The 72,089-nt window shown below is 36.6% G+C and overlaps 2 protein-coding genes across 4 annotated transcripts; both read right to left on the reverse strand.

Moving 5' to 3' along the window:
• Positions 1-1,891: 1,891 nt before the first annotated feature.
• On the reverse strand, positions 1,892-2,617 carry LOC110717129. The gene has a single exon (XM_021895767.1). The coding sequence runs from the start codon at positions 2,615-2,617 to the stop codon at positions 1,892-1,894; it is 726 nt and encodes a 241-aa protein (XP_021751459.1).
• A 14,635-nt stretch (positions 2,618-17,252) lies between these two features.
• Positions 17,253-41,636, reverse strand: LOC110717143 (cullin-associated NEDD8-dissociated protein 1-like). 3 transcript variants are annotated; one of them, XM_021895779.1, is made up of 28 exons: positions 41,509-41,636; positions 41,117-41,209; positions 40,612-40,781; positions 38,434-38,644; positions 36,716-36,881; positions 36,437-36,566; positions 34,258-34,372; positions 33,395-33,552; positions 33,173-33,296; positions 33,018-33,068; positions 32,854-32,936; positions 31,993-32,077; positions 31,776-31,877; positions 31,594-31,692; positions 30,867-30,977; positions 30,533-30,757; positions 27,783-27,875; positions 27,521-27,642; positions 27,269-27,431; positions 26,951-27,190; positions 23,065-23,313; positions 22,825-23,001; positions 22,553-22,699; positions 22,023-22,139; positions 19,916-20,084; positions 19,671-19,748; positions 19,268-19,406; positions 17,253-17,841 (listed from the first exon to the last, which is right to left on the reverse strand). In XM_021895779.1, exons 2-28 carry the CDS (start codon positions 41,150-41,152, stop codon positions 17,745-17,747), a joined length of 3,657 nt encoding a protein of 1,218 aa, XP_021751471.1. In that variant the 5' UTR covers positions 41,153-41,209; positions 41,509-41,636; the 3' UTR covers positions 17,253-17,744. The 3 variants fall into 3 exon arrangements, with proteins under 3 accessions (XP_021751471.1, XP_021751473.1, XP_021751472.1); XM_021895781.1 differs by having other exon boundaries at positions 41,117-41,191; positions 41,509-41,625; XM_021895780.1 differs by lacking the exon at positions 41,509-41,636 and adding an exon at positions 41,342-41,449.
• Positions 41,637-72,089: the final 30,453 nt, after the last annotated feature.

Here is a 72,089-nt window from a genome sequence, read left to right on the forward strand (position 1 = left end):
AATTTCTTCTTCCAATTCCCCGTTCAAGAATGCAGTCTTTACATCCATCTGATGCACTACAAGATTATAAACAGAAGCAAGAGACATTAGCACTCTAATAGATGTTACTCTAGTTACAGGTGAATAGGTATCAAAGAACTCAACATTCTCTCTTTGTTTGTAGCCTTTAGCTACCAAACAAGCTTTATACTTATCAACGGTGCCATCAACTTTCAGCTTTCTTTTTAGGACTCGTTTGCAGCCAATTGTCTTGCAACCTGGTGGCAACTCAGTTAAGTGCCAAGTTCGATTAGACTCAAGTGAGTCCATTTCGTCATTTACGGCTTCTTGCCATAAGTCTGCATCAACTGAGGCTAGGGCTTCTTGGAGGGTAGATGGATCCTCCTCTACATTAAGAACTTCAAAGTCCGGGCCAAAGTCTTTTGCTACTCTAGCTTGTTTGCTCCTTCTTAGTTCGGGTTCAGCATCCAATTCCTGTGAGTTAGACTTGACTTCAGGAATAATAGAGGAGGACGAACCCCCACTATTTCTAGATTTAAAAGGAAACATGTGCTCATAAAAATCAGCATCATTAGATTCATTAATTACACGCACATTTAAATCAAAGAATCTATATGCTTTACTATTAATAGCATTACCAATGAATACACATTCATAAGCTCTACTAGCTAACTTAACTCTTTTAGGATCAGGAATCCTAACATATGCTAGACAACCCTAAGTTTTATTACGAAGTATTTCATAAGGAGAAACCTTACTCTTAGTCTTTGGAATACGGTTCAAGACATAACAAATGGTGAGAAGGATTTCACCCCACCAATGATCAGCAGCACCAGAATTTAAGGAAATAGCAACTACTAACTCAGTAAAAGTTCTATTTTTCCTTTCAGCCTTACCATTCATTTCTGGAGAATAAGGGGCTGACCTTTCATGTATGACACCATGTGAATTATAAAATTCTACAAAAGCATCAGTATCATACTCAGTTCCACGATCACTTCGTAACCTTTTTATTTTCTTGTTGAACTGATTCTCAAACTCTGTCACAAACAACATAAACATTTCAAAAGCATCACATTTATTTTTCATCAAATAAACACAAGTATAATCAGAACAATCATCAATAAAGGTGATAAAATATCATTGTCCAGTCAACGTTCCATTAAATTCACAAATATCCAAATGAATTAAGTCTAATGGCTCTGAATTTCTAATAACTGACTTATGAGGTGTTTTTGTAATCTTAGCCTGACTACAAAAATCACATTTATCAAAGTCATTAAGAGAAATATTAAGAATAAGGCCTAAATTGCTCATATTTTTTATGAGTCTTTTGTTCACATGACAAAGTCTAGCATGCCAAACATTAATAGTAGAACACAACATATAAGCAGAATCAGAAATTTTATTAATCTCAACATTCAGTTTAAACATGCCATCAGTAGCATATCCTTTTCCTTCAAACATTCCCTTCTTAGTTATAGTAAACAAATCAGAACCTATGGTTTGTGTAAAACCAGCCTTATTAAGAAGAAAACCAGAAACTAAATTCTTTCTCATTTCCGGAGTGTGCAGTACATCTTTCAAAATGAGAATCCTGCCAGAAGTAAACTTCAACTCAACATTTCCATTACCAACAACATTAGTGGAATGGAAATCACCCAACAACACTTTCTTATCATCGGTCTTTTCAGTGTATGTTTTAAACATCCGACGATCATAGCAGACATGGCGTGTAGCACCAGTGTCTACCCACCACCCATCTGATCTGCCAGTAAGGTTTATCTCAGTAATCATAGCCACAAGAGGCTCTTCAATCATGCTTGCCTGCGCAGGTACAGGATTAGGGATGTTCCTGCACTTTCGTGCTATATGGCCTGGTTTTCCACACCTATAGCATATATTGACCAGTACCATTCTTAGGGGGTTGAGACTGTTGCTTTTCATTGTTCTTTTGAACATTCTGTTTACTTTTGTTGAAGTTATTCTTCCGGTTCTGAGGTTTGAAATTCTTACCAGCAGGCTTGAGATCTGCAGCAGATCGCTTAGGAGCATTGTTAGTGACCTGTAAGATTTCTTCCTTCTGGTCCTGTTTTCTGGATTCTTCTTCTATACGGAGCCGAGTGATCAAACTTTCTAAGGAGAATTCCTTAGTCTTGTGCCTGAGATTATTTTTGAAATCTTTCCAAGAAGGAGGAATTTTGTCAATAATAACAGCAATTTGAAATTGTTCAACAAGGGCCATACCTTCGGAAATTATCTCATGGGCAATTTTCTGAAGCTCGTGGGATTGCACTTCCACGGACTTTTCATCAGTCATCTGAAACTTCAGATACCTATTGACAGCATACTTTTTGGCACCTGCTTCTTCAGTATCATATTTCTTTTGCAGGGCATCCCACAAATCCTTAGCAGAATTTTCCATATTATAATAGTCATACAAGTTATCAGACAGACCATTAAGAATATAATTCTTGCACGTGAAATCAGTTTCATTCCAAGTTTCTATTTCACTATTCAGATAAACTGTTTCATCTTCTTCAGCATTATCAGGAATAACAGGCCTAGGAACAGTCAATACAGAATGAACTTTTTTAACAGTCAAGAAAAACTGCATTTTCTGTTTTTTCGATCCTCCCAAATCTTCAAATCTTTACGCGAACAAGTAAGTCTTCATATCACCATACCTATAACAATAATACATGTGTTTGTCCACATTTCATTCGAAATCTCTGTTTAAAGTTGACTTAACCATTAAACTTATACCTTCTTCTGGAGGCCGTGAATAATAGAAATCGATGAAAATTATTTGATCAAACATTCTTTAATAATTATATGGCAACACATGATATATTAATGGTGTTTTTCAATCTTGTATGAAATAATAATATAACACATGTAATTATATACATTGATCATGGTTCTTCTGGACCATAAGAAAACAGTCTCATGCATAAGTATCCAGTTGATATTCTTTATATTAGAAGTTTCATAAATGACACGATAATTCTCATGCAAATACAAATAGTAATTCTCGATCTCACTAATTCTCATATGCTCAAACTTCAGGTTGAGATGTCAATAGTATAGTCACATAGACCAAAAGTTTGATATAGTTACAATATGTAAAATATAAAATTTGTAGGGCTGGATATATAATACGTCGTACGTAAGTTCTTCAGGAACTATTCTTACATGATTCATAACATGCTATAAACTCGACGTCATCAATAATTTCATCACAACTATAAGCTCGTTGGAATATATATATTTCTTTGTAATTTTCCATCAAAGTTACAAATACGCCTTACTATATTTTTGAACAAATATTCACATATACCACAATTATTGTATAGAAATTAATGCAGCAATATGAGATATAGAAAATAAAATATACAATGAGTAATGCATCTAACAACTTTCGATATATGCAATGAATAATACATTAACCTAGACTCACACATGCATATGAGCATACATAGGACTCAAAATAATGCAAGACACTGTACAGTGTGGATTTAAAAATCCATATTTCATTGGAGTTCTGGTCCGTAATAAACTTATGATGATTATCATTATGTCGACATCAAAATGGACATATATTCCAGATCCCTTATTCACTAGTCCATTCTATCATGCATATGCATCATTTGTCTGTTCCATCATATACCGGTATCATCATATAATTCCTCAGGGTACAATTTTAATTTGCATGCTATTTTGACAATGATATCTGAATATATTTTTCATTGGTACCATCATAATTTTTCTTACATTATAGGCCATCTATTGTAATAATTCAGATATCTATACCACTTTTGGGGTATTTATACACTATGGTATTTATATACTAGTACACTATTAAAAGTGTTAACTGCACTATCTTGCCACATATCATATCTATATTTTGGAACCGATCATACAAACCACACTTCAGGTGTAGTGATTCATGTATAATTGGCAAGATTTTATCTCAATGTATACACATTATTTAATATACCAAAATGTATCTTCAATGCTATGCAACATGAGTCATAACTGAATACAAATCAAATCATAATGTGCAACATATCTTGATAGTATATAGACAAAAGTTGGCATATAATATTTCAAACTACCATTATAGGGATCATCAATTTTTTTTTATTTTTTTCGATTTTCCAACTTTTGTTGTTTCTTCTCCCCCTAAGTTGGTAAAATACCTCTTTTATAGGGGGCGTCTAATTCTATACCAACTTAGTATATAAATTTGCATTAAGATTCATTTCATTGGGAGGATCACAATCAAAATTTATCTCTCAAAAGATTTGTATTAAACAAGATTTATCTCTTTTGGAGAACAATTTCAATGAAGAATCATTAGTTCATTACCTTTACATATCATGTGTATTTATTATTACATTTTCCATAATATTTTCTCTTCTGGAGATCAATGTTAATGGGAAGACATGTATTGTGCAGTTGTACATTTTTCTTTCTTGTCCTATTTCTTATATGCTGACATATAATAGCCCCAATCAAAAGAATTGATATACAAGCGTAAATCACTTGCTTGTAATTCTACTAGGTGGTGATCTTCTAGATCTTTGAAGACTTAAATAGTGTATTTGGTGAGCTTATGGTCACCTGATACTTGACAATAATATATAAGTTATTCTGGTGAACTTCTGGTCACCTATTGCTCTTTCGTATATATGAAAATCAAAACCTATTAACTCTTGAAATTTTCATCAACACAAATTATTATAGCTCAATCTCAATGTTATATCATGTCATTCAATTCCTTTCATATATCTAACATTGAGATAGTGTCAGCACATTATCAAATGAAACTTCAGGTTTCCATAACGGGTATTTATTAAACCCGGATGGCCTAATTTAATTATCACATCCAATCACATCTCTGAAATTGAACTCTAGTCAGTTTTCCAACACTAGTGATCACTTTATTAAACTTACTTTATGCATGGACATGAGTATGATGTGATATTAGAACACCAACATGTGTTTCTTTATACAATTGACAAGACAATCGACTAATATTTGATCTAATATTAACTCATACTCTGTTGGAGTGCTTTTGATTATAATCTTGATACATGCTTAAGGACTTAAGGTTGTTGAACATTCTATACTCTCATGGAGTATTCTATATATATAATCATGGTACATATCCATTTTACTAAAGATAATCTTTTATAGAGATCTATGAGAATGTATCACTTCCTTAAATTTGCTATTATAAATAATTGCCCATTTGTTGTTTGAAGATTCATGTTTTTGGAACCTATTGGGTTTGACTACCACGCTTTAGGCGTGCATTAGGTTCATCAATAACTAATGTTGTCCTTTTGGAACATTAATTTTAATTGGAGCATTTACAGTTGGTATATAGGCATATAGCTAATGAAATCTATTCGTATCCATCTTTAATCTGAATCTTAAATAATTTTGTGGTCACCCTTATTTAATAAATCATTGATACTAAAGCTAATATATGTACCAAACTGACCATCAATGTATCTTATTATTCATATATATTATTATTCATGTGCAAGGATTACATAAAATAATGAAATAATTACTATCTCCCCCTAATCCTTGCATATGGGGTATGAGATAATTAATCCAACAACCTTTAAAATCCCTTGCATCTTTAAGTCATAAGTTCTTTTGGCAACAACATGTATCAAGCAAAGTAAAATTATTCTTATATAAAACACTTACTTGTTCCTTTAGCCCAATTATATTAATCTTTATATCATAAATTCTTACAGCATACATAATACATATTTCAAGTAAGTTGCTCAAAGTGTCATCTTTAAATTCTTGAACTCGTAACACTATTTCTTGCTTAAATAGATAATATATCATCATGTTTGCAATTCTAATGAACTTTTCCATTATATATGATCAATAAAACATCATGCAAACGTGTTTGCTATCTTTTCAATCATACAAATTCTCATTCACATTAGTATTGTGAACGGTGCGTGGATTATGTTAACAACATAATTTAGAAACTATTAAAATTTTCTAAGTCTTATACATAGGTTCATATTGAGGGCTTTTAACCCTTCATAAATTAAGGAACTTTCGGTCCATATGTATGAGTATTTAATGTTAAATTATTCATCATTCCTATAACCCAACTTAATGTAGGCATATAATATCATGTATAATTTAATACAATCATATATCACTCAATAATTTCAATGTTGAAATAGTGTCAGTATATGTAATAATAGTATCCACTTATAAGGTTACTAGCAACATGATAATGGTTAATGTTAAGAATATTGTATTTATATGAGATGGTTCAAACTTCAAAGTATTAACAAAAACAAATTTTTTTTTTTTAGAACTTCAAGTCTCAAACATGGAGAGGAGTATGCATTTATAAAATATTAGCTTGCAAGTTCTAGTGTCAAATTACTTGTCTTGACCATTTCGATCATGTGTACCTCATCTAATGGCCAGTCGTTACAAACAAGAATTCATTAATTATCATTTCCCATCTAATTAACGAAATAAATGATTGTCCTCAAATTCATTTTAAAACTAATATCTACATTACTGGTGATAAACAAGATGAAATGTGATAAGCATAATTTGAGGACGTAGAAAGCATCTATTATAGTCAGTTAAATATATGATATTCTGCATATATTAGCAATCTCACTCAAGAGTAATAAAATAACAAATGATATATATCATTAAATAAAGAACTAAATTATACCATAAATTTTAGCTCTTGATTATTACGTCAAATATTTTAAACAAATATTTATCTTGTTAATAAAATTATGTCGTCAATAAAAAAAAATAAGTAATCTTATCCATAAAGTACAAGCAACTAGAAAAGAATCCTTTGATTATCATACTTTTCAATGGATTACTCCAATGGGCTTGCATGAGGATCTTTTAATAGTTAAATATTCTTTCTTAAAAATAAGATATCATGTATTTGCAATATTTGCCCACTGATTTATTGAAACGTTTGATAAATGCATCCACAATTATAATTTCATGTAGAACACTTGTCATATACTAGTATATATTAAATATTAAATTGGAAAGAAAAACAAGAGATATATATGATATCTATAATAGAGAATACACAAATAACATCCTTATCAATATGCAATTCAGAAGCAACTTTAATATGTTTCAGATATAGAAATAACATGCAATTTTAATACTAGCTTAGCACATTAATCACAGAACGATATAGGATTACGGAGTATAATTTATCAATTGGAGTAGAATCTACTGACTGAGAAATAAGGCAACAAATGAACATAATCAATTTATACATAAATATCTAATCATATTGGTGAAGTACATCGTGTAGAATAATTTCATGATTAGTTGTACAAAATCGTCTAACAACAATTGAGATTTTTCAATTATAATGTGAATTATATATTGACTAATATATATATATATATATATATATATATATATATATATATATATATATATATATAGAGGAAGGCTCATGTAAGAACCCTCCTCTATATAAGAACTCAATCTTATATAAGAACCAATCTCAACCATTTATTAGTTTTGATCCAACCATCTAAAACCATCCTTTAGTAATGGCATTTCTGTAATTCTTTTTTTATGTTTTAAATTTTTTTGCCTACTCTTATGTTCTAAATCTAGTCTACCTATTTTCTAATTTTTTTTTCTATGTTCCAAATTTAGTCTACTTATATACTAAAGTTTTTTTTTTTTTTTTTTTTTTTTTTTTCTTCCTATGTTCTAAATTTTTCCAACCTATGTTCTAAAGTTTTTTTTCTTCTTCTTATGTTCTAAATATTCTTTTACCTATGTTCTAAATTCTTTTGCCTATGATCTAAATTCAGTCTACTTATGTTCTAAAGTTTTTTTTTCCTAAGTTCTAAATTTTTACTACCTATGTTCTAAAGTTTCTTTTTTTTTTCTTTTTTTTTTGTTTACGTTCTAAATATTCTTTTACCTATATTCTAAATATTCTTTTATCTATGTTCAAATTTTTTTTTTCTATGTTCTAAATTTAGTCTACTTATGTTCTAAAGTTTTTTTTTCCTGTGTTCTAAATTTTTTCAACCTATGTTCTAATTTTTTCCTATATTCTAAATTTTTTCTACCTATGTTCTAACGGTTTTTATTTCCTATGTTTAAAATATTCTTTCCTATGTTCAAAATTCTTTTGCCTATGTTCTAAATTCAGTCTACTTATGTTCTAAAGTTTTTTTTTTTTATTTTTTTTTTTATGTTCTAAACTTTTACTACCTATTTTCTAAAGTTTTTCTTATATAGTTATTTATAAATATTGCCTATGTAGGATTCGAACTTATATCAACTATGCATTTGCATAGTGCTCTACCACTTGAGCTAATAGGTTTTTAATATAAATCAACACCCTCCCATAGAAGCCGAGGAAAACAATCACATGCAATGTAGAAACTCAAATGCGACAATTTTGCATAAAGAAGATCTATGGACACCCCATTGAACTTAAATCTCATCACCGGGACAAAAGCATCAGGCACAGGGTGCAACTTTGTAACCTCAGGCATCTCAGAAAGCATCTAATGGAGTTCTTCGAAGAAATCTTCCTATATCCAGTAAAATATAACAAGTTAAGGGGCACTAAAGTAGCAAAAAATAATGGAAAAAGTATAGAAGCAGACAAAAGTTATATCTTACCTCTCGCGTAGCATGTCTAGGGGCAACACATAGGATATTTATATCAACCCCAGGACTACGCACCTATTTACAACAACCAAAAAAAAACAAGAAGAAGAATTTAAAGCATAAGAAAACAAATATCTAGAACATAGGAAAAAATTTAGAACATAAGCTGAAAAAATAATTTAAAACATAGGAAAAAATTTAGAACATAAGCTGAAAAAATAATATAGAATATAGGAAAAAAAAATTACTACATAGGAAAAATTTAGAACATAAACAAACAAACATATGAAAAATAATTTAGAACATAGGAAAAATTTAGAACATAAATTGAAAAAATAATTTCGAACATAGAAAAAAAATTTAAAACATAAGCTGAAAAAATAATTTAAAATATAGGAAAAAATTTAGAACATAAGAAAAACTTTAGAATTTAGGAAAAAAATTTAGATTATAGGAAAATTTAGAACATAAGCAAACCAACTTTTAAAACATAAGAAAAAATTTAGAACGTAAGCTGAAAAAAAAATTTAGAACATAGAAAAAAATTTAAAACATAAGCTGAAAAAAAAATTTAGAACATAAGGAAAAAAAATGTATAATATAGGAAAAAAAATTTAGAACATATGAAAAATTTAGAACCTAAACAAACAAACATTTAGAATATATGAAAAATAATTTAGAATATAGGAAAAAATTTAGAACATAAGCTAAAAAATAATTTAGAACATAGGAAAAAATTTAGAACATAAGCTGAAAAAAAAATTTAGAACATAAGAAAAAATTTAGAACATATGCTGAAAAAAATTATTTAGAACATAGAAAAAAAAAATTTAGAACATAAACAAACAAACATTTAAAACATATGAAAAAAATTTAGAACATAAACTGAAAAAAATAATTTAGAATATAGGAAAAAAATTTAAAACATAAGTTGAAAAAATAATTTAGAACATAGGAAAAAATTTAAAACATAAGCCGAAAAAATAATATAGAATATAGGAAAAAAAATTTAAAACATAGGCTAAATTTAGAACATATGAAAAATAATTTAGAACATAGGAAAAAATTAAGAACATAATCTGAAAAAATAATTTAGAATAAAGGAAAAAATTTAAAACATAAGTTGAAAAAATAATTTAGAACATATGAAAAAATTTAGAATGTAAGCTGAAAAAATAATTTAGAATATATGAAATAATTAGAACATAAGCAGAAAGAAAATTAGAACATAGGAAAACTTTAGAACATAAGCCGAAAAAAGTTTAGAACATAAAAAGGGGTTCTTATATAAGATTGGGTTCTTATATAAGGAGAGGTTCTTACCGGATCCCTCCCCTATATATATATATATATATATATATATATATATATATATATATATTGGATACATCAATAGTATTAGATATGTGAAAGAAAGATAATATAGAATAAAATAATAATTCCAAAAATTAATAGACTAAAATCATTTATATAAAGCACAAATTAACAAATTTTACCAAATCACTTAGAGTATCTTGTATAATCGAAAAGGAAAGCTATACTAGCACACACTATTAATGGGGAACAAGAACTAAATCTACTCTGTACAATTCTATTCTATCTTACATCATAAATGGTGCCTTATATCAAACAATCATTATGCACATAATACATAATAGTATATTACTCTAAAATTTGTGTCCGGTATGATTGCGATTGAATTAATCTTTTTGACTAATACATATACATATTCTTATATGTAAACTTATTTACCTACAATAATTTGATGGAATAACAGAAATATGTAAATTTATTTATCTACAATAATCTAATGGAATAACAGTGTAGGCGTACCTATTGTTGGAAGATAATTAAGAAACATAAAGAAAAAAAAATGGTTATTAAATAACCATGCATTACCATTGAAAATTAAAGGTGTTTCTAAATATAGGGAAAAATAACTAATGGTAATAAATATTGCAGGCTAAATTTTAAATGGCTTAGGTTGTTTTAGGAAAACTATAAATTGAGCATTTCCTTCATTTGTATGTAATATTTTCAAGAGAAAATCTTAGAGAAGAAAAATAACTCAGAGAAAAGAGGGGTTGTGTTTTTTGCACTTTGGTATAAATAGACATTTTGTTTATGTAATTTATTTCTCCCTCAAATTTGATTAAATAGAAAATTTGCATTATTTTCTTAACAATTGGTATCAAGAGCTTGGTTGACAATTAGTCCACATTACGATAAAAATAAAAACGATCCTAAAAGAAAAAGTCAAATTTGAGTGGGAGAAATGGCTGCAGACAAAGGAGAAGTTAAACTTGAAAAATTCGATGGTAAAGATTTCGGATTTTGAAAAATGCAGATTGAAGATTATTTATACCAGAAAAAACTCTATCAACCCCTGGAAGAGAAAAAGCCAGATGGCATGCAAGAAGCAGAATGAAAGCTTTTAGATAGACAAGCACTCGGAGTTATTCGATTGACGTTATCACGCAATGTGGCGTTTAACATTGCAAAGGAAACCACAACGGCAGGTCTCATGAAAGCTCTCTCTAATATGTATGAGAAGCCATCAGCCTCCAATAAAGTTCATTTGATGAGGCGGTTGTTTAGTTTGAGGATGTCGGAAGGTGGATCGGTAGCTCAACACCTTAATGAACTCAATTCTGTCACAACCCAATTGAGTTCTGTTGAAATCAAATTTGATGATGAATTATTAGCGTTAATACTTTTATCTTCCCTGCCAGATAGTTGGAATGCTACAGTCACAGCTGTGAGTAGCTCATCGGGAAATAACAAGTTGAAGTTTGATGACGTTCGTGATCTGGTTCTTAGTGAGGAGATTCGACGAAGAGAATCAGGTGAATCTTCATCCTCTTCAGTATTGCATACAGAGTCAAGAGGAAGAAATTTAATCAGAAGGAATGAACGCAGAAGATCAAACTATCGAGGACAATCCAGAGATAGGAGGTCAAAATCCAGGAATCCAAATAATTTCCAAAACTCAAAGACTTTGGAGTGTTGGAATTGTGGAAAGATTGGGCACTATAAAAATCAGTGCAAGGGAACACCAAAAGGCAAAGAAGTGAAGGCAGAGGCAAATGTCACTTCTACCGGAGAAGGTGATGATGCGTTGATATGCTCATTGGAGAGCAAAGAAGAGTCTTGGGTATTAGACTCTGGAGCATCGTTCCATGCTACTTCTAATAAAAACTTTTTTGAGAAGTATGTCCATAGAAACCTTGGACAGGTATACCTTGGTGATGACCAACCTTGTGATATTGTTGGTCAAGGTAATGTCAAAATTAAGTTAAATGGGTCAGCTTGGGAGCTGAAGGATGTCAAACATGTTCCCGACCTAAGAAAGAACTTGATCTTAGTTGGGCAGTTGGCTCGTGAAGGTTACACTATAATCTTTCAAGGTGATAATTGGAAGATTTCAAAGGGAGCAATGATAGTTGCTCATGGTAAAAAGAATGGTACTCTCTATTTGACAGCTGGAGCGTGTTATTCGATTGCAGTTGCAACAGAGAATGAAAATTCCAAGTTATGGCACCAAAGACTTGGTCACATGAGTGAGAAAGGAATGAAGATCATGCATTCAATTGGAAAACTCCCTAGTCTAAAATCTGTGAATTTAGACATGTGTGAAGAATGCATACTTGGAAAGCAGAAGAGGGTAAGCTTTCAGACATATGGAAGAACTCCAATGAAAGAAAAATTGGAGCTTGTTCATTCTGATGTGTGGGGACCAACAACCACCCAGTCTATAGGTGGAAAACAGTACTTTGTGACTTTTATTGATGATCACTCTAGGAAAGTATGGGTTTACTTTCTAAAATACAAGTCCGAAGTGTTTGAAGTTTTCAGGATATGGAAAGCTAGGGTTGAAAATGAAACAGGTCTGAAGATCAAAAGATTCAGGTCCGACAATGGCGGAGAATATGAGGACACCAAATTCAAGAAGTTTTGCTACGAGCATGGTATTAAGATGGAAAGAACTGTGCCAGGTACGCCTCAGCATAATGGCATAGCTGAGCGGATGAACCGAACATTGACAGAAAGAGCCAGAAGCATTCGTATACAGTCAGGTCTACCAAAACAATTATGGGCAGAAGCAGTTAATACAGCAGCTTACTTGATCAATCGAGGATCATCAACCCCATTGGAGTACAAATTACCAGAGGAGGTATGGAGCGGCAAAGAGATCAAATTGTCGCACTTAAAGGTATTTGGTTGTGTAGCTTATGTGCACATTAGTGATCAAGGCAAAAATAAGCTTGATCCTAAATCAAAATTTTGCACTTTTATCGGTTATGGCGAAGATGAGTTCGGATACTGCATTTGGGATGATGAAAGCAAAAAGATTATTCGTTCAAGAGATGTAATTTTCAATGAGAGAGTCACGTACAAAGATAGGCATAAAATTGAGAGTTATGAAACAAATCAAAAAGAATCTACATTCATTGATGAAGATTATGTCCCAGACAGTACGATGCAAGAGTACACTATCATAAGTACTCCGAAACAAGAAGAACAGACTGTACAGGGCAGTATATCGCAATCAAATGACATACAACAACCTTCTTGTCCAACTCCTACACTAAGAAGGAGTACTCGACCACATGTGCCTAATAGAAAATATATGAAGTATTTGTTATTAACTGATGATGGGGAACCAGAAATTTATTATGAAGCATCCCAGACCAGAGATGCTAGCAAGTGGGGGCTTGCAATGAAAGATGAAATGCAATCCCTGATTTCAAACCAGACATGGGAACTAACTGAGTTACCCATAGGTAAGAAGGCCCTTCATAACAAATGGATATATCGAGCAAAAAAGGAGCACGATGATTCCAAGAGGTATAAGGCTCGACTAGTTGTCAAAGGTTTTCAACAGAAAGAAGGAGTTGATTATAATGAGATATTCGCTCCTGTTGTGAAACTCAATACCATTAGAACAGTGTTGAGTATTTTTGCAATTGAAGATCTTTATCTCGAGCAGTTAGATGTGAAGACTGCATTTCTTCATGGAGATCTTGATGAAGAAATATACATGCACCAGCCAGAAGGTTTTATAAAAAGTGGGAAAGAGCAGATGGTATGCAAACTTAAGAAAAGTTTATACGGGCTAAAACAAGCCCCAAGACAATGGTACAAAAAGTTTGATAACTTCATGCATAAGGAAGATTTCCAGAAGTGCAACGCTGACCACTGTTGCTACTTCAAGAGATATCAATCCAGTTATATCATCCTATTACTTTATGTTGATGATATGTTAATAGCAGGTTCTGATATGAATGATATTATAAAGTTGAAGCATCAATTGTCAAAGGAATTTGACATGAAGGACTTGGGTCCAGCAAAGAAGATTTTAGGAATGCAAATCACAAGAGATAAGCAGAGAGGCACTTTGCAGTTATCACAATCAGAGTACATCAAACGTGTTCTTCAGAGATTTAATATGGGTGATGCTAAGCCTGATAGTACACCGTTGGCGAGTCATTTTCGTCTATCAAAGGATCAGTCCCCTCAGACAGATGAAGATAAAGAATATATGGCCAAGGTTCCTTATGCCACGGCTATTGGAAGTTTGATGTATGCAATGGTTTGTACAAGACCAGATATTGGACATGCAGTGGGAGTTGTAAGCAGGTTTATGTCCAATCCAGGAAAAGTCCATTGGGAAGCTGTTAAATGGATTTTGAGGTATTTACGAGGTACAATTAATAAGTGTTTGTACTTTGGTAAAGGTGAATTCAAAATACAAGGTTACGTTGATGCAGACTTTGGCGGTGAAGTCGATAATAGAAAGAGCACAACGGGTTATGTATTTACAGTTGGAAATACAGCCGTAAGTTGGATGTCCCAACTACAAAAGATTGTTGCTTTATCCACTACAGAAGCTGAGTATGTGGCAGTGACCGAAGCTAGTAAAGAGATGATATGGCTTCAAGGTTTGTTAGATGAGCTGGGTTCAAACAAGTGAATAATATTTTGTATAGCGATAGTCAGAGTGCTATACATTTAGCAAAGAATTCGGCGTTTCACTCAAGAACAAAGCACATCGGTATTCGTTATCACTTTATTAGGTCTCTTCTAGAAGATGAAGTGTTCACTCTTAAAAAGATTCTTGGCAGTAAGAATCCAGATCCAGCAGACATGTTAACGAAAACAGTGACGATTGACAAGTTGAAATTGTGCTCAACATCAATTGGTCTTAAAATGACAGAAGACTAGTTGAGGTTCTACTCCTTGGTGTGAAGACAGATTGAAATCAGTTTTCAAGTGGGAGATTGTTGGCAGATAATTAAGAAACATAAAGAAAAAAAATAAATGGTTATTAAATAACCATGTATTACCATTGAAAATTAAAGGTGTTTTCAAATATAGATAAAAATAACTAATGGTAATAAATATTGCAGGCTAAATTTTAAATGGCTTAGGTTGTTTTAGGAAAACTATAAATTGAGCATTTCCTTCATTTGTATGTAATATTTTCAAGAGAAAATCTGAGAGAAGAAAAATAACTCAGAGAAAAGAGGGGTTGTATTTTTTGCACTTTGGTATAAATAGACATTTTGTTTATGTAATTTATTTCTCCCTCAAATTTGATTAAATAGAAAATTTGCATTATTTTCTTAACACTTGCATCATAAATGGTGCCTTATATCAAACAATCATTATGCACATAATACATAATAGTATATTACTCTAAAATTTGTGTCCGGTATGATTGCGATTGAATTACTCTTTGTGACTAATACATATACATATTCTTATATGTAAACTTATTTACCTACAATAATTTGATGGAATAACAGAAATATGTAAATTTATTTATCTACAATAATCTGATGGAATAACAGTGTAGGCGTACCTTTCAAGATCTTTAACAATGATCGAATGATCGTCGTGTAGGGTTAAACCTTGGTCTTGGTTTTGGCTAGAGATGGTGCTGATAACGTGTTGTGAAATAAGGAGAAAATATGAGAGATGGAGAGAGAATTAATCTGTATATCTTTATTCCATAGGATGGGGTATATATATATACATACAATATAATTAGGGTTTGGTTGGATAAGAATATAAACCCTAGATCTAGAATATTCCAGAATGATACAAGGAGGATAATGGATATGCACAAATATTTCATAACATATTACGCTTTTTGCTTTGTTTTTATTTTGTTTAGTTCATTCATAAGTTTTAGTTATTCTTCATTATTATTCTCTTTATTTAATTATTGTTTTTATCATGCTTTGTTTAATTGTTTTGAGTAGTTAAGATTTAATTATGTGTGAAAAATTTATTTCTAGGGTTCTTGGTGATCTGTAAATAATATGAAGGGGTGATTTATTATTGTTGATTGTTGTGTTTTAGATTAATTTCCTATTGATTGATTTACTGCTATGCAATTAGATTAGCGCTGGTTTAATTGTATGAGTTATGCAATATTGATTCGAGATTCGACATATGAGAATTGGTATTAAAGCTTAGTTTCAATAGGTAGGTTAATTTATAAATGGTTAAGTCAAGATTCGAGAGATGTGATTTAATACCGCTAGGATAATACTGTGATTATAATACGTAGCGAAAGCTCTTTATAATCTGGTTAATTTATGTACTGGTAATTGATTATTGTCTTTCATCCTGCAGTATTATTTATTGGTGAAGTTATGCCCTAGGTTTTTATTTATTTGATATTCTCTTAGTCTTTTTTGCTTAGTTTAATTAATTCCCTTAGATAAATTCACATAAAATCATATTTGTTACTTGATAATTTAGATTATAATAATTTATTAGAAATAAAAGAACATTGTTTCCCTGTGGATTGGACCCTATTTCCCTATCTATTTTAGTTAGTGGTATTATAAATAAAGTATATATAATACCACTTGATATATAAAATGGTATTATTTGATCACTCAATGATACCACGTGAAATTTTGCGCATAAAGTGAATGATGGCACTGTCCCTCGTTATATATTTGTAAATGCCTCACTAACCTCCCTTTGAAATCCCTTGTATATTTATTTGAACCATTTATTAGAGTAATACAATTGGCCAAATCCACATTTCTTTCAATTATAATTGTCAACTCTTTATCACTTTTTAACTCTACTACCAAGTGACGCACCATCTTTGGGTCATAGTATCAAAAAATCTTTGGGTCATAGAGAACCAATCAAATGTAGTTAAATGTTTCCAAAAAAGGTCACTTGCAAAAATTTCAGATTCAGGAAAAGTCACTTAAAAAAAAGGACAAGAGTAATCCAGTATTCCATATATTTAATATCAAACATATACATTGACAGTTGTGTTCGTTAAAATTAACAATTGTTTAATAAAAGTTATATTATATGAATCTTATCGTATCATTATTTGAATAGGTTCCATTTTGGAGTTGGCAAATTAAATACTCATATTATCAAACCCTACTAAAAAATAATTTCTTAAGAAAGCACTACATATAATTGTACAGCTATATGATTTAAGCTTAATGATAAACAGGTATAGACTGCTGTAAAATTTTAAGCTTAATGAATATCTCAAGAACATTAAGGTGAGACAATAACGCTAAGCAGGAAAGGGGAAAGGAGCCATTTAAATAGTTAATAGATAAAAATTATATGCATGTTCAGCATGAACCTGCAGAAACTGCAACTCAAGGCAAAATCTCCAGAACAGGCCAGGATTGAATAACGCTCTTTCTGCAAATGAACAGCAGATTGCTTCAGGCAGAAATGTACAGACGTCCGGTGCTATTAAAAAATTATTAAAAAAAAACAAAAAAAAAAAAAAAAAAAAAGGAAACAATAATCCTACAGAACCAAACTATCAATAATGTCAAGGTATATGCCTGTCTGTACAAAACATTTCCTACTCGAAGGCCGTTAGTTTTGTATCTTCCTACAACTCTTCGAAACTCATGTTGCATCGAATCCAAAACATCATGGGCTTTTAGTTGCATCCCATCTCTTGCGCCTAGCAGCAAGTTCAATGAAGCACTATCCTGTTGAGTGCTTAACATGCAGCTCAGTTGTATGCGAACAGAATGCTACACATGCCATCACTCATTGCGGATGGAGTGATATTTTTCCCATAGTGTAGGAGATTTTGAAATTTCATTCATGAGGTTCTTGAACCTGATGCTGCAATCACCACCACTGCAACAACGGAGCAATTACAATCATATACTCTTGCCATGCAGAAGCTTTCAAGCATTCGGCATTTACTCTGAGGTGTCACATTAAACAGAAATGCACCTCAAGCCCAATATAACAAAAAAACCATTATTAACAAAAAAAAACCACAAACATACTAGCTTTCTAATTCTGATGTAATAGATTCAAAAAGGCTAACTTAAATTTTAAAACTCGGTTAAATTTTACTAATTCTATAAGTATTTGATTCAGAATGACTCATACAATTTCAAATTTAAATTTGTGCCTCACTCTCTCTATTCCTCTCATCTTTTATGCCTTTTCTTGGACCCCAATCATCTTAGAGCACCCTAAGCTGTATAAATACTTGTGTGCAATGAACCAGACATGAGAGGGTATAATTTGAATTGCACACTAAGTCAGAAAGCTTGAGGAATAAGGCAGAAAATAAGTTAAAGAGAGCAGAACCAAAAGTCTATACATCTAGAAGAGGGTAGGAAAGTAATTAGCTCAGCCACACTTGTGGCATCAAGTCTCCTGAATGCTTGACATTTATCTCTAAATTTCTGTAATTTCAGCATTATCAATCAAATCACTATATCCTGCTTGTCATTACCTTTAATATCCTAGTTCACAACAAAGTATAGCTGATAAGACAACACATGTATATAAGCAAATAAAAAATAAGCATAGGGCCCTGAATATTAGAAGTACAGCATATATTAAAATTAAGGTTCTGTGGCCCTATTACAAAAAGAAATGCCAATGCCATTCGATACCACCACAGTATGTTCTGAAAGGTCTCAAGAAATTGATAATTCTGTTCATACAGAAAGACTGATAAACATATGCCATATAGATATACTTCTGTTCTTAAAACATTACATGCAGAAGAATTTAGAAGACCCATGTGATAGAAGAGAAAACGAGAGATGAAATAAGTGCCCAAGTGATGAGGAGAGAGAAAGGAGAAAAACTTAAAGATGAAAAACAAAAGGTATTGCAAGGGAATTCAGGGTAAAAAGCTTCCAAAATTAACACTTTTTCTTGCTGGACTCTACAGATCAATGTAAAACCACAAAAGACCTTCAAACATATTTCAAGAATCAGGTAAGCAAAGCATGAAAAACTTGGTACCACCAGAAACATGATTAACCAGTCAAGTATCAGAAATATTGTGCACTAGTAATTCCAGAAATGCGATATCATGAGTCAAATTTGGTATTTACATACTGCAAAGAAAAACTTTTAAAAAAAGATCTCCAGCACCCAGATATGTGATGTGATCCAGAAACTGTGTACCTACTCTATATACCACTAAACAATGGCTCGTTAAGATGATGAATATTTGCAAAACAGAACTACAAACAAAAATACTTCCAATCATAAACATCTAACCTGAAAAATAAAGTATTGAGCAGTTACATACCTAATGTAATTCAAAGATGCAATTGCTCTAAGAGCACTCCTTATCATGTCCTCATTACGATCTATCTCTTGCTTCACAGCATCTTGTTTTGGCTTAAAATTAATAGTCTTCTGAAGAGGGTCCACCAAGGAATCCAAGACTGGCAATTTGAAATTTGGAACAAAGCAAACCATCATAAGCATTGTAGCACAAATAATCAGAGATTAACTAAATTTTGTGTCCCATGTCGACTGCAATAGGATGAAAATGCTTGCATGAAAATAATATGAATCTAGCATCATTCAGATTAAAAATAGCTTGTGACAAGTGAAAAGGCTGAAACATTTTTCAAAATTGAATCCCATGCAAATCACTAAGTGATGGAGGGTGATGAATTTTCCATCCAAAATCTGCGAACACTAACCTGCCAATACAGCAGATGGACACTTGTCTGCGAGTTTAGAAAGGATAAGGTGGCATGGCATTTTAACATCATAATGATCTGGCAAAAGCAGGATAATTTTTTCAGTGAAGGTCATATAAATCAAAATATGGTTCCTTAACTTTACAAGATAGATATAGGAGGGATTAACACCACATTAGTGTTATAGCAGATTGTCTATTAAAGCCTTGAGCAGAAAATTGCAACCATGAATTGTAGCTACTTACCATCCAGACCAGATTTTAGATAGGGGATAATAAAGGAAGCTGGATTGACTTGATCAAGGCAATGGTCCAACAAAGTGTCAACACATTCAAAAGCTGCTTTTCTTAGTTCAAGACCATCATCTACAACATGCTTAAATGGACCCAAATCAACTGTTCTTATCAACTCTTGCTGCAACATAGAACAAAAGAATCAATGCCATAACAAGAAAAACTGAACATTAAATTGTGCCATAGGTCTATAACTAAATTTACAAACTAATCCCTAGGCAAATATTCAAGAAAAAAGCAATTCTTTCAGAAATAAAGCAGGAGGTTAATAATATGTCAATATATGAGAAGAATCAGACGACAGTCAAAATGAGAAGGAATTTAGGTCCATATTATTCATACATGTGCATACTTTTAATTAAATGTGCAGCTTATTTTTAAACTACATATATGATACGCATATTTTTTTAACAGAATGCTTATTTTTAATGGTTTTAAAGAAAATCAGGGGAAAAACATCAGCTCAAAAAAGATACACATTTAGTTGGGGAAAAAAAAAAGATTTAATCAAAAAATTATGCACATGCATTCTTTTCATATTGGATCTCTTTCATACATATATATACACATATATAGGGCATTAGGGCAAAAGGGATAATCATATGATTCCTAATGAGTCGGTGATGAGGTAAAATAGTACCTCTCCATTCTAGTTGGGATATATATACACATATTATAGATGGATCTTGGGATTGTGACATTTTCGGAGGTCCAGAATTCCTACTTCAACATTTGCTAATTGGTCCTCCATCTACTTTTTCTTTATACCCTCCAATGATCAGGTATAGGCTAGGGGGGAGTTTGGCTTGGGGTGTTTAACAAAGGGTGAGGGCATCAAAATGGATTAATTCCTTACTTGTTTGTTGGGACATTTTAATAGTTCTTTTTACCCTCTTTATTCCCCCAGTCTTCTACTTTGATTCCCCACACCCCCCCCCCAAGGTTTTCCTATTCCCTTCCTCAAGCCTCCTACACTCCTATCAACACCACCACAACACCAACCACCACCACCCTAGACCGAAACCACCACCACCACCACATGCTAGAACTAACCCCCCCCCCCCACCATCCAAAACTCCCTCACCCATCAAAAAGCCACCACTAACCACTAGTCCACCATGCACACCCAAAACACACCATACTATGAGTCTTATCGGCATTCTGGGTTTTATGTAATTTATTTTCTTATCAATCTGATCTTCGGAAAGAAATACGATCAGATCTACAAGTTGGAGTGTGCATTTACACCTTTTCCAATAATTAATGTGCCACCCTTATCCTTCAATTGCTAAAACTAGGGTTGCGGATTCGGGACGATGGTACCAGCAATTCGGTTCACAAACTACACCTAATCAGGACGCCGACGAACAACGAATAGGTTCGTGCGAACCCAATCAAGATTCGTGGGGGGTAGACACAATTCTGGTAACGATGCTCCGACTTACTACACCAAGACCTATTCACTGTAATCGGAAGATTATCAGCAAAAGATGACTTGAGGCATAAGAAGCCCATCACATTCCTTTAGATTAGTTAGGAGAAAGGGATTAATAGATTGATTAGCTACAAGATTAAATTCATATTCACAATCTGCAATAGACATGTCAACATTAGTTAAAAAGATACCACTGCTAAAGCAGCACATATTTTAAGATAATACTATGAATAGATTACTTCATGTTGAGGAATTTCTTCTCGTCATCATATAAAAATATTATACAAAAGAGATATAAAAATTTCTCCGTTTTTATAGGCGCAACACTTTTAAAGTCACACTAATGACATATACAATCCATATTTTTGGTATTTTTTTGTATGGAAAAAAAAAGTCACCCGAGTCTTGTTAGATTAGTCTTTTTATACTTTTCAAATATCATTGTCTATAATTTTACTTACTAATCATTAAAGCTATTATTGGTTGAATATATGCATAAACAAGTGTGGAAATGAAGTGTTTCATCTAAATTTAAATGGGGGAAGCATATACCAAATTATATAAATGGGGCTAGGCGGGAAGCTGTACATACATTCCATGTAATATATCAAGAATTTGTATTACCTTAACCACAGTCTGATCATATAGAAGAGGCAGCAATTCCGGCAAAAGCCCTTTGATGAGATTTGGCTTATTATGGGCAGCTGTACTTAAAGCCAAAACAGCTGCACGTCTAACATGCTGCATTAAAAAAAGGAAAAAAAATAAAATAAAATATTTAACAACAGAACAACCAGGTCTCATAAACACAATCTAAATGCAAAAGCAAAAGGATGTTTTATGACTCTAAAAAACAGTAGATCTGACAGTGAGCTGAGAGGCAAGTTAGTCATTGCAGACCAGCAATCAGCTAAATCCTAACACTTGTTCTGTCAATCATATAGCCTTAAGTCCTTAAATCAATGAATATTTAGAGAACAAGCCTAAAGTTGGTAAGAAAGGTTGATACGATAAAATTACATTTAATTTTCATGAATTCTAATGCTGCAATTTAAAATCAATAATCAAGCAGAGAACAATATGCTAATGCACTCTACGAAACTCTTTGTATCCATAGAAACATCAATGAGGAACAAAAAGTGCAAAGGAATTACCCGATCTTGATCCTTAATTAGCATCAGAAATGAAGAGATTTCAGGATGCAGTATCTCATCTATTTTTTCAGGCCTTTCCACCAGAGAATACTTAATGGCAATGATGGCAGTGGCCCTAGTGAATCCAGCAGGACTTGTAATTCGCATCTATGCAATCACAAACACAGGAACAACTTAGTAAAACTACAAAAACCCAAGCAAATTAAGTTATTAACAATCATTGCCAAAAAAAAAAAAAAAAAAAAAAAAAGGTAAGATTATATCATGGACACCTTTAGTGCAGGGACAAGTTTAGTGGGCTCAATGAGAGCAATTTTACCAAGGCATTCAGCAACCACATTGCGTACTCCCTCCTCCTCACTTTCACAATGATTAAACAACAGGTTTAGAATCTTATCAACACTCGAGGCCTGGAACTCAGCTTTATCTGTTGATTGTCTAACAATAACCTGCACAAACATAAAGTTTTAGAAGAACTGAAGAAACTTTAAATGGCGAGTTTAAGAATATACCTCTTTCAATGAATGCAACAACAGATACTGCTTCTTTTGCTGATGATCAATCTGGTCCAGAATAAAAGGCAAATACTTCGACAGATTTCCAACAGCAATGTTCCCAAGGGCATAGGAGGCTGCAGATTTAATCTCTTCAAAAGGGGATTGAAAAGAATCGATAACAATATTCTCAATATGAGCATGTGAGCTCAGGTCTTTCCTTCTTCCTATCTCTCCCAAACAGAGCAAGGCTAGGTGTTGCTTTGCCTGGAATTTGTAAATAGAGATTGTTGAAAAAGAATCAATAAACCCATTAGACAAATCAACAGAGAAAAGTTTCAGCATTTTAGTCAATAAAAAACAAATATATAAGACCTAAATAAGCAACCTATTCTCAGTCCCCAGTAGACAATATGACACAGAATAAACATAAAAAATAGAAACAAAAGCTATCAGTAGTTCACGGAAACAACTAGGGTCATCAAGCAATGATGTTCGAACTATGAAATGGATGTAAGTCAAGAGTCCAAGAGTCAGGCATGAGATTCTAAAACAAGTAAATACGGCAACTTTAAGTGTCCATATTTTAAAACTGGACTCTATGAGAACTATTGACTGTATAATTAGTAAGAAAATAGGAGTTTTATTGAGTATAGCTGGTAAATAAGTTGATATTCCAATTCAAAAATTTTATTTTAAGCATCTTTACCAAGGAATAGGTGAGCAGTTATCCTGTAGTAATGACGTATTATAGGTATGAAATAAACTAAGAAGAGAGAGGGATCTAGTTTCCTAATACCCCAATCCCCAAGCAAACCACAAACATGAGGAGAATGTGGTACATTTTAGCCCAATTACACTATATTAGGTAGCATATGACACACCAGTACCCAATCTTGTCTTAGCAATACACTTTGTAGGCAGCACTAAGATGGAATATGCCTGGTCAGCTGCACCACCCAATCTTTTAGTAATTTATTTCCCCATTATCTACAACTTGAAAAGGAACATTCACCTCAAAAAAAAATTATATACAACGCTATTTTCCCAATTGCCACACTATTTTTCACACGATAAATGACCTTTTTCTCTTACCACCCAAACCAGTGGCCATCAACTATCATGACAAAATAGCATATTAGAAAGGATTACCTCTCACTGACTACCTAAAGCCTTAACTTTTTATTCTCCTTCCTATTAAATTTTAGATGTTTTGAAACTCTAGATATGATGTGATGATTTTATGACATCAGTACATGAAACTGGCCACATCCATTTTCTCTCTGGCAAGAGACCCATATCCGGGGTCAGAACAGCGTTGAGCAAAGTCAACAGAAATATAGGTGGGGTAAAATCTGAGTCCAAATATCAGTCATCAAGCAAATTATGTGGCAGCCGGGAAACCTCTTTTTCTTGGGCCGTAACAATCTAATTCGGCTAATTTGATAGCAATGTTGCAATAAACTAATAAAGCTAGGTAACTTTTATAACATTCTTAATCATACAAACCAACTTTGTCTTTTTACAATATTCATATTGCATAGTGCAATTGTACTCAGGGGAAATGAAGATTCTAAAATATGATTGATAGCAAAAAATGGAAAACAAAAATCCAAAGTGGAGTAAAGTGGAAGATCTGCTGAAAGTCAAAATAAAAAGGATCTTACTTGTACATGTTCAAAACAATGAAACAAGGCATAATGAAATCAGAGATTGGCTCTAATGAAACACAAGACATATTTTTCATTTGAAGAAAAAAGTAAAACTGTCCGGCACCTGGACAAGGATCCTTGAAGCCTAAGCTCAAGGCACAATGCAAAGGTATGCGCGCCTTTCATTACAAGATGCAACTTAGATTTTATTTTTTTTTATTTTTTTTGAGTTTTTTTGGCTGAGTTAAAATTCATTACCCATAAAGAGATCTTAGTAATGATAAAGTTAAAAACAAAAAGCAAATTAAAAAAATATATATAATAAATAACTTCATCTTACACTGTGATTAAAAAAGACTGCAAATCTATACTAATAGAAAATTATAAATAAATTTTTTTTTAAAAAAAGGTTGCCGTGTAAAATATTGAATACCAAAGAATACAATAAGACAAAATAAAAGTTCCATAAAAACTACAGCTGACACTCCAAAGGGGAATGGCGGGCTACTAAAAGTAGGTCACTACTTAAAATAAGAAAGATAAAAATCAGAAAACCAAAGAAGACTAAACATCAATAAAAAAAAAATTAAAAAAAAAAAAAAAAAAACCTGAAAGCAAAGAGCAGAAAAACCAAATGGCAATCCTAAACTGAAAGCAAAGGGCAGAAAAACCAAATGGCAAACCAAAACTGAAAGCAAAGAGCGGAAAAAACCAAATGGCAATCCTACAAGAAAAACTCACTGACAACAGCCTAGGTATTTGAAATGTAACCTATTTTCCAAATTAGGGTTTACTCTAGATTAGGGAATTGTAATTTAGGATCAAATTGAAGCCATTTCATGCAATTGATTGAGGGTTTTATCTCAAAATGGGGTCTTAAAGCCTGAGTAATTAAATAAAATTATTCTCTCCCTCACGGCATTAACAAAGAGCACTCAGGGAATCTTGCGCCACAAAACAAAAAGGATAGAGACACAACGCCTAGTGCCTAGGCAAAGGCACGTCAAGGCATGCGCCTTTAATTATGGGCGGCACCTGACAATGGAAATCACCTAGGCACACTTTTTAAAAACTAATCCAATAGAATAGGAATCCGATGGAGATGTTACTCATAGAGTCAAGGTAGGCTTGTTGATGTGAAAGAGCACTACTAGGTATCTAAGGTTTCTATGTGATCTTTGCTTTTAGGTGCTTTCAATGTGATCCAAACATATTGAAGGGACATTAAGACTGCACAATTATATAGTATGGACTGCTACCCGTTATCTTGAAAATATTGTCACATTCTTAATATGGACAAGTTATGAAAGTGTTACACCTAATCAAGACAAAATTAAGGGGATTTTCCTAATATGATTTGGCCATGTAAGATGGATCAAGTGATGCGCCAGGTAAGGGGTATAACAAGTGACAAAATGTTGGAATTGTGAAGGAAAGAGAGTAACAAAGTGTAAATATTAAGAATAATATGGCATTGGCATTGAGGACGAAAATGAATGCAAATCACATGACTTTATGTATGTACATTCTTTCTATTATTTATTTCGTTTTTTCATTCCTTTTAAACTCATTGTATTTTGCAAATTTTTCTCCCTTAAGCATAGTTCATTCACTATCTTTCCCAAAGTTTTTTTAAGAAAACTTAAATAAACTTTATTACTAGGTATATCCTTTTTTTTAGGACTTCCATTTTCAACCACCCTCGTTTTTTTGCTTCCATTATTGTCTCTTTTTTCTTCCACACTTTCTCACTTGTTTTAACCTCTCTTCTGTTGTTTCAGTTTTCATGGACATTCCTTATGACTTACTCATTTTAGCCAACCCCAAAATATTTTGAAACTCAGGCTTTGTTGTTGGCACATCATCGCCTGAAAAATGGTCCATAGTTCAATACTCCCATTCGACATATTTAGGAGCCCTAGGATTATCTTCATTTTAGCAATGCAAAGTTCCCATATGCTAAGCAAATATTAATAAACAAAAAGGAATGACCAATCCCAACAATCATAAGCAAACTACAAATTTGATAGATGAGATGTAACATAGTCAAGAACCCATAATGATCAATGCAACGTGCCAACATGTAAAACATTTCAACCACTCATAAGCCATAAGCATGCACTTACACCTGTCCTAGTTTCGATTAACATCACCATTTAAATTTCACAAGAATTTGATACCAAAAGAAAGAAGTGGCATGCATTATTTCAGGATCAATGCAAAAAAAAATTTGTAACAGCATCAGAGCTTACTGAATTGATTGTGCTGTCACCCTTGAGAATATTTGTCAGCATGTCTACTGTAGATGAGCATCTGTCATCACCCGCAGCAAGGCAAAGAACAGCAACACACTGAGCAATTGAAAACATCGCTTGTTTAGCGACACCACCAGACTGAGGAGATGGTTTAGCACATGAAAGCAGAGAATCTAGCAACTTCTCAAAACTTGTATATGCAGAATAGACCAAGCCAGCAAAAAAATTCTGTAGTGCCTGCAGCATTCAAGAAACTTTCTTCAGCTAGCAGGAAGATAATTAAGAATAAGTAGCATCCATTGACCAAAATAATACCGTGAGTGCTTGCCCCTGGAGCAAGGAGCTCTTGACTAATATTAACGCAGGAGGAAGAACTCTGTCCCTCACAGTCAAGCCAACACTTGGGTTTGACCGTCTGTCAGTCATTAAAGTGCAGCACAGCTCAAGAGCAAGAGCAGTCATATGCAAGTCTGAGTCACTGGAAAAAAAGAATTTTTTGTTAAAAAAAAAAGTGAACTCCACAAGAAACGTATGTATAAGATCTCCACATATTAGTAAAAGAAACACCTAATGAGAGTTGATAATTCAACAATAATGACTCCATAAGCTGATGAAGTTATTTTGTCGCCATATGCAACTATTAGAGAATTCAGTGTCCCCAGAGTTGCCTGTCTAAGCGCTCGATTGGCCTATTTCAAAATCAAAACAGCAAGGTATCAGCAAACAATTTAATTCCATATATAAATTTTAGACAATGCCCAGTAAGAATATTGAGAGAACCCAAAAAGATTGATTTTCAAGATAAGCACAATTAGCAGGATCAATATACCTTCCGTAGAAACGCCGTTAACTCAACGATAACATTCTCCAAGACACATGACAGATCGATACGAAGTGGAGAAGCAGCAATGACAGCAAAAGCCTGTGTGGAATATATCAGCACATAATTAACAAGTACTTTTTGACACGAGTATAACAAACTAAGCGTAAAGCAAAAGAGCTCTATTTCTATGGAGCTCATGCTAAACATTAAACATAGCATCTAAAGAACTTGAAAGAAGGTGTCTTAGTTGGCAATCCCATAAAAGTAAATCAAAACTGTTGACACGCAAAAAACAATTCAATCATGTCAAGTATAAGTGAAAAACTGAATAAAACATCCTCTCTTATGTAACACCTAAGACATTCTACTGAGAATAGAATTCTATAGTGACAGCAACTTTGACACAAGTCATAAAAATATACCATAATCACATAATGTCAGTGAAGCTTCCAGTAATGTTCCTCAGCACAAAGATACATGACCAAGATTGCACGTCAAAGACTTCTTATCGTTGCCCCATAAGAAAACAGTTATGAAAAAAAAATAAAGGTTAAAATACTTGTAAACTTTGAGGTGGCAAACCGGGTTGTCCAAGTAGGGTAATGTTTGTGTGAAGAATCGCCGGATTGATTTCAAATACAATTCGATTCCGATTGAATCAAATTCAGTTCTATAATCTATTGCCAATGGATTTAAAGTAAAATAATCATTATTAGACAAATTGATTACAGCCCGGGTGGGTTGGACCAACATCAATCGCGTCAATTTGGGTCGTAATTCCTGGTAGAGTTTAAATTTTGGGTCAGTGATTGGGTATAGGGTAACTTTTCCAGTTCTAAGCTCCATGAACCATCAAAGAACTAGACAAATCCAAACCCCCTCTTATATTAGTCTTGTTCAGAAGTAGCTAGCTTAAAACGTTGAATGAATACTTGCACATTGCGTAGTTGTCATGTCAAGTTGTCAACACTTACAGATAAGCGTTGGAATAGCGGAATTGTTTTTTTTTTTTCTTAAAATTTGACAACCAATCACATCATGGGTCTCCATCCCCATCAACAAATAAGGTGTGGGCATAAAAGAAACCTAATCCATAGAAATATGATAGAATAATAGAAAAACCTTAATTCCACAGTATACGAAGCCCAATCAAAACATATAGCATTACATAACCTAATTGAAATAGGCTACGGACTTGAATTGAATTGTGGAACAGAAGCCTATGTTCCTCTAGGCAACCTCTGCTGGTCCTCGTTTTAAGTATCTTTCACCATTCCTTTTGATATCATCAAAGACCAATACACCATCCTCCACTCGCTCTTTAAGAGGGACGAATAAATTCATTATAACTAAAGACATCAGTCAACCATTGCAAAGCTATTAAATAACTAGGACTCCCACAATTCATTAGTCATAAACTTACAACTAAACCAAAATGCTCTAAGTTGAAACAATTTGGCAAAACAGTCCTCAGTACAAATCAGATTCTTGAACATGGTTAACTGTCCAGCACATTCAACCATTAGATACCAAATAGCAGCTGGCTTAAGAACCTAATCAGCATCAGTCAACCATCAAGTTTGAAGACCTAATTCGACACAAATCTCAAATCTAAGAAAGAGCATGGAATATCAAAACACATATTTCTTAACACCTCTTATTCTATTACTACACCATCGACAATGAATAAAAAGAATGTATGATTAGAGTACCAAGGGAATGTCAGTCAAAGCTTCACATTGTAAGGATGGTTTCTGCCTGAAAATCATTAAATGCAGTATCCTAAAGCTTCTCAACATGATATAATTCATTTTTTATTTCTGAAAAAGTAGGTCCCCAGTTCTGGCAATAAAAAATACTTTCTCACAATTTAATTAATGAAAGTTTCCGGAACGGCAGCTGCCACTACCAAAAGATACCATCCCACCTCGTAGAGATTTTGAGACTACAGAATAGAGTTATAAAATAAATTCATCCACCCCAACCCCAAAACGCAACTAAGCAAAGGAAAAAAGAGATACATTGCAAAAGAATTTACAGTAGAAAAAAGTAAGACTAATACAAGTAAGCAAGAGTTGCACTATAAAAAAGCATAAAAAGAGAGCAAAGCGTAGCCTTCCTTATTTTTTTAACATCTGTTAGAAGAGCGTAAAACACCGACATTCACTTCCCTAGTTTTAAAAAGCAGAGTTAGGCTCAACAGTATCTAGGTGCAGCGCATTACAGAAGGCGCTGAGAGGCACATGCCTCTGTCAAGGCACCAGGTGCTGCACTTTAACTTCAACAGCTTTGAAACTTCCAAAGTTATTAGGATTTCTTCAAATTAATCTCATCCAGTCTTAAATAAGAAAAATCCCTCAATTAATTACATGATTTTACTTGCTTTTAACCCCATATTGAAAGCTTTAATTACTGGAAACCCTAATTCGCATTAGAAATGTAATTGGCAAATTGGTGGTATAACAGACTTTGCCGGCGAGATTTCTCTGGGGTTTCTGGAAGGAGAACTGGGTGGATGTTGCTTGTCAAGGAATTCTAAGTTTATTCTCTCAATGCACTTCGCACCTTTTAAAACTAAGGCCACTACTCATATTTCCAGCCACTACTTTCCTTAAACACTATACCCCTAACTATGCTCATAGGTATCCTATAGTTAGTCTTTTGTACAGCATTAGTAAAACAGCAAAAAAAAAAAAAAAAAGAAAAAAAAAATGGATGGAAACAAACATATCTGAAGTTACAAGAAGAAAACTAACCTTTACTGCAGTAAGCCTGGTTATCTCATTTCCCATTCGATCAACAAGAACAGGAAGACATGCTGGTAATTCTGCAGTGAGATTATCACCAAATGTTGAAATAACAAGTCCCATGCAAGTGATAGCACACTCCTTAACTTCCTGGTCTTGATCTTGATTCGTCAAGCGTGTCATGATAGCATTGTAGATAGGATGAACAAATGGCTTAAAGTCAAAGCCAGAAACCTACACAAACAGGGCCATTTGAATGAAGTTGTCTTGATACATCAGTAAGTTGTCAACTTGTCACGATATCAATTAACTGTGATTTACATAACCAAACGAACAATCATACCTCAATACTTGGACGCAAAACTCGGACAAGTTCTCCACAAACTCTCAATGCCTCAGCAGTGACTTTGTAGTATCGCTCACCAACAGAAGATAGTACAGGACCAGAAAGAGCCTGTGCAAGTATAATCATCAACTAAACAAGTTTAGCCAACCCTTTTCTCAGGAGTGGTGCCCAAGGCCAGGTCATAAATTCATCATACGCCTTTTCAAGGATTAAAGCTTCCTTATCGTCCTACAACTAATTTTTCGCAATGCCATTAATAAAGAATTATTCATTCAGCTACAAAGAGTTCTAACCTGCTCCAAAGTAAATTTACTCTTAAGAAACATTTTAATGTAGCATATTCTTATCCATTACGTCGCATGAGATTCACAAAACATACCGTCATACGACTATTTCATGTCATAAATTCTTATCAGCCCTAATAAATGTAAGAGTGAAATATTATGATTTTAATCTTTATATATACAGTTACCACAGATATTCCCTCTTTAATGTTTTTCTAAGAAAGCATTACAACTGTCAACAAGAATTACCCACATAGTCACATATAATTAAAGAAAATTGCTAATGTCCATTACTGTCAGTGACTGCCATTTCAAGTTAACTAGACAGTCCATTAAAGGAAGGAGGAAAAGTGAAAATTCTAACCAGTCTCCTAAATGTAAAAATAGCAATCATTACATACACATCGGATAAGATGAACATTGAAAATAATAAACATTACCTTTATATGCGGATGAAAAACAAGAGGTGAATGTGAAGCCAAAACTAATCTCGTAAATACAAGTGCCTCAATTTTCAAATTTGATGTAGATGAGTTTTCCTGACAGCATTAGTGCAGAAGAGATGAGAATCCTGGAACGAACAAACAAGACCAGCTTAGAATAAAATGAATACGATACTTACTAGTAAGGCCTTCTCTATTCCTGAAATTAGAGATCCAATCTGGTCGGCCAAGCAGTCTGGCAAGACAACAACTAGTTCTTTAAGCACAGAAAAGGCACCAACCTGCCAAAAACAGGAACAGCATCAAGAAACCATAATACAAAAATAATAATATAAGATAAAAATATATGTAACTTAGAAGTGCATAAATTTCAAAGAGTAGAAAAAGAATTCCGACCTTAGTTTTGATAGACTTCTCACGCAGCAGCCTATTTATAGATTTTACAATTTTCGGAACTTCTTGCTTTAGTAACCACCTAGGACTGTACAAATGATGAGAGTCTACCATCAGTTTGAAAAATGCGAATAATCTGTGCCACTGCTGTAGTGATCAAAGATTCACATGATAGCCCATCCAATTGCATACATATGAAAAAGGGTCATTAAATATGTTCAAGTAGCCAAGGGACCTACTAAGGATAAGCTTAAGGTACACTATAATTGAGGTGCCATGGCTACGAGCCATTGTGTAATTGCCAACTATATCCATCCTAACATTCAGCAACTTAATTATATAGACAAGCATCAAAGAATCAGATATCATCCCTTCATTCTTTTCTACAATTCATAGTCAACACTCGAGGGACTTTTATAAGTCATCTTTTAGAAAACCAAAAAGCCCAAAATAGAAAATTTTAAGCTTAATCATCACACCCAAACTGGAACTCACCAGTGCTCAAATAAAAAAATAAAAAAAAATTGGGGACACTAGTTTCAGAATTTCAGATGGTACAAAAAATATTGTACACAAGAAACAAACAGTTAAAACAAATTAACAGCTAACACTAACTAAATAGCCCATATTGTCAACCAATTGGTTGTACATGACAGTCATAACTCACAATATTACTTAAAATGAAATAATCTCATGTAAAAGATCACAAACTCATAAATCCAGAATTCTCAGCAAATCATCTGCAGATCTCCAATCAAAAGCAACGCCAAAATGCCCACAAACATCTAAATTTCCAGCGCAAGTTAAAATGTTGCAACTTTCAAATAAAATAAGGAGCCAAAATAACAGCACGATGTTTCCTACCTCATCTCGTCTGTATCCATCTGCCCTCCGGTAACATTTCCAGTCTGCCTCAAGAGCTCAATGAATGTATTAAATACATCCATCTGCAGCCGCAGAAAATAAAATATCAAGTAAGAGAAAGGCTGAAAATGGCAGGCAGGTAGGAGAGAGCCAGTCTACTTTACCTTAACATTTTCTTCTCTTTCTTTAAACCTGTCAATAAGCTTCGGACAAGCCTAGAAAATGAACAATCAACAGACTCATCAATTATAAGCCCCTTTCAAGATAAATTAAGCAAACAAGCTTATTCTGGTAACTTGAATTACTTATAAGTAATTACCTCTTCATATAGGTTTGAGAGCATCTCAGGACGAGAAACAATGAGTCCAGCTAAACATTTTGCTGCAGCTCTTCTCACTTTCCAGCTAGCATCCTCGTCATCTGTATATTCATTGGCACTTTCACTGCAAAGGGATAACATCAACAAAAAAAAGATTGTTAAAGGATGACAACCCAATCAGAAATAAAATTTTGAGTGCTACATCAGCCATTAGTTACATACTCATCTTCATCTTCCTCGTTATTTTCGTCATCAGTATCTTCCTCCATGTTATCAGTGAAATTTGGATCATAACTAAGAAATTCCAGAGTAAGATGAAGAATTTCGTCACAATAAGCAGAGATATCCCTTGGACATCTAAGTAGAAAACTCTCAAGAGCCTGCAAAATGAAAAATGTAGTGTTATATATTGAAAAAAACAACAGCAAAGCCAAAACAATCACTTACTCCCTTTCTTTTACTTCCAACAGTCTCATCCTCTTAGGAAGTGATAAGAGAAGGTAAACAAATGACTTAATTAAAATAATTTTAACACCGGGAATAGGGGAATTGTTTAAGTATTTCTTCCTCCGTTCTACTTACTTGACATGTTTTATTTATCACGCTTGCCGATGCAAAATTTTACTTTCAATAATTTTAATTATTCATAAATAATAATTATAAAAGTTATATATTATGATAGTATTTATTGAGACAATCCTAATAAGATCCCAAATGAATATGTTTTTCCTTGCATATAATTCACAACAGACAATCAAAGAAGGGGTGGTGAATAGTTTAAAAGTCAAAGAAGGTCAAGTAAAAAAGAACAGAGAAAGTATGTGTATAAGTAATTTATTTCAATCTGTCCATTGACATTATCTAATCTCCTCTTCATAGAGCATGCCACGAGGCTGTGTTGCAAGTAAAGCAAATGAAGTATATTATAACTAACAGCAAAAATAGCCACAAAACAGAAACTTGGTAATAGCTAAAATCCACATTTTTTAGAAAATTTGCTTTCTACTGCCTTTAAGGGGCAAAAAAAATGAACATAAAATAATAAATCCCATGTGATTCCTGGCAAAAAAGAAATAACATCATACCTGCAAACTGTACTCTCGAAGTTCTTCATCATTCTCAGATGCACTTTTGCAATAATTGATCAACAGAGGAACAGTATCCTGAAGATGAGGCCCAAAACGATATCCAACAGCGCGACTACAATACAATAAGTTAAAATCTATTAAATGGAGAAGCTCTACGATAAAGCACCAAAAACAAAGACGGGAAAAATAATAAAATAATTTCACCAACACAAAAAGAACACATAGAAATCACAATAAGTATTAGGTCCATATCAAGAAAAACTACATGAAAATGATTTTCTCATGAATTCTATAAAGAACTTAATAAGTCCATAGGCTATCTCTGAACGCTAGGGCTTTTCCCCAAGGAGAGAATAGACTTCCATTCTGGTATTGCAGAGTCCATGGTCATATATGATATTTAAATCCTTTGCTGTGACATCATGCAATTTAATTTACCGAAGGTAAAATTATGATGTCACTTGCCAGCCTAACAATGCTTTTTGTTCCTAGCCTCACTTTACACCACTGGTTACATCCGATCAAAAAAAAAAAAAAAAAAAGAGATTCAATAAGAGTGATTGTGCTTTAAGTTAGTTTGAGGATGAATCGTACCTATATAGATTTTCAACCTATAGCTTGCACAAGTATCCATTATCCAGACTCAAAACATGTCATTCTGCTTTCTTAAATATATCATGAGGGATGGAAACTTCAACAAGTAGAGGTACCTTTACCAGACACAGATACGATACAATGATATGAATACTCCCTAGGTACATCACTCTATTTGTTTAGTTAGTGTTTTTTCAGTCTTTGCTCTAATTTTATTATTTTATACCACTTTCTTTGACGAGGTGTTTGGTATAAACACCGGAAATGGTATGGAAAGAATTTAAACAAATAGGAGAAAGAGATTGATAATGTTACCTTTACTATATATTTGGTATCCTAAATCCTAATGGAATGGAAACAATTTGAGTAGATCGTGATTGAGTAAGGAAACGTATTTTGTTTCCACTAGTTTGACAAGGGTAACAAATTGGGGGATTTTGTTACCCTTCGGAAACGGTATTTGTTACTTTTAACTCATACCAAACAACTAGAATTGGAAACACTTATTTGAATCCGTTTTCTACATCTAAAATCACTATACCAAATGCCCCTTCAGTTTTTACAAAGGTTAGCTTAATATGTTATGTCATGATTGCTTTGCTAATCTCATACCATCTTATTTTTTACTATCGTATTTCCAAGTGAGCCACCCATTTGCCATTGCACAACCTTCCACACTCTATTCAGCAATTTTTTCCTTACCCTTCTCTTCCAAACTACAAGATCATCTTTCAAAAAACTACAACGGCTAATTTAATGAAACCAAAAATATGGGTCTTAAGACAAGCTACAACGGTTTGTAGGGGAAAAATTCCATCTCTTCGTATAAACAAGGGACCAAAATAAAAGTGCGCTTTAGGGGCTGCACCATCCCAAAAGTCCCCTCAAAATCAGCATGGTCAGCAGAAAAACATCCAAAAGCATTAACACTAGATCTTCTTCCTTATCAACAGGAAATCTTGAAAAAGAAACATTCCAAAATCTTCAATGCAATGATCAACACTAGATCTTCTTCCTTATCACAAGGATATCTCGAAAAAGCAACTTTTCAAAATTTGCAATGCATGTCCATATAAACCTTATTTAGTGGTAGCTACCTTTAGGATGCTATTCTATAAACATTTAGCAAAGCTTTTAGGATTTAATTCTTAACAATGACATGCCAAAACAAAAGCCTTGAACCATTCATTACTTTTAATCGATCAGGGATTTATAAACATGCAGCATATTTTCCATAACTCTTGTCCTCTCTTTTGTCTATATTATTTTTGTCTACAACTATATGGTTCAAAACAAGAAAATGCTGACCAAGGTAACATAACAGTTAACATCCATATACTTAGCCAAAAAGCTGATGAAATATTCCCTTGTCTTCAAATATATATTGCTTTGCAAAACATATAATCTATGATCACTAATTGAATGGACAATGATACACTGAACTAGCAATTTGTTGGATTTGTTCAGGGGAATGGGAACATTAGAGAAAATACAAAGGGATACCACCAGCACGGAATACGAAACCACATCAGACATAGCTTTAGAGAAAATAACAGCCAGCTACAATATGACATATACAGACCTTAGAGCCCCAATCATTTGAATGTGTGTCCGCGTCATTTCAGGCTTTGTAGCCTTGCGTTTCAAAAGTCCAACAACTTCAACTGTAGCCTTAGTCAATAAATCATCAGACAAGCTTGATGCAAGTGATGCTGAGCAAAGCAAACATATGAAGAAAATTGTTTAGAGACCTTAAAGAAGTTTCTTGGAGCCTTATCCTATGGCAAGACTTGAAAACCATGAGATCTGGAATTGTAAGGCAAAACTATACTACATCAGAACATTGTTTATAATATATTACCTATGCATGAAACTGTCTTCTTTCTAATAGTGGCTTGAGCAAAATTCAACTGAGAGAGCAGTGCACGAAGTAGCTCCTCATGATAGGCAACCACAAGGTTCCCATATCTATGAAGAACATCACACAAGATATCAAGACACTCACATTTGATCTCTGTACTTGATCCCTGTATCACACACAGAGGTAATCAAGATACAGTATCCAGGTTCATAAATTAAAAGTAACAAATAATATTATAAATGTAAAAATTTATCAATTCTAATCAGCAAAAAAAAGTTGAAAATATCAGCAGAGGTAAAATTTAGCAGATTAAAGTCATGAATTTGAGGACTAGGGTCTCTAAGATATCACTCTTACCCTCTCCATTGAGAAGCTTCTGGTCCACAGTCACATACCTTCATGTATCATCCAAAAGATTCGTCTATGAGTGGACAGTGGTGAGCCTAACCAAGGTCGAACTTCAACTATCCATTAACTTATAAAGTGTCATATTTCCCATCTCATCAAGATTTAAGATTTTCTGGGTTAAAAGATTATGGAGGGTTGCATTGTTACTTTGGGGGCCTTAATTTGGTTGGAAAGTCCGAGATAGTGGTGTTGGTCGTGAGCATGGATTCTAACTTTTGCTTTATTCATAAAGTATGATTTGAAGACAGAAATTCATAAGTTAATCTTTAGAATCCCCATAATTGTTATTAGGCATAGCGGCATACTAAGGATTTGATGAGTGATGGAAACTCATCCATTAGAAAGAGTCAAGTTGATCACCATTACTGAATGTGCTTGGACCATTAAATTCTTCAATTTAATATACCAATGACCAAGGAAAAGGAATACTCCCTCCATCTCCAAATAAAAGCTTCATTTGCCTTTTACACAAGTTTTAGGATGGTGAATAAAACAAGATAGTGAGGTTTGGTCGAGTGTAGGTATATATTGTTATAAAAAATAAATTTTGTAAAAAAAATAAAGGAAAGTGGGGTTTGGCTAATTAAAGGTGAATATAGAAACAAGATGGTGAAAATGGTTGATTAAAATTGAATTGATAGGAAAAAAAGATAGTGATGATTAATAGGTAGTTATTTTGATAGATTGTTACAGAAACTAAACAGTTGTCAATTTATTTTGATTGCTAGTATATTCACAACAATGTGGCTGATTAATGGTAGTTGTAAAGTTCGTTCTTTAAGATCCACCATCCATTTATAAATGAATACTTTATGGGGAAATTAACATTCTACCGAAATTCTTTACTATAAAGGACAACATTCAAGTGAGCAACAAAAACCTCGTTTTAATTAATTTAGGGATCAGTGCTGATACTAAAACTTGTTATCAAGGAAACAATTTACAAGATGATTGTATTGCGATACATAGCTTTATGATGATATGGTCATCAATGATGCTATCCATGTCAAGTCAGTTGGCTCTATGGTTATTAATAAAGCTGAAGTTGATCAATTCAAGATACCCCTTCCTCTTTTCTGGGAAAGTGACCTATGTTTTCAAAAAAAAAATCTTTTATTATTTTTTGAGGGGGTGTGGGGCATTTTTTTTGAAGCAGCCTATAAATTAGTGAGACCCCAGTGTACTTAGCAGGTTTACAAATGCAAGGATCATAAAAACAATTCGATTAATTATGGCTTAGTGATATTTAATCTTTTCCACTAGAAAACAAAACTCTTTAGCTAACTAAAAGTAAATAGTTTAAAACTCACGCTGCCAATTATTCCTGTTGTTAACTGAGGTACAAGAGAATCAAGTAGAGCTTGAACAGCTGATGAACTGTTGACTTCAGAAACAATCGTCTTTAAAGCTATGCTTGCAACATCTCTGTGTTGTTCTTTGACATTCAGGAGCTTTTCACAAAGTTTGTTCGTCATATCCAGTACCCTTGCCTCATTGACCTTCTTCACTAGTGGAGCAAGACTGAAAAAGTATGGAAACAGTCAAACAGTAAACAGCAATAGAGACAAAAAATACTAAGAAAGAGATAATGGAACCATTGCACTTCAGCGTCATTCTTGCTCCACAAAACTAATTTCCTTATTTTATCATACAGAAGAGAATTGCAGAATAGATTTTCTGTGACAGGCTATACAAACCCAGTTTCATTGCCTGAAAATCTATCCTTAACAAAAAGAATATTTGTATTCCATATATAATTCGAGGAGTAAAAGTCACTAAGTTGGCTGTTTAATCTAATCAACTATAGATGATAATAAAATTCAATGAGAGGCGCCAGTAGGCTATACAAATAAAGTCCATAGGTGAAAGACGAGATTAAGCAGCTAAATAGCAAAACAGCAACACGTGACTCATTGATGAAACAATGCAGAGGCATCAATTAATACGAATGTAAAAAGTCTAAAAAAAATAAAAAAATAAAAAATAAAAGATGGATTAGAAAATACAGAGAAAATGATTTTAAAATTTAGAACAAACGGCTTTTTAATCTAATTGACTATAGATGGTATAAAATTTAACGAGAGGCACCAGTAGGCTATACAAATAAAGTCAATAGGTGAAAGACGAGATTAAGCAGCTAAGTAGCAACACTGCAACACGTGGCTCATTGATGAAACAATGCAGAGGCATCAATTAATACGAGTGTAAAAAGTCTCTAAAACTTAACAAAAAGATGGATTGGAACATACAGGGAAAATGATTTTAAAATTTAGAACAAACGGGTTTTAAATCTATAATCAACTATAGATGGTACAAAATTTAACGAGAGGCACCGGTAGGCTATACAAATAAAGTCCATAGGTGAAAGACAAGATTAGGCAGCTAAGTAGCAACACGTGGCTCATTGATGAAACAATGCAGGAGGCATCAATTAATACAAGTGTAAAAAGTCTCTAAAACTAAACAAAAAGATGGATTGCAAAATACAGGGAAAATGGTTTTAAAATTTAGAACAAACGGCTTTTTAATCTAATCGACTATAGATGGTATAAAATTTAACGAGAGGCACCAGTAGGCTATACAAATACAGTCCATAGGTGAAAGACGAGATTAAGCAGCTAAGTAGCAACACAACAGCACGTGGCTCATTGATGAAACAATGCACGAGGCATCAATTAATACTACGAGTGTAAAAAGTCTCAAAAACTAAACAAAAAGATGGATTGGAAAATTCAGGGAAAATGGATTTAAAATTTAAAACAAACGTCTTTTTTAATCTAATCGACTATAGATGGTATAAAATTTAACAAGAGGCACCAGTAGGCTATACAAATAAAGTCCATAGGTGAAAGACAAGATTAAGCAGCTAAGTAGCAACACAGCAACACGTGGCTCATTGATGAAACAATGCAGGAGGCATCAATTAATACAAGTGTAAAAAGTCTCAAAAACTAAACAAAAAGATGGATTGGAAAATACAGGGGAAATGGTTTTAAAATTTAGAACAAACGGCTTTTTGATCTAATCGACTACAGATGGTATAAAATTTAACGAGAGGCACCAGTGGGCTATACAAATACAGTCCATAGGTGAAAGACGAGATTAAGCAGCTAAGTAGCAACACAGCAACACGTGGCTCATTGATGAAACAATGCAGGAAGCATCAATTAATACGAGCGTTAAAAGTCTCTAAAACTAAACAAAAAGATGGATTGAAAAATTCAGGGAAATTGGTATTAAAATTTAAAACAAACGGCTTTTTAAGCTAATCGACTATAGATGGTATAAAATTTAACGAGATGCGCCAATAGGCTATACAAATACAGTCCATAGGTAAAAGACGAAATTAAGCAGCTAAGTAGCAACACGTGGCTCATTGATGAAACAACGCAGGAGGCATCAATTAATACAAGTGCAAAAAGTCTCTAAAACTAAACAAACAGATGGAATAAAAATACAAGGAAATGATTTTAAAATTTAGAACAAACCATTTCACAGCTAATCCAGAAACATCCCCAGCCGAATCATCAAGTTGTTGAAGAATGGTAAGCGCCAACTTAATCTCCAAATCAGAATCAACCTTAAATCCCTCCTTGCTCAATTCATTTAACAAATCAGAAGTAGCCATATAGCGGTAATCTTTATCTTTACCAGTCATCTGGACCAAAGAAGAACACAGACATAAGTTGAAAAAAAGTTAAATAAAAAATTTATTAACTATTGTCAAACAATATAAATGATAATTCATGACATTAGCGCAACAATATCAAAAATATATAATGTGTTACGGTGACTCGAACACAAAAGCAGGTTCATTCACTTTAAAAATCACCCAATGAATCCTACTACTACTTGAAGAGATCTTAATGTCATAATTCATACTTTTCAATCAACAAAAACAACTACAACAAAATTAGAAAAAAATAAATATATATTAAAAAAAATAATAAAAATAAAAAATAAAAAAAGCAAAACTTTAGAAAGAGATGATACCTTTTCAAGTATCCCTGTCAACGCAACGTTCGCCATGATTACACAACCGAGCAACCGAAGCAAATATGCAGCAAACTACAACGATGATAGATTCTGCATTAAGATTAAACCCTAAGATGCACAATCATATATAAAACCCGAAATCAAGTAAAAATAACAATGTGGAAAATCAAAAACTGAAACCCTAAAATGCTTAATTAAAAATTAAGCAAAAACCCTAATTACATTGAGATTATAAGGGTTTTTCGAGCAGTAAAGCACAAATTCAGTGGCGTAATAAGGGGGTTCAATTGGTTCAACTGAACCCCAAAATCTAGAAATTGAAATCACTGATAAAGTACGAAAGAATTAATATGGAATTTTAAAGAAAACAAGACGACCATTGATTTTACCTTGCGAGCCAGAGACTACGGAATTCGATTTTTTTTTTTCTGGAAAAGGTGAAAGGTGAGGAGGGGAGAATAGTCTCTTGGTTTTTTTTTTTTTTCTTTATAGTATTTTTTTATATAGTGCTTTGTATGTATAGTAATAAATCCTTCTAGAGCAATAAATCTTTATTTTTTTTAAAAGGTAAAAAAAATAATTGTCATTGATACACATTATTAATTTTTTTTGGGAAGAAATCCAAATTGATATAAATGATCCTTTTTATTATATAATAGTAATACCATTGACTTTTTTTTTTGTGACAAATCTAATCTAATCTAATATATTATGTATATAAATAAAGTAGGCATTTTTAGAGAGCATTCGAAGCGCAACGTAAGAAATATACTTATTTCGACCAATAAGAAGAAAGATTTGTATTTTATTTTTGAATTATAAAATTATGTCGCCACCTAGATAAAAGTAACGAATTAGATTTGATATATCTAAAATTTTAATGCCACGTAGATTATAATCCACGAACTAAATTATTTTAATGAAAAAAAATAAAGTAAAAATATAGGAAAAGATAAATTTATTAATTTAATACTACGAGTATAAGAAATCCAAAAAAAATACTAAACACAAATAAAATTTCGTATAAATTTTAATGCCGCGTAGATAATAATCCACGAATTAAGTTATTTTAATGAAAAAAATAAAGTAAAAATATAGGAAAAGATAAATTTATTAATTCAATACTACGAGTATATGAATCCAAATAAAATATACTAAAAACAAATAAAATTTCGTATCAATACAAAACCCCCATCAAGTGAATTTTGTGTTAGTAATTTTGTGATAGTTTTAGGTCATCAATGTCCGGGTAATTTTTAAAATCTTATGTTTAAATTTATATTTGTAACTATTAGTTACATTGTATTTATTTAGGATACTTAACGATTATTTGTTTATGTAATGGCATACGATTAGATGTTGTATACTTAATATATGGATGACTTTGGTTATTTTTGGAGATGATGAAAAAATTCCAATGCATAGATTTGATTTTATATCGCAACAATTTTTCATTTATTGGTAAATATATTGATTTATTTTATATAAATGTAAAGATTTAATTTATATCAATTTCAGTTTGGCTAACATTTCACGGTTCAATTTATCCATTGATGTAGTAGGTTGGTTGTGGACGAGGTTGGTGATTCAATCGAAATAAAATATATGGTAAAACAATGAATAATGATTTAGGATTTAAATTATTAAAAATTTATCATTTCACGGAAAAAATATCACATTTACAATTTATTTATATTTAATAAATTCATTATAAATTATAGTAAAAAAAATATTAAAATTTTGTAATTTTGTCTAAAATTATTAAATACAATAAATCAAATAATTAAAAATCTTAGATGAAAAAACCGACCAATAAGAAAAAAGATTTGTATTTTATTTTTGAATTAAAAAATTATATCGCCATCTAAATAAAAGTAACGAAATAGATTTGATATATCTAAAATTTTAATGTCACGTAGATTGTAATCCACGAATTAAATTATTTTAATGGAAAAAAATAAAGTAAAAATATAGGAAAAGATAAATTCATTGAATCAATACTACGAGTATAAGAAATCCAAAAAAATACAGGAAAAGATAAATCTACAAAAAGATATTTAATTGGGATCAAATTATGAAAATATCCTACTATTCAAAAATTATCTCCACATAACTGTACTTGGTGGAGAAATATGGTGAGTTCTAATATTAATTTATTTTTTAAAAAATTTATGATATGGTGAAAATTATCTCCATGTAACTAAACTTGGTGGAGAAATATGGAAATGTTAATTTTTTAAATTTATGATATGGTGGAGAACTATGGTGGAGAAATATGGTGGATTCAAATAGAAAAATACGTAACTATAATATGATAATTTATGAGTACATGTAGATATACATGGAATGAAAATAAGACTTCATGATAACCTAATAAAATAAATAGAATATATTCAAATGATAAACGATTATAATAAAAAATGATACCTACCATTATAAGATACTTTTAATAGTATTTATGATAAGAAATAAAAAAAAAATCGTTAATTATAATTAAATCATAATATGTGATACCTACCATTATAAATTGACACATCAAACGACACAAACAAAATTTCGTATCAATACAAAACCCCATCAAGTGAATTTTGTGTTAGTAATTTTGTGTTAGTTTTTGGTCATCAATGGTCGAGTAATTTTTATCTTAATTTCTAAAATCCTATGTTAAATTTGTGTTTGTAAGTATTACTTACATTGTGTTAATTTGGGATACTTAGCGATTATATGTTTATATTTTATTTACTAAATTTTGTTTTTATATGCACAACTAACGCATCATACGACCCCAACAAAATTTGTATCAATACAATACCCTATCAAGCGAATTTTTTGTTAGTAATTTTGTGCTAGTTTTAGGTCATTAATGTACGGGTAATTTTTAAAAACCTATGTTTAAATTTATATTTGTAATTAGTACTTACATTGTATATATTTGGGATACTTAACGATTATCTGATTATGTTTTGTTTACTGAATTTTGTTTTTACATGCAGATCTAATTTAATTAGAGAATTAAATTCGAGCAAAAATGATTGGAAATCAAAGTACAAGTTTCTCGCCTATTTGACATACTAAATTTCTGTAAACAACATAGCTTAAAAGTTTGGATATGGTCCTAATGGAAGAGGAGGTTTTTTTTTAGTATTTTTTATAAATTGTTTAATTTACATTTATTATATTTTTTATAAACCTCTTTAGCTTTTTATTAATTAATTTTGTTAAAAAATATAAAATTTGAAATTTAAGTGGCTTAATCAAGTTATTAAAATAACTTAATTTCTTATTTTTAATTATAGGGTGATTACGTTCATGTCCTCAATTAACACCAGCTTTGTTTAACACTTTTTCATCCAAAATTAATTGAAGAAAAATTTTACTTCTTTAGATACTTTTCAATCGTTCCAATCCAATGCCTTGATTTTTGTCATTATATTGATTTAATAAAAGTTCCATGCATGAATAAACACAGGGATGGACTGCATTTTAATTGCAATTAGTGGTCTTGATCTCATTGATGCAATTCATATCATACTACTTTTGATTAAAATGTAATGGATGTGTATTCTCCACGATATTGTAGACAAAATATAACAATGTGGAAGCTACCTAATTGTTGACTAGCTTAGTTTAGTTACTAAGAAATTTTAAGTTGAGCATTGTCAAGCATATGTGGTTGAAATTAATTTGTAAAGTACTCGATTTGATGCAATTATTCAAGTTAATTTTTTGGCTTTTATACATATATTTAATGCAACTATTTCAAATTAATTTTTAAAATTGTAAGAAGAAGCTAAGGCAAATGGCACACGATTTGATGTTGTATACTTATTAAATGGATGGCTTTCGTTATTATTGGAGATGATGAAAAAATTTCAATGCATAGATTTGATTTTATACAATTACAATTTTTTGATCAATTTAGCAACAATTTTTCATTTATTAGTAAATATATTGATTTACTTTATATAAATGTAAATATTTAATTTATATAAATTATATTTTTGCTAACATAAACAATGAATAATGATTTTGGATTTAAATTATTTAAAAAGTTAAAAATTTATTTTTTTTCACATTAAAGATTTTAGGTAACGGATGAAATATCAGTATTATTACCGGTAGGTCTAAGTCCTTCTCTAACTAGAAGAGCTACAAATCGTCTGCTCATTGAAGAAATTACAGTTAAAAAAAAATTAAAATTAAACTTTTGTAATTTTGTCTGAAATTATTAAATGCAATAAATCAAATAATTAAAAACCTTAGATGAAAAAACCGTGCATCGCACGGAGAGCATTCGGAGCACCAAGTAAGAAATATATACTTATTTCGACCAATAAGAAGAAAGATTTGTATTTTATTTTTGAATTAAAAATTTATGTTGCCACCTAGATAAAAGTAACGATTAGATTTGATATATCTAAAATTTTAGTGCCACGTAGATTAAAAACCAAGAATAAAATTATTATATAAATTAATGGTAAAAAAATGTAGGAAAAGAGAAATTTATTAAATCATTACTACGAGTATAACAAATCAAAAAAAATATATAAAAAGATAAAGCTCAAAAAAGATATCAATAGTACTTCGTATTAATTAAAACATAATACTAATTCATTCTCCGTAAACGATAATTTAGGACAATTAGCAATCATTATCGGTTGGTTAATGAAGAAGATAGGATTAATTATATAAAATTAAAATTAAAAAATTATGATTAAGTAGCTTAATGGTGCTAAGTGGTGGGCGACGACAACAACAGCACCAACATTAAAAAATTTGCACCAAAAAAAAAAAACCTTAAAAAATTTATCCTTTTAAAAAATATTAATCTTTATCATTATTATTAGCGATGCACGGCAATTGTGAATGTATATTGGCTATCTAACGCATATGATTATTATTTCTAAGGAAAAAAAACTTAAAAAATTAATATTGGCTATCTAACGCATATGATTATTATTTCTAAGAAAAAAAAACTTAAAAAATTAATCTTTTAAAAAAATTTATCCTTATCATTATTATTTGGACTGTTAGGAATTTTAATGATTACAATTTGAATAATGATAAAATTTAAGTTAGGAAAAAGATATGAATTGATTTAATTAGCTAATGATTTGTTATTATCATAAATAGGCATTAATTTAATTCACGCACCACCAAAGAATCACACGATACTTCATACAAAACAATTTAGAATTTTATATTGTGGTTTAAGAAAATATCGGTCTAATTCCTTAAACTAATTTTTTTTTTCAAATTGTAGTTACTTGTAATATTATTTTTAACTATTTTTTTCATTGCATTGTTTTCTTAGGTCTACTTCATCGATTCGAGAACTTAATCTTCCAAAAATGATTGGAAAATTAAAGTATGTGTATCAAGGCTTTTTGATGTTTTGAACTTTCAGAAACATAATAGTTTGATTAGTGATTAGGGGATTTTGCTCCCACCAATCGGAATGCGCCACGTGGGCCAATCAGGTCCTGCCAAGTGTCCCCCAGTTGGACATCTCAGGGCTTGCCACGTGGCACACGCTTATTCGTCCACCCTGGACTTATTATGTCATGACACGTGGCATACTCCATGCCTAATGGAGAAGCCGGTCACCTAGGCCCAACTTCCGAGGGAAGCCCAATCAGCCCAAGGTTAACCTAAACCTAGTTTGGCACGTTTCCCGAGGTTATAAATACCTCCCTTGATCCTCATTAAGGGAGAGGACGCGAACAACGCAGAATACACACATTAAACACTCTCACCTAGAGAGACACAATCACTTTAATTTCCACATTAATTACTCCTTAATCAAGTACTAACTTGACCGTCGGAGGCGGATCTCCAACCATCCGGAGCATCCGTTTGTTTTGCAGGTACAGGCGTCCGGTTCCAGTCTCGGAATTGTAACTCTCCCGCAGGACATCAGAAAACCCCGAAACATTTTGGCGCCGTCTGTGGGGAGAGTACTTCTGAGATGGCACCCACGTTTGTACCGGCTCCTAAAGAGAGACGTCCCCTGGACGATCCTCTAGTTCAGTCGGACCACGATACTGAGAATGAATTTGAAGTTGAAGCTCACACAGCTTCAGACGGGACCCTAAGGGCCCGACGTACCCGTCATACCGAAAGGAGGGAACGGGAACATTTCAAACTGGAAGCGAGCCAGCAGGCGCACCGCCTGTTCGGCAGCAGCCGACTGATGGGTCTGCTCCCATCACAAGGAACGAACTCATGACCTTCATGAGGGACTTCAAGGGAGAAATTCAAGAGTTGATCAACAAGAAGCCGCCTGCTCTGGACAAGGAGCAGTCGGCTAAGAAACCCTCCACTTCACGGAAGAGGAAGCCAGTTCAAGGGCGAGAGGCGACCCCTCATCCTAAATCTAGGAAGTGGGAGCCACCTGCCCTTGATTTCACAAAATACCGTTTTCCTACTCCAGGAAATAGGAAACCTGTTCGTCATATTCAGGCGGACGGGTCGAGGAAAACATACATAGACGCTCGGCTACTGCTAGAGCAGAAGAAGAGTGACCGATTGTTAGAGTCGGCCTCTACTTCATACTTCCAAGACAGTCTGCGAAATACCTCGATGAGGCATACTCAGTCGTATCATGAGAGTCAGTCAGGCGACACCTCCCGTCAGTCCGGCTTTCATAGCGACCAGGCGGTACCAAACTTACCGTTTGTACCGCAACAACAGTATTTTTTACAGCCACCTCCGTTTGGTGGATATGCAGCAAAAAATGTCCAACCTATGGACTGGCAGCTACAGTTGCTTAGACTTGGTGAACAGCCGTCGGCCTTCTCCAAGGAAATTACTGAAGCCGCTCAGCCGGCCAAAGTGAAAAATGTATTAGTAGGCGCCTATGACGGCACTACTAACCCAGAAGACCATCTGATGGCATTCACCAACCTGATGTACCTTCAAGGGTTGGATGATCCCACTTGGTGCAAGTGTTTCCCAGCGACTCTCAAAGGAATCGCACAACAATGGTTCGGCAACCTGCCGACTGGTTGTGTAAATAACTTCAAGACGTTTGCTTACTTATTCACCTCCAACTTCGCCATGAACATCCCTGCGAAGAAGACGACCCTTGATTTAGGAACAATTCAGCAGGGCGAGAAGGAGGGGCTTCGTTCTTACATCAAGCGATTTAACCTGATGAGAATACAGATTCAAGGGTTACCGGATGAAGTAGCCTATACTGACTTTTTCAGAGGTCTCAAAGACGGGTCGACCTTCAAATTTGATTTGGTCCGAAAGAGGGTGGCGACTCTTCAAGAGGTCTTGATTGAAGCGGAAGCCTATATACAGGCGACTGATCTTTGTAGTACGGTAAAACAGTCAGACGGGAGAAGGTCCGACAAAAGAGAAGGACGACAGAAACAGTCGTCAAACAAAGACGAGAAGAGAAAAGAGGTCTGGGCAGCTGATTCCTCTAAACAGCCGGCCCAGAAGAAGAAAAAAGAATCCAAACCATACTCCCCAAAGTATGCGTTTAACAAGGATAGCCAATTTATCCTAAAGGAAATCAAGGGACGGATCTCAATTGAGAAGCCGGTCCCCATGAAGGGTTCTGCAAACAACCGGAACCAAGAAAAATTCTGTGATTATCATGAAGATGTTGGTCATCACACCAATGAATGCATCAGTCTCATGCGGTATCTGGACCGCCTGGCTGAGCAAGGTGATCTTGACACTTATGTCAAGAAATCTACGGGGAACACTTCCTCGAAAAAGCAGTCGGCCAAAAAGAATCAACAGGCCGACAGCTCCGATACAGATGATGCAGTCGTCTACACCATTGCAGGCGGCCCCACTATTAGGGGCAACAAAGACAATATCAGACGGTTAGATGTAAATTCCGTTCACCAAGAACGGCCCTCCAAATATTCATTTCCTGAGATTGTCATCACTAAAGAAGATCTAGGAGGGGTAAGAGGGCCGCATGACGACCCTATCGTTATTGAATGTAAAGTGGCCAACCAGAGAGTTGGCCGAATCCTCATAGATACCGGAAGCTCCTCAGATCTCATCAGTAGCAAATGTCTGTCGAAACTAAAATATCAGACTGATTGCATACATCCGGCATCCCACCCTTTAGTAGGGTTTGGAGGAGGAGTCGTCCACCCAGTGGGACGAGTGGATTTACCCATCCGCCTGGGCGAAAAAGGGGAAGGACGACACATGGTAGTCCGGTTCCTGGTAGTAGAAGAACTCTCGGCCTACAACATGATTCTGGGACGACCAACCCTGAATAATTCCAAGGCTGTTATAATCCCATCACTTATGTTGCTCAAGTTTGAGAGGGATAATGGAACAATCGGGTCCCTAAGGGGAGATCAGAGGATGGCCCGAGAGTGCTATCTCTCGGATGTCAAGCCCACTGTTATGGCCACTGGGTCGAGCGGTGGAAAAATAGACCTTGACAATGTGAAGGAGAGTGCCCCTGTTCAAGAAGCAGGCGGCAAGAAGAGAAAGGCATCCCAGACAGGGGCCGCAATAAAAGACAGAAAATAACAATCATTGGCAGAGGAGCGGTCGGATGAATTCCGCCCTCAGCCGGCTGGTGAGCATACGGACCTGATCTTAGATAACTCGCGTCCTGACAGAGCAATCAAGGTTGGGACGACTGCTCTAAGGGACCTGGGTGACGACTTTCACAAACTATAGAAAGAATACAAGGACATCTTTGCAATCGAAGTCCATGAAATGCCAGGCATTAGTCCTGATCTGGCGGTACATAAACTGGCCGTGGATCCGAAAAAGAAGCCGGTACGGCAGAAGAAGCGGAACCATGGCGAAGAAAGAAGTCAGGCGGCAACCGCTGAAGTTAAAAAATTACTTGATGCAGGGTTCATTCGGCAATGTTACTTCCCAGACTAGGTTGCAAATGTGGTGCTTGTTAAAAAGCCGAATGGAACCTGGCGAATGTGTGTAGACTACACAGACTTAAACAAGGCGTGCCCCAAAGACAGTTACCCTCTGCCTAAAATTGATAACCTGGTCGACTCAACAGCCGGCCATGCTTTGATGAGCTTTATGGACGCCTACTCTGGTTTCCATGAAATTCCTTTATGGAAGAAAGATTAGGAGAAGACGACCTTCGTCACTGATCAGGGGTTATACTGTTACACGGTCATGCCGTTTGGTCTTAAGAATGCCCCGACCACTTTCCAGCGAATGATAAACACTGTGTTCTTTGATCAGATTGGGAGAAATGTCGAGGCATATATTGATGATATGATTGTCAAGTCTAAACTTCAGAAAGATCATCTGTCGGACCTCCGAGAAACTTTCGCCACACTCAGGCGGCACCATGTCATGCTCAATCCCAGGAAATGTTTCTTTGGAGTTGAGTCTGGGAAATTTCTCGGATTCCTTATCAATCGGAGAGGAATAAAGGCGAACCCTGAGAAGGTGCAGGCGGTCATCGACATGCAGTCGCCTCGTACCATCCGAGAGGTTCAGAAGTTAACAGGTTGTCTGGCGGCCTTGGGAAGATTTCTAAGCTGATCAGGCGACAAATGCCTATACTTTTTCCAGGCAATTACGAAAAAGGCAAGGTTTGAATGGGGGCCGGATGCTGAGGCGGCCTTTCAGAAATTGAAAGTTCACTTGCATTCCTTGCCGAGGCTGGTCAGCCCTTTGCCCAAAGAAGTACTCTACATGTACCTGGCCGTCTCTGATCATGCGTTAAGTGCTGTTCTCCTTGCTGAAAGAGACGGCTGTCAGCTCCCGGTCTACTTTGTCAGTCACGTACTGAAAAATGCCGAGTTGAGGTATCCCTTAGTGGAGAAATTTGGTCTTGCACTCTTCATGGCTGTTAAAAAATTGAAGCCCTACTTTTTGGCACATGCAGTCGTCGTGTATACAGACCAACCTATCAAGCGGCCACTGACCATCATGGAGTCGTCAGGCCGAATGATCAAATGGGCCATAGAAATACAGAGCCTCGAAGTTACCTTCGAGCCTAGAAAAGCAGTGAAGGGGCAAGCCTTTGCTGACTTTATTGTTGAGATGACTCGTCCTCCTGACTCTCAAGTTCCAGACCAAGTCTGGAAGGTATATGTGGATGGAAGCCCTACTTCAAATGGTTGTGGAGCAGGCGTCATATGTCAGTCGCCAGAGGGCGACAGGTACGAGTATGCTCTACGATTCAGTTTTCAGGCCTCAAACAATGAGGCAGAATATGAAGCTTTACTAGCCGGAATCCGCATGTGCAAGGCGGCAGGGGCAAGAAAAATAGACGCCTGTTCCGATTCACAATTTATAGTGAGTCAGTACAATGGCGAATACGAAGCAACCCATCCGGCCATGATCAAGTATTTACAGGCGGTCCGACAAGCAGTCGACTCCCTTGAGGATTTTCATCTGACCCAAGTGCCGAGATCAGAAAACAACCAGGCGGATGCACTTTCAAAATTAGCATCATCCGCCTCCTGTGATACCCCTCAAACTATTTTTTGGGAAGTAATGGAGAAGAGAAGCATCGAGGAAGACCCTATTGGAATCCTAGACAGAAGCTGAACCTAGATGGATCCAATCAGGGCATATCTGACAAACGGTACCCTGCCGGATGATCATCAACAGGCGGCAGCAGTGAAAAAACGAGCAACCAGTTTTGAAATAATAAAGGGAGAACTTCACAAAAGGGGGTACCTTCAACCCTTCTTAAAGTGTGTTACTCCAGAAAAGGGACGAGAGATACTAGACGATCTTCACTCTGGTTACTGTGCTTCCCATATAGGCGGTAGGACGCTTGCTCAACGGGCAAGGCGGCAGGGCTACTTTTGGCCTACTTTAGAAGCAGATGCAATGGAGATGGTGAAAAAATGTGACAAGTGCCAAAGGTTTGGCAAGCTAATTCACCGTCCGGCTACTGACCTCACTACCATTCATAGCCCACTACCGTTTTCTAAGTGGGGCATGGATATTCTGGGTCCATATACGCCTGCTACAGGCGGAAGGAGGTACATACTGTTGCCGTCGACTACTTCACTAAATGGGTAGAGGCGGAGGCTGTAAAGGGAATCAAGACGAAGGATGTAATTTCATTCATTTGGTAAAATGTCATCACTCGGTTCGGGGTTCCCATGTCTATGGTTTTTGATAATGGTCCCCAATTTGAGACGCCTGTTCTCAAAAGCTGGTTGGGTGACCAAGGAATTGCACACTACTTTGCATCTGTCGGCCGTTCACAAGCAAACGGCCAAGTAGAAGCCTTTAATAAAATCATCTCAGACGGTCTCAAGAAAAAGATTGAACGAGCAGGCGGCCTATGGGCGGATGAATTACCACATGTTCTTTGGGCCATTAGGACGACTGAAAAAGGGGCGACTGGAGAAACTCCATTCCTCCTAACTTATGGTGCGGAAGCTGTTCTTCCAATAGAACACTACGAGCCGACTCTTCGAGTAATGCTATATGACGAAGAGGCAAACTGGGAAGCCATGCACCTGGCATTAGACTCACTTCCTGAAAGGAGGGGCAATGCTGTCTTGCGCCATGAAATTTACCGCCTGAGAATGACTAGATCATACAACAAAAAAGTACACAGGCGTCCACTCAAAGTGGGGGACTTTGTACTTAGAAAAATGGAAGCAGTTGGAAGGGCTAATGAGTCTGGCAAACTAACTCCCAACTGGGAAGGACCCTACCGAATCTATGAAGAGGTCAGGGACGGTACCTACCGTCTGGAAACACCAGACGGCCAACCGTTGCCTCGAACTTGGAATGCAGATAATCTTAAGAAATATTTCTTTTGAATGATATAAATAGTCAAGGGCTACTTAATAAAAGTTTGCATACTTAATATTCAATTTTGTACTAAGAGGGGCACGCCTACTAACAAACAGTCGGCTACTCTCCATACTCAGTTTTCATTTTTACTTAAGAGGGGCATGCCTACTGACAAACAGTCGGCTACTCTCCATGTTTAATTTTTATTCTTACTTAAGAGGGGCAGGCCACCTATACATTTACAGTCGCCTACTCTCCATTGAGTATTTTACTCTATCTTCAAAGCATGCCGTCTGTACCTTTACAGTCGGCTACTCTCCATTGAGTATTTTACTCTATCTTCAGAGGGGCATGCCGCCTGTACCTTTACAGTCGGCTACTCTCCATTGAATATTTTACTCTATCACCATAGGGGCATGCCGTCTGGATATATAGTCGGCTACTCTCCATAGAAGAGGGCCGACTGGTTCCAAAGCACACAGCCACCCCCCTTATACTTAGCTAAAAATGATCAGGGCCTGGCCGACCCTGTGCCTAAACAGGCGGCTACCCTCCTCTTACTTAGCACCTACGTTCACCAAGAACTAACCAAGGCCACAAGCCGAATGATCAGTCCAGGCGCCAAGCCAACTGATCCAATCTTTAAACTAATACGACCTGTCCCAACATCATAGCAGGCGTCCGGCGGCATCCCTCCGGATGAAATTCGTCGCAGAGAGCAGCTCCCTTTTCGGTGGAACATTGCTCTATAAACTAATTACACGGCACCTATACGACTGTCCCCAAGGGCAACCACGTAGCCGTTTTTGAGACAAGGATAACTCTATCACTAACCAAACCAGTGGTAGCAGTTGACATCTGAGTCAGATGACCGCCTGTATTACTTGGGATAAATGCAGGGGGTACCTCTTGAGTTAATAGCCAACAAACATTGGCGAATCAAAAGATTCAGCCGGCCTCCGTCGCCTGGTACTACTCAAGAAGGAGTGACGGCGACTGAGTAACACCAAAGTTAACTCATAGTCACTCTCTCAAACTTAGTATGGAGCCTAAAAGGTATGAGTCGTCCGCCTGTTTTTAGCAAACAGGGGCTCTCAACCACTACTCCTGCTAGGTTAACACCTATGAGTTAAAAGCCAACAAACATTGGCGAATAAAGGGGAACAACCGGTACCCACCGCTTGATACCTCTACTACTCAGTTACTTGGTCACTCCTTAAAAATTTAGTATGAAACTAAAAAGGTGTTCATACAGCACCTGTTCACACTAGATTAAATATGGCGGGGAACAGTCGGCCTAGACGGCCTAAAGTCTCTAGCCTAAAAGCATGACAAGTAGGAAACCACTTTCCTACTTGGTTAATTTTACAAATGACAGGACCGCCTGCCTAAAGGGGATCCAGTCTTTAAAATGTTTCGAATACCGATTGGATAAATGGCCGACTGATCGTCTAGCCTGGAAACAGACAACCAGTCGTCCAGGGGCATAGGCGGCGTGACTAACTATCCGTACCTGTCTGCAACTATCGGCCATGTAAAACAGTCGGTATAGTGTACAATTGGATATCAGAATATTTAATACTTAAACAAATTTGAAGCAAAACAAAAATATTCATTAAAAAGAAGCCGGTCATTAAAGACCGGCAAAATATTCAGAGCCCCGGCCCCCTGGCCGGGTAAATACAAACAAACGGCACGCAGGCCGGGGAAAGAAGACATAAAGCTTATGAAGGGGGCAGATCTTCAATATTAGCAGCTGCCGCCTGGTCAGCACTCTTTTTGCTGAACTCGGCTTCAGCTGCATCCTTCTTTGATGTATTACCCCCAAGCGGCACAAGCGCCACCACCGGCTGCTCTTCCTCCTCCAGTGCCTCTTCCTCAGCAGCCGCCAGGATCTCTTGATTATATCTATCAGAACACTGCCGGTACGTTTTTTCCCAGGAGGCAAAGTCGACATTGGGGAAGAGGCGGCCCCAAGTCATGCGCTGGATTTGAGCAGAGTCTTCCATCATCTCCCGGACCAGCTCTTTCTTTTCTTGCTCGGCCTTTTCCGAGAGCTCCTGAGTAAGACTCTTCTCCTGGGTCACCAGGCGTACCTTTACGCTCGCCAAGGATTTCTCCAAGGTTTCGTATGAGGACATCTTTTGGCGAAGAGGTCTCAGCTCGGCCTTGAGGTTGTTGATGGTCGCCTCCAGCTCGCTATTCCTCTTCTGGGCCGCCTCTAACTGAGCCCGGATAGCGGCGGTAGCCTGCGCCTGATAATAAAGAATATCAATGGTCAGAACTTCATTTTGGGCAATTTGAAACATTGCCTTATCACAGTCAGAGGCGGCCATAGCTTTTGCAGCCTTTACCTCTTTGTTCTTCCGGTCAAGCGGCTTGCGAAGGCCGTTCACTCGGAGCAGGGCCTAAGTAAAAAGGGGAACAGGCGTCAGTTTCCAAACAAAAAAGAAAACAGGCGTCCTGGAATTCAAATACTCAAAAATATGCTAAGTATACCTCAGCAAGGACCCCTGCAATCCCGTCTAGGTCAAGGGTGCCGACACCCCTGACCGCCTCCCTTTCAGCTGGAGGAACGACTTTGATCATAGACTTGGCCACTTCGACCAAGTCAGGCTCCTGAGGGCCGGCTGCATCAAGCATAAACAAACGGATTAGACCTAGTAAAGGAGGGAGCAAGTCTAAAATTTACAAGGACAATTTCATACTTCTAGGTGGCCCAGCTGGAGTTTTAGAAGAAGTGGCCGGCTGTTTCTCAGCCGCCACATGATTCCTGGCAGAACCTTGGGGCCTCCGGGCCTTGGGGTCCGGCTGTTGGGAAGAAGAAGCTCTTGGAGCACCCGTCTAAAAAAGAAGAAAAGAGTCAGTATATACATAAACACAACTCCAAAAAGAGGGTGAAAGGTTCGAAGCCCACCAAGGGTGCCCCCTTGTTGGGGGAGTCGGTCGAAGACTGTTGCATGATGGAGGCCCTCAACATGGCCGCCGCAGTCTTGGAGGCGGTAATTTTGCTCATGGCGTCCGCTGCAAAAACAAATAGCAAAGTTAATAAAAGTCATAACAAGAAATGCATGGTACAACAGAGTATTCGACAGGCCGGCTACCTCTTGAGCACCGACTGCTGAGACCACATGCGGCCAAAAAGTACTCGTCGTAGAGCCATTTGAAGCTCGGGACGCAGTGCAGGGGTACTTGCTCTCGTACCCCTGAAGTAGAGTTCACCTTCGACTCTACTTTGAAGAGTCCTTTATCTAGGATCTCTTTCTTAGCCTTGGGGGGAACAGGCAGCATGCTGCGGCCGCCTGCAAGAAGGGGCGGATTCCTGTTCCACCTGTTGAAGCGCTTGTTCAGCTCTGTGTCTGAACTCTCAATGATAAGGAAGGTGCTCCGCCAGTCCTTCCATTTGTTTGCTTTACCTCTCGTCATGAGGTAGTCCCTGTGGCTCGTCAATTGATACCAGCCGGTACCGCCTGCCTTAGGGGTCCGGCTGAGGTAGTTAATGTGGGCGAAAGCCTCGAAGTTCGGCTCCACCCCGTGCAGTTCGCACCCGGCCACATAGCCGAGTACGTTGACCCAGGAGTTCGGGGCTAACTGCCATAACCCCAACTCATACCCATCCAAGATCCGCTGAACAGCCGGATGTAGTGGGAAGCGCAGCCCAGCCTTGATGGCCGCCTCGTAGCAGCCAAAGCAGGCGCCATCATAACTGGTACCAGCCGGCCAGACGACTGTGTCTTCTGGATCCGGCACGAACACTAAAAAGCCCGGGCCCATTGTGTGGTTTGCGATAAAGCTCTCCACTTTCTCTTGCATGGCCGTGATCCGGCCCCGAGGTACCGTGCAGTAGTAGGGGGTATTATGCTCTCGGTGAGAGGCGGATGGCTCCGCCCAATCGTCCCCCTTCTCAACTGCGTGAGAAAGTCTCGCCTCTTGTAGGCGACTGTTTTTCTCTTCTGTGTCCAGAGAAGCATGGCCAGAAGAGCTAGACTCAGAATCGTTCTCTGACGAGTCCGAAGAGGACGACTTCTCCCCTCTCCCGAAGGGGCCCGCCTCCTCTCCTTTAAAAGGAGCAAGAGAGAATGTAGAATTGTCAACTGTAAAATGGGAAGGGGTCACTTTGACTCCTCCCTCAGAAGTGCCGGCTTTCAAGCCGCTTTGTTTCACTTCCACATCTGGCGCCTGGTCAGATGTTTCACTAATCGGCACCCTGTGGGAGGAGCCGTTTGAGTTTGAGATCCTGGCAGTCTTTTTTGTTCTGGCCATCATGCTCTGCATAGACACAGATACAGTCGGACTTTGTATAAAGGGCAAAGATGGGTCCAGAAAAGGGCAGGCGACACTCCTAGTCCTAGATTCAGCCGTCCCCGGTGACCGGCTGATCACTAACCTAGGTCGTGTCGTGTGCTTCCGTGGTGCCATTTCAAAAAAGAATAAAGTAAAGAGAAAATTAAGAGTAAGAGAACCGACGGTTACCTGAACGAGTGACGATTGATGAAGTTCTGAAAATCCTTTGCAGTCGGCTTGTCAGAGCAGGCGGTAGGCAGAAAGGGTCCAAAATGTCAGAGCAAGTTCAGGGGTCCGAATGTTCTCTCACAAAGTTTTCAAGTGTGAAAATGACCGAAGTCAACACTCCTTTATATAGGCGAAGTGAGAAGGCAAAGGGTCACTTCCAGAATTCAAAATTTTGGCGGGAGAATCTCTCGGCCTCTCGCCGAGTGACACCTGTAGCAGGTCATCGCCTGTTACAGGGCGATACCTGTCACAGGTAACACGTGACCAGTCACGTGCCACCTGTGAGGGGAAAATGATTAGGGGATTTTGCTCCCACCAATCGGAATGCGCCACGTGGGCCAATCAGGTCCTGCCAAGTGTCCCCCAGTTGGACATCTCAAGGCTTGCCACGTGGCACACGCTTATTCGTCCACCCTGGACTTATTATGTCATGACACGTGGCATACTCCATGCCTAATGGAGAAGCCGGTCACCTAGGCCCAACTTCCGAGGGAAGCCCAATCAGCCCAAGGTTAACCTAAACCTAGTTTGGCACGTTTCCCGAGGTTATAAATACCTCCCTTGATCCTCATTAAGGGAGAGGACGCGAACAACGCAGAATACACACATTAAACACTCTCACCTAGAGAGACTCAATCACTTTAATTTCCGCATTAATTACTCCTTAATCAAGTACTAACTTGACCGTCGGAGGCGGATCTCCAACCATCCGGAGCATCCGTTTGTTTTGCAGGTACAGGCGTCCGGTTCCAGTCTCGGAATTGTAACTCTCCCGTAGGACATCAGAAAACCCCGAAACAATTAGTTTGGACATAGTTTTAATTGACGAAGAGGTATGCCTTTAATTTTATTTTTTTTATTTGATAATACTTATCGTTCTAAATTCATTGAATAATATATAATATTTTTTTTAAATTCATTGTGTAACTTACAATATTATTCTAACATACAATATTATTTTGCATATGTTGGGTGATTATGTCCATGCTTCAATCAAAGGAAAATTTGTCCAACAATTTCGTTCAAAACTAATTGAAGGCAAAGTTTACACAATTCGATATTTTTCTGTTGTACCTAACAAGAATGAATATCGTGTTGTGAGCGATAACAAGGTAATGATACAATTTTTTCAAAATATAACTGTCAAGGGCGTTGCAGATAATAATAAAATTCCGTTGCATAGATTTGATTTTGTTCAATTGCAACATTTAGATCAATTCCGTAGTAATGTAACACTCCTTGGTATATATTTTACATATTTTCAATTTTTATTTTTTTAAAAAAATTCTATAGTGTTATCATTCGTTTTACTAATTTTTTTTATTTTATTTTTATTTTTATTTTTTATTTTTTATTTTTTATTTTTTTTATTTTTATTTGTTTTTTTGTATATCACTTTGTCTTACAAGATGTGGTTGGTATGGTTGTAAACAAAATTGGAGATTCAAGTGAAATAGAAGACAAATGGTAATTATTATTTTAATATATTTGTATATATTATTATTATCAATTATGATAATCTAAGATTTATTATTGTAAGATAATTTATATTTGATTTATTTTATATTTATTAGTAAATTATTTGTATTTTGATATCATGGTTGGGGGACAACGAATCCAATTAAAGATTTGGGATAATGTATTTCCTGATTATTCAAGATAAAAAGACCTACTTGCTGATTCTACTAAGCCTTTTGGTATAGTTGTTACTTCAACAATGGTCAAATATTTTAATGGTAAGTATCATATATTAGTCATTATAATAACTTTTTTTTTTTTAATATTTACAACATATAACCTAATTTGCCATTATCATTTTGCTTACAGGGAAAATTAATCTAAATACTTCTGCATCAACCAAAATTTATATTGATCTTCAAATTTCTGAGGTTGATGAATTGAAATCTTTATGGACGTATGCTATTTCAATAATTTTAATATTTATGCTATTCTTTTTACATAAATATATCTCTTATATATGATCATTATAATGCAGTGAGAAGTTAGATAATGCTACCATTGGAAAACATGAAATTCAGCATATCAACATTGGACTGGAAGAAATCAACTCTAAAAAAGTTGATATTTTAACGCTTATGAATCATGTACAAAAAACTTTAGAAAAGGTATTTTAATACATCACTTTATTACACTTAATACGAAGTATATGATAAATCTTAAATTCAAACCTAATTTTATTTTTAAAATCATATAGGATTTGATCTTCTATTGCATGGGTAAAGTGGATACAATAATGAGTGAAAATAGTTGGTATTATATCTCATGCCCAACATGTAAAAGACGTATCACTCCAAGAAAAACAGGTTTTTGGTGCATTCCTTGTGAGAAACAAATTGAAAGGCCCATCCCAAGGTTTGTTTCAAATTTCTTCTTTATCCATATTACAATAATAGATTAAACGAATAATAAATTATATAATTCCTAATTTCTTCATGCTTATTTTTTTTTTCTCAATCAGATATTGATTGGAGCTTAGTGTTATCGATCATAGTAGGTCAACAATATTTGTAGTTTCTGATAAAGAAGCTAAGAAACTAATAGGATAGGATGCAAGTACTCTTTTTGAGACTCATACTTATGAAAAGGTTTTAAAAATTGTTTTTTAACAATAGTTAAAAGATTAAATTGTTCTACAAATGCTTTTATCAATTATTGGACTAAGATTTGTATTTTTGGTGCCATTATTATACTTGTAGTATTGAATTAAAACAATTTAATTAAAAGCTAATGACTTCCCGAATTTTACAAGGATTCTATCAATCTCCAAAATAATTAGAACACCAATAATTATCAATTTTGAATAAATAAATTGATAAGAAAAAATTCCAATGCATAGATTTGATTTTATATCGCAACAATTTTTCATTTATTGGTAAATATATTGATTTATTTTATATAAATGTAAAGATTTAATTTATATCAATTTCAGTTTGGCTAACATTTCACGGTTCAATTTATCCATTGGTGTAGTAGGTTGGTTGTGGACGAGGTTGGTGATTCTATCGAAATAAAAGATATGGTAAAACAATGAATAATGATTTAGGATTTAAATTATTAAAAATTTATCATTTCACATCAAAGATTTTACATAACGGAAAAAATTCAACATTAGAACACCCAAAACCTGCAATATATAAATTTACAATATTTTATCAATTGCTAACACTTAGGCCCACTAAATTGTGTTCATGAATCAGGACTAACTATAGCTTACATTTCACTATCATATTAAAACGTATGATTTTGTGCCAGAAAAAAAAATACAAATCACTATCTCACTAAATAAGATTAACTTATAAACATATTAACCAAGAGAATTACTCCAAAAAAAATCATAAATACAAGATTAAAAAAATAATAATAATAACTCCAACAAGATTATATTTTTTAGATCATAATCTTATTGAATATAAGATAAACTTGAGAAATTTACAATAGTTAGTCTTCATCTTTTAAAATTTGTTATGATAAATTCTACAACATGATACTTTTTATATTTTTTTATATCATAATCTTATTAATAAAAGATAAACTTGAGAAATTCACAAAGTTAGTCTTCATCCTTTTAATTTTGTTATGATAAATTCTATAACATGAGATAAGACTTTCACATTTCCACTTGCGTATATGAATTCATATAGCTAATAAGCTAATTTGAATTTTTTTTTTTTAAGATGGAAAATTATCATATTTCTTGTGTTGGTGTTCTAATAATTTGTATTTCTTATGATAAAACAATTTATATTTCTTATCAATTCAAATTATAATATTTTAGGTGCGAAATTTACAGCAACATACGAGATGCTGTGGTACAAGGAGACATGAATGGGGCAGTAGTGGGAAAAAGAATTGTCCTACCCGCATCATTCACGGGAGGACCAAGATACATGTACCAAAACTACCAAGACGCCATGGCAATCTGTAGACGGTATGGAATCCCACATCTATTCATCACATTTACCACAAACACAAAGTGGCCAGAAGTACAAGCAATGTTGAGTCATATTGAAGGACAAAAGCCAGAAGATCGACCGTGATTAGGGGGTTTTCCCCGTCCAATCAGTGTCCTCCATTTGGACCTCTCAGGGCCTGCCATGTGGCATACGACCATTTGTCCACCATGGACCAATCATGCCACGCCAAGTGGCCTGCTGTTTGCCACCTAGGAAAATGGCCACCTAGGCCCAGTTTCCGAGAAAAGCCCAATCAGCTCTAGGTTGACCTAAACCTAGGATTGGGCACGTTTCCCAAGACTATAAATACCTTCATTAATCCTCATTAAAGGGGGTTCAACAATAATTACTCTCACCTGGAGAAACCTAAACACATTGATCACTCCTCCCCTAGAGGAACCATATCTCCCACCTTTACTTTCCGCACCTTTTTTACTCCACATACAAGCACTAACTTGATCGTCGGAGGCGGAGCTCCCACCACTCGGAGTCTCCGTTGTTTTGCAGGTACAGGAGCAAGGATACCAGTCCCGGAATTGTAACTCTCCCGTAGGACATCTGAAAACCTCGAAACATTTTGGCGCCATATGTGGGGAGAGTACTTTCGAGATGGCATCACAGTCTGTACCAAATCAAAGCGAGAAGCGCCCTATGGACGACCCTCAGGTCTGCACTGACCAGGATATTGACAATGAGGTCGAGGTCGAGACTCACACGGCCTCAGACGGGACCTTAAGAGCTCGACGAACTTGTTCCTCCGAAAGGAAGGAACGGACAAGATTGCCCGGCTGGTTTGGCCGGATCTAGTAAACCAGCCGGCCAGCCGCTTGATCATCAACAGGCAGCCGAGGGATCTGACCCCATCACTAGAAGTGAACTCATGACTTTCATGAATAGCTTCAAAGGGGAGATCTAGGATCTTATTAATAAGAAGACACCTGCTCCATCCAAGGAGCAGTCCGCCAGAAGACCCTCCCAGTCTGGGAGGAAGAAGCCTGTAAAAGATCGTGAGGCGACCCCTTACCCAAAGCCTGGGGCAAGGCAGCTGCCAGTGAACGACCTAACGAAGTATCGCTTTCCCTCACCAGGAAAGAGAAATCCCATCCGTTACATTCAACCGGATGGGTCAAAGAGAACATACTCTGATGCTCGAATGTTGTTAGAGCAGAAGAAGAGTGATCGACTGTCAGAGTCGGCCTCAACGTCTGATTTTCAAGACAGTTTACACAATACCTCCTTGAGGTATTCAAACTCAAATTATAAGAGCCAGACAGGCGGTACCTCCCACCGGTCTGGCTCCTAGAAAAACCAGGCGGCACCGCATGTGCCACCCCAGCCATATGTGCCGCAACCTCAATATTTCATGCAACCTACTCTGTTTGGAGGACAGGTGGCAAGAAACGTCCAACCTTTGGACTGGCAACTTAGGTTGCTTAGACTTGGAGAACAACCGTCTGCCTTCTCCAAGGAAATAATTTAGGTCGCCCAGCCGGCCAAAGTGAAGAATGTGTTGGTAGGAGCCTATAATGGCACTACAAACCCAGAAGATCATCTGATGGCGTTCACCAACCTTATGTACCTTCAAGGGTTGGATGACCCCACATGGTGTAAGTGCTTCCTAGCCACATTAAAGGGCATTGCTCAACAATGGTTTGGCAACTTGCCGACTGGTTGCGTAAACAATTTCAAGACCCTCGCCTATCTGTTTACCTCCAATTTTGCAATGAACATTCCTGCTAAGAAGACGACCCTTGACTTGGGGACAATACAATAGGGAGAGAAGGAGGGACTCCGTTCCTACATCAGGCGGTTTAACCTGATGAGGATTCAGATACAAGGGCTGCCGGATGAGGTAGCCTTTACTGATTTTTTCAGAGGACTTAAGGACGGGTCGAACTTCAAATTTGACCTTGTCAGAAAGAGGGTGACCACCCTCCAAGAGGCCATGATGGAGGCGGATGCCTATATTCAAGCAACTGACCTCTGTAATACTGGGAAGCAGTCGGACAGTAAGAGGCCCGACAAAAGAGAAAGCCGACAAAAGCAGTCGGCAAATAAAGAAGAGAAAAAGAGAAAAGAAATATGGGCGGCCGACTCCTTTGAACAACCGTCCCAGAAAAAGAAGAAAGAATATAAACCATTGATGAGTGACATTTATGTCACTCTTAGGGGTAGTATTTAGGTCTTTTTCCTCCTATTTTTCTTAGGTTTTTCCACCTCATTTATCCTCTTATGGCTTCTTTATGTGTTGATGAAAAGTAATGCTTATTTGCGCTTATTTTGATAATCTTTATGCATTATTTTATCATCCCCATGCTCTCGTGTACTTTGTTATCTTTTGCAGGTTCCATGACGGTCTTATGCACGGTGGGAGGCCCCTTGGCCAAGTATGGAAGCCATGGACAAAGGCAAGAGGAGCAAACGGGAAGGAGAGGAAGCAAGAAAAGGAAGTGCAAGAGGAGGTGTGGCCGAACCTCTGAAAGGTTCGGTCGAACCTAGGTGTGGTCAAACTTTTGAAAAGTTTGACCGAACCTCCAAGGTGCAATGAAGGCAGTGTCAAACTAGTTTTCAACAATTTTGCAGGAGAGGTCGAACCTCAAAAGTTTGACCAAACAAGGATCAGGGAGGTTCGACCGAACCTACCCAGAGTTCGACCGAACCTACCCTGAGTCCGACCGAACCTACCCAGAGTTCGGTCGGACCTTTTCCCGATCTCAGCCAATTTTGTACGGACTATTTAAGGTCCTTTTGAGATCGTTTTTTAAGAAAAAAAGAAAAAACAGTAGAATAGTTTTGAGCAAAAACTGTCTTAGTTAGCACCTTAGTTCATTAAATTAGTTTATTTAGTTTTAGAAACTCTCAAAATCTAATCATTTGTAGAAGCAAACTTCAAGGATTATTCTCATATTTTCAGCAATTATTCAACATTTTTGAAGCTTCATTTTAGTAACTTTTCTCCTTCCACTTTACTTGGTTTCTTATTTATTTTGTTGTACCTTGTTATTTGAATCCCTTTTAGTTCTTTGATGATTATTGTTGAATGTTAGTTCTATTTGTAGCAAGTTACTATTCCAAGTTTGTTGAGCAAGATAGAACCCTAAACTTTGATTTTATGCTTTTCAATATGATGTGTGAGTAGTTCCTTAGCTAGGGGTTGGGTGAAACCCAACCTAATGGTGATTATGTGAGTTTGGGAGTGATTGATGATGGATTGTGATTAAAATGGATTATATGGGATTGCTTGTTAGTTCTTCATGATAGGAGTAATTAACCTAGATTATTGAACTTGATGGCATGAAATGTTTGGTTCGACATGGAAGTGTGGGTTGAATGTTTCATCACCTATTACAATATGATTATGTATCTTTTGTTGCTAAGTTAATGAGGGATCTAAGCTTAGTGATTTGAGTTGTTTTCATATCGTTTGAAGTTGGTCTTTCATGTGGTCTCTGCTATCCCATTATCCTTGCTCCTCCCTATTCGCCTAATTGCTATTGGTTGAGTGAATCCCATTCCCCTAGTGATTTAATCCCTTGAATTCAACCTTTAGTTGTAGTTTGTTAGTTAATCACCACTCATACCTTGATTTCGATTTAGCTTGAGCGTTAAGATTATTTAGCAATTGATTCCCGTTCTCCGTGGACCGAACCCTTACTTGACATTTTACTTGTTTGAGTGAGGTGTTTGTTATAAATGTGTTTGAATGAGCCTAAATTGTGCGACCGATTTAGCGCTTGTCAACCATACTCTCCCAAGTATGAGTTCAACAAGGATAGCCACGCTATCCTCAATGAAATCAAGGGCCGGATCTCAATTGAGAAGCCGGCCGCCATGAAAGGTTTGGTTAGCAACTGGAACAAAAGCAAATTATGTCACTTCCATGAAGACATTGGTCAAGAAACCAATGAGTGTACAAGCCTCAAGTGCTTTCTGGACCGCCTGGAAGAAAAAGGCGATCTTGACTCCTATGTCAAGAAGTCCAAGGGGAATGCTCCTCCCAAACAAAAACAGGCGGCCAAGAAGAAGCATTGGTCAACTGACAGTTCTGACACTGACGACGCCGTCGTCTATACTATAGCAGGCGGCTTCGCAGGAGGCGGCCCCACTATCAGGGGCAACAAAGACAACATCAGGCGGTTAGATGTTAATTCCGTCAACCAAGGATGGACCTCCAGGGAGTTCATTCCCAGAAATTGTCATCACAGAGGAAGACTTGGGAGGCATTAGGGGGCCGCATGACGACCCCATTGTTATTGAATGTAAAGTGGCCAATCAGAGAGTTGGCCGGATCCTCATAGACACCGGCAGTTCCTCTGATCTAATCAGCAACAAGTGCTTGGCAAAGCTCAAGTACAAACCTGACTGCATACATTCGGTATCTCACCCTTTAGTAGGGTTTGGAGGAATCGTCGTACACCCAGTGGGATGGGTGGATGTACCCATCCGTCTGGGTGAGAAAGGGGAGGGCCGTCACATGGTGGTTCAGTTCTTAGTTGTTGAAGAGCTCTCGGCCTATAACATGATTTTAGGGTGACCCACCCTGAACAATTCCAAAGCTGTCATTATTCCATCTCTTATGCTGCTCAAGTTCGAGAAGGATGATGGAACAGTCGACTCCCTAAGGGGAGACCAGAAAATGGCACGAGAGTGTTATCTCTCATATATTAAACCCACTGTGGCGACTGCTGGCCCAAGTGGAGAGAAAACTGACCTTGAACAAATGAAGGAGGATGCGCCTGCCCAGACAGTAGGCGGCAAGAAAAGAAAGGCCACACAACTGGGGGCCGAAAGAAGAGATAAGCGATAGCAATCATTGGTCGAGGAGCGGTCAGACTAGTTTCGCCCTCAGCCGGCTGGTGAACATGTGGACGTCGTCCTGGACGACTCACGTCCTGACCGAACAGTTAAGGTTGGGACGACTGCTCTTGCGGCACTTGGTGATGATTTTCACCAACTCTTGAAGGAATTCAAGGATATTTTTGCATTTGAAGTACATGAGATGCCAGGTATAAGTCCAGACTTGGTAGTTCATAAGTTAGCTGTGGATCCAAAAAAGAAGCCGGTCAGGCAAAAGAAGCGGAACCATGGTGAAGAAAGAAGCTAGGCGGCCGCCGTCGAGGTTAAAAAACTACTTGATGCAGGGTTCATTCGGCATTGTTATTTCCCTGACTGGGTTGCAAACGTTGTACTTGTGAAAAAGCCAAATGGTACTTGGCGTATGTGTGTGGACTACACAGACTTGAATAAGGCGTGCCCCAAAGATAGTTATCCATTGCCCAAGATCGACAGTCTAGTCGACTCTACAACCCGGGCCACGCCTTAATGAGTTTCATGGACGCCTACTCTGGTTTCCATCAGATTCCCCTGTGGAAGAAGGACCAAGAGAAAACGGCCTTTGTCACCGATCAGGGCCTGTACTGTTACACGGTCATGCCGTTTGGTTTGAAGAACGCCCCGGCTACCTTCTAGAGAATGATAAACACGGTGTTCTATGACCGAATTGGGAGGAACGTCGAGGCGTACAAAGATGATATGATTGTAAAGACAAAACTCAAGGCAGACCATTTGGCTGACCTCCGAGAAATATTCACCACACTCAGGCGGCACCAAGTCATGGTCAATCCCAAGAAGTGTGTTTTTGGAGTTGAGTCTGAGAAGTTCCTCGAATTTCTTATCAATCAAAGGGGCATAGAGGCTAACCCCGAAAAAGTGCAGGCGGTCATAGACATGCAGTCGCCCCGTACTGTCCGAGAGGTCCAGAAGTTAACAGGTTGTCTGGCGGCCCTAGGAAGATTTCTCAGCCGAGCAGGCGACCAATGCCTCTACTTCTTTCAGGCAATAAAAAAGAAAGCTATGTTTGAGTGGGGGTCGGATGCTAAGGCGCCTTCCAAAAACTGAAAGAACACTTACACTCCTTACCAAGGCTGGTTAGCCCTTTGCCTAAAGAAGTGCTCTATATGTATCTTGCAGTGTCCGACCATGCTCTTAGTGCCGTCCTCCTTGCTGAGAGGGACGGCCGCCAGCTCCCGGTCTACTTTGTCAGTCACGTGTTGAAGAATGCCGAGTTAAGGTACACCCTAGTGGAAAAATTTGGCCTTGCCCTCTTCATGGAAATTAGAAAATTGAAGCCTTACTTTTTGGCACATTCGATCGTGGTATACACAGACCAGCCAATCAAGCGGCCACTGACAACCATGGAGTCATCAGGCCAATTGATCAAATGGGCAATAGAAATTCAGAGCCTTGAAATTACGTTTGAGCCAAGAAAAGCAATGAAGGGGCAAGCATTTGCTGACTTTATAGTAGAGATGACTCGGCCCTCTGATTCTCAAATTCCAGAACAACTTTGGAAGGTTTATGTGGACGGGAGCTCCACTTTGAATGGTTGTGGTGCAGACGTCATATGTTAGTCGCCAGAAGGCGACAGGTACGAGTATGCTCTACGTTTTAACTTCCAAGCCTCGAACAACGAGGCGGAATATGAAGCTTTATTAGCCGGTATACGCATGTGCAAGGCGGCTGGGGCAAGAAAAATAGATGCCTGCTCTGACTCATAGTTGATAGTAAGCCAGTACAACGGCGAATTCGAAGCAACCCATCCGGCCATGATTAAATATTTGCAGGCGGTATGTCAGGCGCCTGGGTCACTTGAAGAGTTTCATCTAACTCAAGTACCTAGGTCCGCGAACAACCAGGCGGATGCTCTCTCAAAGCTGGCATCTTCAGCCTCCTGTGACGCTTCAAGGACCGTCTTCTAGGAAGTTATGGAAAAGAGAAGCATTGAAGAAGAGCCTATTGGAATTCTGGATAGAAGTCCAACCTGGATGGACCCAATCAGGGCATATTTAACAGACGACACCTTGCCGAGTGATCCATCCCAGGCGGCCCTGCTGAAAAGACGAGTGTCCAACTTCGAAATGTGCAAGGGAGAGCTCTTTAAGAAGGGTTACCTTCAGCCCCTCTTAAAGGGTGTCACCCAAGAAAGAGGACGAGAGGTCCTAGAAGATCTACACTCAGGGTATTGTGCCTCGCATGTAGGCGGCATGTCGCTTGCTCAACGAGCAAGGCGGCAGGGTTATTTTTGGCCTACCCTAGAAGCAGACGCCATGGAGATGGTTAAAAAATGTGACAAGTGTCAAAGGTTTGGCAAGTTAATTCACCGCCCAGCCACTGACCTCACGGCCATCCATAGCCCACTCCCATTTGCTAAGTGGGGCATGGATATCCTAGGTCCCTATACACCTGCTACAGGTGGCAGGAAGTACATACTCGTTGCAGTCGACTACTTCACCAAGTGGGTAGAGGCGGAGGCTGTTAAAGGTATTAAGATGAAGGATGTGATCTCATTCATCTAGAAAAATGTCATCACTCGGTTTGGGGTGCCCATGTCTATGGTTTTTGATAATGGTCCCCAATTTGAGACGCCTGTTCTCAAAGATTGGCTGGGAGACCAAGGCATCTCACATTGTTTTGCATCAGTCGGCCGACCACAAGCAAACGGCCAAGTAGAAGCTTTCAATAAAATCATCTCAGACGGTATTCAGAAGAAAATTGAAAGAGCAGGCGGCCTATGGGCAGACGAACTACCATATGTTCTCTAGGCCATTAGGACGACTGAAAAAGGGGCGACTAGAGAGACTCCATTCCTCCTAACTTATGGGGCAGAAGCTATTCTTCCAATTGAACACTATGAGCCGACTCTTCGTATAATGCTGTATGACGAAGAAGCATATTGGGAAGCCATGCGCCTAGCTTTGGATTCACTCCCAGAACGAAGGGGCAATGCAGCCCTGCGCCATGAAATCTACCGCCTGAGAATGACAAGGGCATATAACAAAAGGGTACACAGGCGTCCACTCAAAGTGGGGGACTTTGTACTACAAAAGATGGAAGCAGTCGGTAGGGCTAATGAGTTAGGCAAATTAACTCCTAACTGGGAAAGACCCTACCAAATCTATGAAGAGGTTCGGGACGGCACCTACCGCTTGGAAACACCAGACGGCTAACCCTTACCTCGAGCCTGAAATGTAGATTAATTTAAAAATGTATTATTTTTTAATGATGTAATTGCCGAGAGCAGCTAATTAAACTTGCAAATTTGATTCATTTATATTATGAATAAACAGAGAGGCATGCCGCCTGTTCCATGTGCAGTCGGCTACTCTCCAGGTTGCACCAATCCAGGGGCATGCCGACTGGACAAACAATCGGCTACTCTCCATTTTCTTTACTTTGTACTGTTTTAGAGGGGCATGCCGCCTGTAAATTTACAGTCGGCTACTCTCCTATACTTGTTCACCATGAACTAAACAAGGCCTATGGCCGGATGATCAGCTCAGGCACCTAGCCAACTGATCCTCTCTTTTAAATTAATACGACCTGTCCCAACTTCATAGCAGGCGTCCGACGACATCCCTCCGGATGATATTCGTCGCAGAGAGTAGCTCCCTTTTGGGTGGAATAATGCTCTATAAATTAAGTACATGGCACCTAAACGACTGTCCCCAAGGACAAACCACGTAGCCGTTTCAAGACAAGGATAACTCTAACACTAACCAAACAAGTGTTAGCAGTTGACATCCGAGTCGAATAACCGCCTGTATCACTTGGGATAAGTACAGGGGGTGCCTCTTGAGTTAATAGCCAACAAAAATTGGCGAATCAAGGGAATCAGCCGGCCTTCGCCGCTTGGTACCTCTACTACTCAAGCAAGAGAGGTGACGACTGGGTAATCTCAAAGATTACTCATAGTCACTCCCACATACTTAGTGTGGACCAAAAAGCTATGATGAGTTCGCCTGGCTAAAGGCAAGCAAGGACTTTATTTCTACTTAAACAAACAGGCGGCCCGATTACCAGCAGCCTATTCCTTCTAACTAAGTTAAACAGACCTAATGTGTTTCCTAAAATGCGTTGGGAAACCGACTGGATACATGGCCGACTGGTCGTAAATTTGGAGCCAAGACAACAAGTCGTCCAGGGGCATAGGCAGTCGGTACTTGATAAACTTTGCTTGTAAAATTCTAAGCAAAATTCTAAATTCTAAACAACATACAAGCTGAAACAGTCGGTATGGCATGCAAGCGGATATCAAGGAGCCTCTATACTTGGCAAAAATAAAATAAAATTCAGTGATCATAGACAAGACGACCAAATAGTGGTCTCCAGTTTCATATATAAACAGTCGACCATAAAGACCGGCAAAATATTCATAACCCCGACCCCTTGGTCGGGTAAAGATACAAGGAAACAAACGGCACGCAGGCCGGTGGAAAGTTGAAAAAATAAAAGCTTTAAACATTGGGAGGGGCTTGGGCCTCAACTGCCGGCTAATCGAGCTGAACGACGGGCGCTTGATTCTTCAAAGCATCCTCTTTTGTTGACTCGTCTTCAGGGGCAGGAGCTATAGGCGCATCTTCCTCCATTGGCTGTAGGGCCACTACCTCTTCTTCCTCCTCGGAGCTAGAGCCGGCCGCTTCCTCTCCTTTCTCGTCCTCATTAGCCGCCTTCTGAATAATCCTTCTGTTGTACTCTTCAGTACAACCGTTGAATTTCTTATCCCATGCGGGGACGACCAGGTCATCTTCATGATATTGGCCGAGTCCTCCATCATGGCTTGGGCTAGAGCCAGTTTCTCGGTCTCGGCCTTCGCATTAATATCTTTGGTGAGGGTCGCTTCCTGCTCCTCCAGTCGCTCCTTGACTGTGTCCAAAGACTTCTGCAGACCATCAGCCTTATGGACAATGTTTTTGAGTGGACGCAGCTCGTGTCGAAGACTTTTGACCGTCTTCTCCAGCTCTTCATTCCTTTTTTTGCCGCCTCCAACTCAGTTCTGATTGATGAAGTGGCAAGCGCCTGATAATAGAGAATATCAGTTGTCAATATTTCATTTTGGGCAATTTGAAACATTGCCTTATCAATATCAGAGGCGGCCATAGCTTTAGCAGCCTTTACCTCTTTGTTTTTGGCGCTGATCGGCCTACGAAGGACGTGTACACGCAACATAGTCTGAAAAAGGAAAACAGGCATCAAATTTGAAAAGAGCAGGAAAAAAATGGTAAGTCTACCTCGGAGAGGAGACCCATGATGCCGCCCAGGTCAAGGGTGCCGACTCCCTTAACCGCATCCCTATCCTCTAAAGGGATGGCCTTAACCATAGACTTGGCCATTTGGACTAAGTCCGGTTCTTGAGGGCCGCCTGCATTCAGAAATGAAAACAACAGAACATGAAGAGTATTGAAGAAAAGGTTAAGACAAGTCCAGCAGAGCCGGATTGTACCTCTTGGAGGCCGACTGTCCCTTGAGAATTGTACTTGTTTTCCCCCACTCTTGGGGGTTTGCGGTTGTTTCTCATCCGCCTGTTTCCTGGAGGAGCCAGGCGTACTCCCAGTGGCCAGTTTGCGCGCTTTCGCGTCCGGCTGCTGGGAGGAAGAGGGTTTAGACGAGCCCACCTGGAAAATCATGGAAGATTAATATTGGCAAAGAAAGGCTTTCAAAGAAAAAATTTGAAGGTTCGGAACTCACTTGGTGCGCCTCCTTGGCATAGTCAGCAGAAGTCCGCCTCTAGCTCATGATCGAGGTTCGCAGCAAAGCAGCCGCCTTCTTGAAAGCAGAAATGTGGTCCATAGCTTCGGCTGAAAGAAAACACCACAAAGAGTGAGAAAAATGCAAAAATAAATCAATACATTTAGAGGTACAAGAGGCCAGCTACCTCTAGAGGTCCAACTGTTAAGGCCACAGGCGGCCAA

This window comes from Chenopodium quinoa, unplaced genomic scaffold, assembly GCF_001683475.1.
Source record: "Chenopodium quinoa cultivar QQ74 unplaced genomic scaffold, ASM168347v1, whole genome shotgun sequence".
Classification (NCBI taxonomy): domain Eukaryota; kingdom Viridiplantae; phylum Streptophyta; class Magnoliopsida; order Caryophyllales; family Amaranthaceae; genus Chenopodium; species Chenopodium quinoa.

Coding starts and splice junctions, on each gene's coding strand:
- LOC110717143 (XM_021895779.1), bottom strand. CDS start 41,152: ATGGCGAACGTTGCGTTGACAGGGATACTTGAAAAG. Junction 38,645..40,611: donor TCTGGATTAGCTGTGAAATG/GTTTGTTCTAAA, acceptor ATACTTTTTCAG/TCTTGCTCCACTAGTGAAGA. Junction 27,643..27,782: donor TAACGGCGTTTCTACGGAAG/GTATATTGATCC, acceptor ATTTTGAAATAG/GCCAATCGAGCGCTTAGACA.
- LOC110717129 (XM_021895767.1), bottom strand. CDS start 2,617: ATGCAGTTTTTCTTGACTGTTAAAAAAGTTCATTCTGTATTGACTGTT.